Consider the following 72,089-nt stretch of genomic DNA (forward strand, 5'->3'; position numbering starts at 1 on the left):
AAGGTAGAAAAGGGTCTGGACCCTAATAACATCCAAGGCAGAAAAGGGACCGAGCCGTTTAATAATCTCGAGGTAGAAAAGGGACTGGACCCTAATAATATCCAAGGCAGAAAAGGGACTGGACCCTAATATATCCAAGGCAGAAAAAGGGACCGGACCCTAATAATATTCGAGGCAGAATAGAATAATGTAAAGTAGAATTTAAAATAAAGTATGAGGGCAAGTATGTATATTATGAACGAATTATGAAAGTATGAAGTACGTAGTTATGAATGTATTGAATGTTGTATGATTAACTAGAACTCACTCAGCGTAGCTGACTTTTAGTATGCACGCAGGCTAATCGACTGAGACAGTTGGCTTGAGGAAGACACATGGCAGGATCCGAAGAGGCTGGCATCTGAAGATTTTCATGATGTTTTGAATGTTATATTTTATGTTATGTTTAAAAGACAAAATTATTGATATTTGTAACGAATGGTTGATGTTTTATATTATTCCGCGAAGGTTTTAATTAACTCTGATATTTAGAACTACGTTTATGAGTAAATCCAACGCCCAGACGTGAGGCACCGGTAACGGGGCCTTACAGTATGTATGAATATATATGATGTATAAATGATGTATGAATGAATAAATATGATGTATGAATGATGTAAGTATGATATGTTGACGGTACGTGAACGTTCTTCGAAGATTGCACGTATTGTCAAGGAAAGTAAGTAAAGACAGGTATAGTACAGTTGCACGAAACAAAGGGACCAGACCCTAATAATATCTGTGAGGATAGGGACCAGACCCTAATAAATCTGTGAGGATAGGGACCAGACCCTAATAATATTTGTGAGGATAGGGACCAGACGCTAATAATATCTGTGATGTTGGGGGACCATACCCTTATAATATCTGTGGGTTATAGGCCGGAAGGCTCTTTAAATAGTATGGATAGTTATGCATGTAAAGTAAAGTATGAATAATGTACACACCTTCGGGCTCGTGTGCAAGTATGTGAATAGATTGTATGTTGTATGATTAACTAGAACTCACTAAGCGTAGCTGACTTTTAGTATGCACGTAGGTGAGTAGAATGAGGCAGCTCGCTTGAGGGGAGCACATGGCATGAACTTGAAGAAGCTGGCATCTCAAGGAAATGTCATGTTATTTAAAAGACAGTGTTTTATGTTTAAACGATTTGAATGTTCTCAAAGACAAGAAATGATGGTTATGTAATATATGGTTTGAATGTTTTTGATATTCCGCGAATGTTTTTATTAACTCTGATATTTAGAGCTATGTTAATGAGTAAATCTAACGTTCAACGTAGGGCACTGGTAACGGGGCCTTACAAATATGATGTCATTTGAGAACATCTCCTCATGTTTATCCAAAAATATACATGATTATCCCAAAAACCATATACCTGAACTTTGATGATATAATTATCCTTAGAATCTTTACAATTTGAAATTGATTGATCATGATAAATTTGTTATAATTAATATTATGTGTATGACAATTTTAATCACTACGTGAAAATTGACCTTCGGCCACACGAAAAAAGTGTGGTCGCAGGCCTTTAGCCACACACATTTGGTTCAGGTCATATGTGGCCAAAGGTCGCGACACCGTGGGTATGATATGGCCACACACAGTTTTCAGTGGCCTTATGTGGTAATAAGTGTGGCTAAAGGGTACAGGCATTAGTTGCTGGCCATCAAGAAGCCTCTCCAATAAGTGTGGCTAAACGGTAGAAAATGGCCACATGACAATTTACTATGAGTGACCATTGCACGTATATAGCCACATGAATTCATGTTTCAGCCACATGAATTTTATATTAATGTGGCCAATAGGGTTGTGTTAAGCTTGCATTGTGACCTATAGCGTGTGGTTATAGCAAAGAAATAGCCACTTAAATTTAATAATAGAGTGGCTAATTATATCATATAGAGACTGGATATTACATTAATAGTGGCTAAAAATTTTTGCTTGCCACTCAAACACTCCTTTGTAGATTATAGTGTGGCTATTGTCTTACCGTTTGTCACACATAATGCTTTTCGTAATTTAAAGTGTGGCTATTGTCAAACTTTTCGTCACACATAGTGAGGTATTGTGTGGCTAATCATATCATATAGACACAGGTGGTTATTGTCAATGTGGCTAAAAATGTGAACTTGCCAGTCAAACACTCTTTTGTAGTTTGTGGTGTGGCCATTGTCTTACCTTTTGTCACACATAAAGTTTTTCCTAATTTAAAGTGTGACTATTGTCAAACTTTTCTTCACACATAGTGATGTATTGTGTGGCCAATCATATAATATAGACACTGGAGATTATTGTCAATGTGGCTAAAAATGTGAACTTGCCACTCAAACACTCTTTTGTAGTTTGTGGTGTGGTCATTGTCTTACTGTTTGTCACACATAATGCTTTTGTAATATAAAGTGTGGCTATTATCATACTTTTGGTCACACATAAATAAATGTGGCAATTTCATAAGTTTAACAAACCCAATAACATAAATTCAAAACAAGTTTACATTAACAAACCTTCACTAATAAGTTATGAATTCAAAATATTTGAAACTACTACTAATTACTACCGACCTTAAACTTTCTCATAAACTCTTCAAATTGTTTTTGCCTCCTTTCTTCATTTTTCTTAAGTTATTTTTCCATTTATTCCATTCGTTGCACTCGTTCTTCCAACTCGTTTCTTGACTTCCTTTCATCTTTTTCCATTTCGGCTCTAACTTTTTGAACCTAAAATTGTTAAAATATTAGCATCATAACTAGTAAAGGGTTAATGTGAGGCGAAACCTCAAAGCACGACGACTATCACGCACAATCACATTAGACATAATGTATACACAAAAAAAACTTGAATCGACGACTCGTTGGTGATAATAATCAATGTCAATGGTACTAAAAAGTTCTAACATGCATTCACACATCGTATCATGGCAAATCAACCAATCATTCATCATACAACTTAACTTATGATCACGTAGTTCACGAGACAGATTATAACATGTACAAACTGATTTTATTCACAAAGAAAATATTAAGGTAAAATTCTACAAAATTTACCACAATATGATATATGAATCGGGTTTCTCAAACAATTTTTATTATATTTTTCTCAAGCATAGAAAACTCACAATAATTCAACTATTACAGATAGGTACCAACAGTTCAGCAGATTGCGCAACAAAAACTAGTTTAATGGTTCTATCAACTCATTAATCTAAATTGTGCAAGACCAATTGGGTTATCTTCAAAACTCATGATACTAACTTTCAGAACTGAAAACAACCCGTTTGGTTTTGTCATTAGGGAGTTATGGTGTCGGAAAGACAGGCCAAAATATAACTCCCCGAATCAGCTTTGACCAGTGTTTTTGTAAAATCATAAAAACTATTCAAAACTCATCCAAAAATTACAAACTTTACCTTTCTGGAAACTAGACTCACAGTGCTATATCGTAGAATCAAAAATCATTCAGTAATCATCGTTTAACATCAAGTTACATACCAATAAATAAACGAAAATGAATCTGTCAGCAAACTGTTGTCATCAAACAAGTGAAATTCATACCTTTTTAACGATAAAAGAAGATTTACTAAGCTTCAATTACAAGAAATAACACTTAAAATTGAAAATCCCCAAACTTGGTTCTTAGGGTTCTTCACACTCAACACGATTCCGGCAAAAATCGAGATAGAATTGATGGAAACCGACACCACACGTGAATTCCTCTCAAAAAAATAATTAGATTAGAGCCCGGAATCAAATGATTTGGTTAAGAATTGAGTGAGTTAGAGAATTAATGATTGAGGATTATGGTGGGTGTAAAAAGATGAAGAAGAAGAATAATAAGAATGAATGAAGAGAAAGAAAAAAATGTAGGTTAAATATGTGGTCAAATTAAAGTTAAGAATGGAAGGGTAATTCAAAATTTTTTGAAGAAAAGAGAGAGGTGAATTTAATTTGAAATATTGAGGAAAGTGAAATTAATATGAATTTAATTTATTTTTAATAATTAAAATAAAGAGCTATTAGTGTAAATATAAATATATATATATATATATATATATAGCAACTAATTAAACCTTAAATAATATAAGAAATTGTATTTTAAATATAAAAACATATAAAATAAATACAAGTGATATTTATAGTTTCTCTAAAAGAGTTGTATAAGAGTGTAGTAATCAGTGTTAATGCCCAATAAACCAATACTTTCTTTAGTAGGTCATACTGGTTCTTGATCGGTGTTAGTGTCCCATTATAGCATCGATCATGTCACGGTTGCTTTAAAAGAGTTGTGTAGGAGTATCATTAGTCATAGTTAGGTGTTAACGCCTGAAACACACCATACTTTCGTCAATAGGCTTTATTTGGCCTTGATTTGTGTCAATGGCCCAACATGCTATACATTCATCAATGGACCTTGATTGGTATTAGTGGTCATTATAGCATCTATCATGTCCCCGTTGTTACAAGAGGGTTGTATATGAGTGTAGTGAGCCATAGGCATGTGTCAACGCCCGATAACATGTCATACTTTTATTAATGGGCCATATTGGGCCTTGATTGTTGTTAATGGCCAATATCGTCTCTATCATGTCATAGTTACATTAACAGGTTGTATAGGAGTGTAGCGAGTCATAGTTGGCCGTCATACTTTGCATTAATGGGCCGTCTTGGGCCTTGATTGTTGTTAGTGACCCATTGTAGTCTCTATCATATCATAGTTGCTCTAAAAGGGTTGAATATGAGTTTAGTGAGTCATAGTTTGATTACGCCCAATAATATGTCATACTTTTATCAATGGGCCTTTTGGACCTTGATTGTTGTTAATGGCCAGTATGGTCTCTATCATGTCATAGTTACGTTAACAGGTTATATAGGAGTATAGTGAGTCATAGTTGGTCTCATCGAATGGCGTTGATTGGTATTTGTGGCCCATTATATCACCTATCATGTCATAGTCGCTACAAGGAGGTTGTATATGAGTGTAGTGAGCCATAGACATGTGTCAACGCCCAATAACATGCTATACTTTTGTTAATGGAACATATTGGGCCTTGATTGTTGTTAATGGCCCAATATATCTATATCATGTCATAGTTAATTTAACAGGTTGTATAGGAGTGCAGTGACTCATAGTTGGTGTTAATGCCCAGTAGCATGTCATACTTTGCATTAATGGGCCGTCTTGGGCCTTGATTGTTGTTAGTGGCCCATTGTAGTCTCTATCATATCATAGTTGCTCTAAAAGGGTTGAATATGAGTTTAGTGAGTCATAGTTTGGTTAACGCCCAATAATATGTCATACTTTCATCAATGGGCCTTATTGGACCTTAACTGGTGTTTGTGGCCCATTATAGCCTTTATCACATCATAGTTGCTCTAAGAAAGTTGTATAGGAATGCCATTAGTCATAGTTAGATGTTAATGGCCGATAACATTTGATACTTTCATCAATATGTCTTATTGGGCCTTGTTGGTGTTAGTGGCCCATTATAGCCTTTTTCATGTCATAGTCGCTCTAATGGGCCATATTAGGGCTTGAAATCTCTTAGTGGCCTATTATGGCATGTGATATGTAACATTAGATATTTAAGGGTTATATCGTGTTATAGGGAGTCATATTAGACCATAATAGACAAAAACAAGTCATACATGTCCTAATGGGCCACATTGGGCCTTGAAATCTCTAATGGCCCATTATGCATATAATTTTAAATTGTGTCTTAAGAGGTACAACTCGTCTAACCCATCGATATACATTAAACATAGGGGTGGCAAATGGGTTGGGTTGGGTCGAAACGGGTTATGGGTCGGAACGGGTTAGGGTCGAAACGTGTCAGGGTTGGAACGGGTCAACTAAAAGAAGGTTGTTATGGTTCGGGTCGGAACTGGTCAGGGTCAAAAGGTTCGGGTCATAACGGGTCTGGGTCAAAATGGATCAAGGTCGGAACGGGTCAAAACGGGTTTCGAGTCTTTTTTTTAATAAGGACAACAGAGGAAATGTTTTAGTTTTATCATTAAAGTTCATGTTCCAGTCCAGTTCGTTTCAGCAAGTTTTCAGTTCGTTTCAGCACGTAACAACTCGTTTTTATAGCAAACATCATGTTAAACAGCTCGTTTCAGCAAGTTTTCAGTTTGTTTCAGCACGTAAGAGCTCGTTATTACAGCAAACATCATGTTAAACAGCTCGTTTTAGCGATTTTTCGGTTTTTTTCAGCACTCAACAGCTCTTTTTTACAACAAATAACATGCTAAACAGCTCGTTTCAGTGATTTTTTAGTTCGTTTCAGCACATAACAGCTCGTTTTAACAGCAAACAACATGCTAAACAGTTCGTTTCAGCACGTAACAGCTCGTTTTTATAGCAAACATTATATTAAACAGCTCGTTTCTTTGATTTTTCAGTCCGTTTCAGCACTTAACAGCTCGTTTCATCACTTAATAGATCGTTTCAACGCGTTTTGACCAGTTTTGCAGTAATTCAGCAATAAAAAAGCAGCAGTTCGGCTCGTTTTTGCCCGTTTCAGCAGGTTACATAACCAATACTTCAAAACATTTTGTGTTTTCAATCTAGAAAACTAGTATATGCAAACGTTTAGTGTTTTCAAAACCAGTATGCAAGTATGTCCGTGTTTTCAATCCAAAACCTGGTGTCGCATGTAACAGAGTTTTCTCAAAACCAAATGAATGCATTTGACTCGCTAACTGTTATGAGAGTATGTTCAACAACACATGACTCTAAGACCCACGTATAGACTCACACACAAACACAAACTTGACCCGACGAATCGTTGGTGATAATAAGTAATGTCAACAGTACCAAAAGTCCTAACATGTATCCACACATCATATCATGGCAAAGCAACCAAATATTCATCATACAACTTAGCTTATGATCATTCAGTTCACAATACAAATTCTGGCATGTACAAACTGATTTTATTCACAAAGAAAAGATTAAGGATAAATTCTACAAAATTTACCACAGTATGATATATGAATCAGGTTTCTCAAAAAAATTTTATTATATTTTTCTCAAGCATAGAAAACTCACAATAATTCAACCATTACAGATATGTACTAACAGTTCAGCAGATTGCGCAACAAAAACTAGTTTAATGGTTCTATCAACTCATAAATCTAAATTGTGCAAGATCAACTGGGTTGTCTTCAAACTCATAATACTAATTTTCAGAACTGGAAACAACCCGTTTGATTTTGTCATTAGAGAGTTATGGTGTCGGAAAGACAGGCCAAAATATAACTCCCCGAATCAGCTTTGACCAGTGTTTTTTGTAAAATCATAAAAACTATTCAACACTCATCCAAAAATTACAAACTTTACCTTTCTGGAAACTAGACTAATAGTGCTATATCATAGAATCAAAAATCGTTTAGTAATCATCGTTTAACAGCGAGTCACAGACCAAACAATAAATGAGAACGAATCTGTCAGCCAACTGTTCTCAACAAAACTCAAACCCTAACATGTTTATGACATCACTAGGGTTCTAATTAATCATGTTAAAAAACCCCGTTAGAAAATATAAATCCAACAATGATAAATAGTAAAGATTCAAAAACGTCACTTGCAACTTGTAACAAGATTGTTTAAATTAAAACGAATACTAATCGATTGAATCCAAGACCTATTTGCTTACATTCAAACCCTCAAACACCCAAATTTCTCAAAATTAAAGTATAAATTGTAACACCCTTGGCAAACACAACATCGTCCCACTCTTAGGCTATCCCACATCGGCCGTGGACAAGAGAGATCACTGGTTCATAAGTAATGTCCTGCCTCTTCAATCATCAACGCGTTTTGGGTAACCAAAAACAAATCCGTGAGCTCTTCGTGGGTAGAGCGGACAATATTGGTGGTGCGAGGGGCCGGGGTGTTACATAAATCACCTACCTAACTAAGATAATCGATGCTAATGAGTGATGAAAGTATTAGTAGCAGGTGATGGATTAGGGTTTAGATTGGTTACTGAAGGGTGGATGTCTGGTTGGTCACACAAAAGAATTAGAATGTGGCTATTAATTATCAATAGTCACACTTTTGTTTTAATATAACTATTAGCTTTTAGCCATACATAAAAATTTATAAGTGGCTATAAAATAATGCTTTATGGTCACATAAACCCGTAAGTGTGACCGTATGTATAAGCTTTTAGCCACATATGAAACAACTAAAGTGTGGCCATTAACTACTAATGGTCACACGTCTTGTTTGCTGCCACCATTAACTTTTAGCCACACATAAAACTTATAAGTGGCTAACAAATAATACTCTATGGTCACATATACCCGTAAGTGTGGCCATATGTATTAGTTTTTACCACATCTTTATCAAACTACTGTGAGCGTAGATCATATTTGGTCACAATTTACTAAGTGTGGCTAGTAAAAGTCACATTTTTTATGAAAGTGTGGCTAACGGTTTCTAACAACTGTGTTTTTTGTCACACGAATTGAAAAAGTGTGGCTAAAGGTTCCAGCAGGTGTGATTTTTTGGCACAAAAATCTAATTTATGTGGCTAAGGTTCTAACATGTGTGTTTTTAGTTCTAACAGGTGCGTTTTTAGCCACACGAATAACAAATGTGTGACGAAAGCGACCTTTAGCCACACATTTAGACTGAGGTGTGGCAAACCGCCCAGAGCATGTGTGTGGCCAAAAGCCAAATTTTACAATTAAAAATTGTATAATCAGGCAACATAAAAATCGAAAATTTAAATATAACAATATGATTTGTTTATTTCATATGAATGTAACTGCTAAGAAAATGAAAAATACATACTAACATTAAAATCATGTTCAAATAATAGTGATTATTCTGAGTTAAAAGAATATTAGAAGGTTTAAAGTTGCATAAAATGAATGTAGTGATTCTTATTTATAATCGTTGAAAGTAGGGCTGCCACTTTTACCCGTAACATGAAACCCAACCCCAGAAAACCCGTACCTGAATCCAAGCTAACCTGACCCGAGAAAATTTAACCCAAGAAAATACCAACCCAAACCTGAACCGAAGTAATTCGAGTTGGTTCTTGGGTCTGAATTCTAGGTTTCGGGTCAACTCGAAAACTTTTGGTTTTAAAATCATATGTATTTTTAGGTATTAAAGGCTAAGCCTTAGCCGCTGACGTTATCAGAATTTAGTCCAAGTCGATTGTTCTCATTCAACATATTATGAATTGAATGTTTGTTGTCATTGTTTTGAATGTAAACCATAATAAACACTTTAATTAACACTTCAAAATTCACTAATCGTCTCTTGTCAATCCATATGGAGAATTCTTATTATATGTAGTAATGGATTTAGTTGGAAGAAATCTATATTTTTAATGTCATATATTGAAAATAACTTAAAAGATAAGGACCATATATGAAAATTGGTTGAAAAAAAGGTGAGGAGGGCTATGGTATTGACAAGTGACAAAAATTGTAGGCTTTTATTAATATATATATATATATATATATGTATGTATATATATGTACCATTCTTTAAAAAGTGTAACAATTGTATTTTTAATGTATTAATTATATTTATATAATTAGATTTTTGTTAGATAGTCCAAGATATATATGATATGATAAATATATATTTTAACGTTTGTCTTAAATTAATTAATAAAATTACGAGTTATATTTATATATGTACACATCTATAATCGCATTATATTTAATTAAATGTTATTTAAATAATCATATAATTATTTCAAATTCATGTTTATTTATTTGAACTAATAATAATGATTTCACTATAACATTAACTGAAGAGATTAAACGTCAATCAATAACATCTCAATCCCAAACATAACTCAAGTCACATTGAAATCTTAATTCATCCAATTATGTTATATCTGTTATAATTAATTTAATATTATATTATTTAACTAGGAATCATTTACGGTATATCCCGAAGTGTTCATCTCTTTCACGTCATCACTTATATTTCGTTACCCGATCAGGTGAGTAATCACTCCCCTTTTTACATCTTTTAAATCTTTTGGAGACATATGCGTATCATATCATATTTACGTGTTATCTAGTATTCAAAACTGCAACTGTTTAATCATTGTGTGTATATTAGTTTACGTCTAACTTGCTATTTGCTTACTTGCTTTATTTGAACCGCATTCAGAGAGGTCCAGCATATTCTCAGTCTATTATGATCATACGACAGTCGTAGTGGCTGGCGTCCGACGCATTGACAATGGTTTTACCGACACCTCATTTTTGTTAACCAATCCCATTTACATGGCAACGGTTAAGCCCTTTCTTTATGTTTGATTGTTTGTGTATGTGCTATGGTTTAACTGTTTATCTCACAGGAACAGTTTGCATCTTTCTTTATATATTATATATATTATTACTATTGTGTCTGAAACTGGTGTTTTACTCACTCAACATGTGTTGTTGACAAAAATATATTTTATACGCATTTGCAGGTTATCAACTTGGTTGTTTAGCAAGATGGAGACCACGTAGAGATGCCTTTTAGGATACAAATAATTAATCATTGTTGTAGTTTCTTTATATTTTATGTACTTAACTGTAATTGTTTCATTTAAATAAATTAAATATATATTGTCATTTATTAATCTTGCATGATAGTAACCTTTGAAAAGCTGTGAGCAATCAGTTCGCCCCGGCATTTCCGCCGTAGGTTGGGTGTGACACATAAAACACCTAGGTATAAAGAAAATCATTTTTTTCTTTGAAAAAAAATAGTATAGCAAAAAAAAAGTAGTTTGTTTTTTTAGAAAAAAAAATACTTATGTAGTTTTTTTTAAATGCTTGATTTTATGGTGTTGTTTATTATATGATAATGTCGTATAGAAAAGTTATCAATGTTTTAAAAGTTGAAGAATTATGTTTAAAGTAGGTTCTCGTATAAGGAGGAGGAATATAAATGTATATAAAGTTCAATAGTTTAAGTAAATACAAGTGTTAAAACATATTAGGAATCTTATAAATAATTATGTTTTTGTTCAACGTTAAACATTTATTATTGTTTCTATGTCCCATAAATACAAGTTCAGTCCTTATAACAAGCAACTGACTTGCTCAACTCTTTGGTTAAGTAAAGTCTTAGAATTAATCCATCGACATGATTAAGTTATATGTGTGATATTTATGATAATAAATTGTAAAGTTAAGCCAAATTGAGTCAATGAGAAAACGTATGGTTCTCTTGCAAGATCTAATTGCGTAACGTGATACGTACACGAGACGATTACGTTAACAATACTTTATTGATATAAGAAACTGTTCATATATTACATACGTTAAGCCTAGAGTGAATCCGGCATGGTAAAGTTACACGGAGAATAAATATGGCACAAATCTCTATACATATTCACTAGGAAATGCCTATTTATAAGCTACCCTCATTCGTTAATCATGACTAACGAATGAGGTCTCTCATTCATTAGACACACCTAATGAATAAGGCTTCCCATAGCGAAAGACCTCCCATTTGTTAAACATCTTCAACGAATGGGCATTACATTAACGAATGAGCCTTCATTTGCTAAATTCAATGAGAATGAACTCCATACCTTAACGAATGAGCTTAGTCTATAAAGAATGGACCTCATTCGCTGAACATGCTTAGCGAATGAGCCATATTACATTAAACATAAAAAGTAAACTACCCTTAACTTATTTGATCAGCTGCGGACAACAAATCAGGCACTGACAGTCAAGTAGACCATCTCAAGTTTAATTTGAAGCCTAGCCAATTCGGCTTGAAATGAAGTTCGAGTCCAGTTCGAGCTAGACCTGGTTTGGATTAGATTAGCTCGTTAACAACCTTTAAATATTGTTCGCCGCCGCATCGCACGGGCACTCTACTAGTTACATAAAAAAGATAAAAACTTAAACTTTCTTTTCAATAAATCTTGCATAATAAACACTAAAATTCAAGTTTTAGCCAATGTTTCTATAACCGAATCAAACATCGAACCACTCTTCTTATTGATTCACTGGTCGGATTAGTTGGACCGGATTTGAAAAACCGGTTAGCATCATAGTTTAGTAATATGTATTGTAACTATACACAAGTATTTTGTAGTTATACATACTACACATTCAATAACTGAACATATATATAAGTTACTTCAATAACAAATATACGTATCATGCAAGTATTCGTTATTGTCAAAAGAGTATAGTATTTGTTACTTTCTTAATAAAAGCCAAGGTAAATATTATAGATGGTTGGTTTGTTTTTAAAACAATTTATTTTAACTCATTATAGTTATGTGTTGCATTATTTAGAGTTATAAACAGAAATATTGTGAAACTACTATGTTTTTATATAGAAAATAAAATTACAAATAAAACTACAAGTATTGTATACAAAGAAATATTTAACGATTTATGAATTTCTAACAATTTTTTATTTTCATATTGTGTAATGTCTAATTTATTCTACCATATAATGTATCTTTATATTTTTGAACATATTTTTTATATTTTACATTATGTTATTATTTAAATAAATTTATTTATAATAACCCGTGTGCTACACGGGTAACTAACCTAGTATTTAACTAGTTAAAATGAATCCTTTATAATATCATGGATTCATGGTTAGGTAATTGGTAAGAAATGAAATGTAAGTTGGGCTTTAATTATCATTGGGTTAGCTTGAAACTTATTTTACTGGGCTCATGAAAGTAATTTACTTGCAACTTCACTAGAACCGTCAGATGAAACATCTATCTAACGAACGGTCGGATGAGACCCACTTCAAAATTCAAAAACTTGAATTCATCCCGCTACCAAACATTCCATTTTCATCAAACCAACATTCGATCGAAGCACCAAAATCACTCCTTTCTTCACACACACACAATAACTGTGTGTAAATAAATATGTCCAATCGTCACGATAAAGGTGTCAATGTCCAGGTTCTTCTGCGTTGCAGGTATTATTAAAATGCTCATATTTTCAATTTTATTACAGCTAAAGATGTGTGCTAGAAATTGAATTTGTTAGGCCGTTTAGTAAAGATGAGCTGAAGAACAACGCGCCTCAGGTGGTGACGTGTAACGAGTTTCAGAGAGAGGTTGCTGTTTCTCAGAGCATTGCTGCCAAGCAGATTGATAGGGTTTTTACTTTTGATAAGGTACATTTTTCATTTTCATTGCAATAATATTAATATGCATCTGCAGTTTCATTCTATATAGGGTTTTTAATTTGGGGATTTCTGTAATATCATTTTGACCTTTTTTTATTTTATAAAAATTATTATAGGTTTTTGGTCCTTCAGCTCAACAGAAGGATTTATATGAACAAGCGGTTATCCCGATTGTAAATGAAGTCCTGGAAGGGTTTAACTGCACTATATTTGCTTATGGACAGACCGGAACCGGAAAAACATACACCATGGAAGGAGAGTGTAAGAGGGCCAAGGTATTATTATATCACATCTTTTTAATATAGTTAATTAATCATTTGTTTTAATAGTTCAAAGTTGAAACAACATTACTAATAAGTTTTTTATTCTCAGAGTGGGCCGAACGGGGAGCTTCCGTTAGAAGCAGGTGTGATACCGAGATCAGTGAAACAAATCTTTGACACATTGGAGGGTCAGAACGCAGAGTATAGTGTTAAAGTGACGTTTCTCGAGCTGTATAATGAAGAAATCACTGATTTACTTGCTCCTGAAGAGATATCAAAGATTGGTATCGAGGATAAACAGAAAAAGCTCTTGCCTTTAATGGAAGATGGTAAAGGTGGAGTTCTTGTTAAAGGTTTAGAAGAGGAGATTGTCACGAGTGCAAGTGAAATATTTACGTTGCTTGAGAGGGGGTCTGCCAAACGTCGAACTGCAGAGACTTTGTTAAATAAACAATCAAGGTTATTGTTTTTCTGCAAGTTATTTATAGTTTCGGATTTCTTGTTAACTTAATGTTTTATATTATTTTCTTTTTTAGTCGGTCACATTCGCTTTTTTCCATTACCATACACATAAAGGAGTCGACCCCTGAAGGTGAAGAACTCATAAAGTGTGGGAAACTAAATCTAGTGGATTTAGCTGGTTCAGAAAACATATCTCGTTCTGGTGCGAGAGAGGTAATATTATAACTAATCTTGATTAAATATTATTTTCAAGCTACAGACAATAGTTTTTTTTTACTTTGTAAATTGTAAAAGTTTGTAACTTTTTATTATCTTTAGGGTCGTGCTAGAGAAGCTGGAGAAATTAATAAAAGTTTACTTACTTTGGGACGAGTAATAAATGCTTTAGTTGAGCATCTGGGACACATTCCTTATAGGTTTGGATTGTTTTTTGAATCATGTCTAGATTTCCTTTTCTTCCTGTTTTTCTTGTTTTACATGAACTTTTTGTATGTTAAATTTCTGTTCTTTTATTTAAATTTCAGAGATAGTAAATTGACTCGTCTACTTCGTGACTCATTGGGTGGAAGGACTAAAACATGTATCATTGCCACTGTGTCACCTGCTGTTCATTGTCTTGAAGAGACTTTGAGCACATTAGATTATGCTCACAGGGCAAAAAATATTAAGAACAAGCCAGAGGTAAAACACAATCAAAATATCTGTTTTTTTATCTCCATTTATATATGAAATTTTTTATATGTATGTGTAGGTTAATCAGAAGATGATGAAAACAACTCTGATCAAGGATCTTTATGGTGAAATTGAAAGACTCAAAGCTGGTAAAATTCTCATTGTGTGATTAGATCTTTTAAAATTTTAAACAGGACTTTATTTGGAACAACTAACGTGTTATTATTTCTTCTGATAATTTTTTGTTCCCAGAGGTTTATGCTTCACGTGAGAAAAGTGGTGTTTATTTGCCAAAAGAACGATATTACCAAGAGGAAATGGAACGAAAGGTATCAAAATTTGTGGACTTTCAATTATCGTTTTGATATATAATAAATAGTCAGCGTTTACTATCAAATGAATATTGCATCATAGCACTTTTATTATATTGTCGTTCTGTGTTCACTTTTATTTTCTAGTTCAGATAACTACTAGCATTATTGTTTATTATTTTACTTACTTCTTTGATATTGCTTTTTGTTTAGGCAATGGCAGATCAAATTGAACAAATGGGTATCAAGATAGAAAACCAACAAAAGGTTCGTTTAAATTGGTTAACCGCTAATATAGTTGACTTGTTTTTGCTATTTTTAACTTCTTTTTTGACATATGCAGCAATTTGAGGACTTGCAAACTCAGTTTAATGCCCAGGTTGAAGAGTGTTCTGATTTGAGCTACAAACTTGAGTCTACACAGGTAAACCAAAACCTTTTACTGACTGCTTTGTGTGGTTCTTTCTATACTGTTCTTCACTTGTTGACTTTTTTTATAATTTGATATATGTAGAACAACTTGAACCAAACCAATAAAGTGTTGGCTAATACTGAGGAAACATTGAGGACATGTCAGTATGCTCTGAAGGAACGCGATTTTATTATACAAAAACAGAAAGAAGCAGGTAATAATATTTCTATTCGTGTGTTTATTTTTATTACTTCTTTTAGTCTTTTACATACGGTTAAATATTGTGTACAGAAACTGCATTGGCACATCAAGCATGTGTTCTCCGCTCTGACTTAGAGAAATCCATTCAGGACAATGCATCATTGTTTATGAAAATTGGTATGTATTCAGTATTCTCTTTAATACACACTCATATACATGAATGCTGCATTCATTACATATATTATCTTTTCAATTTTATGCAGCTAGGGAGGATAAAATGAATGCTGGAAACAGATCAGTTGTAAATAAGTTTGAATCTGAGCTGGCACAAGACGTCGGTTCACTTTGCAGCATGGTGGCTGCGTCTGTATCTCAGCAAAATGCACAACTTCAGTGCATTGAGAAGTTCTGCGACATGTTTATCAACATTAATGATAAGGTACTGCTTGATTTCTGTCATCACTTATTCACATATATAACATGTCTGTCTACAAGTTAAAGATAGTTGATTGTTTATATAATCATATGGTGCAGGCTATCACTGATTTAAAGGAAAAAGTCTCTGCATCAAGAAATTTATTTATTTCTCATATTGAAGAAATGGAAAACGTTGTGCATTTGCATAAAGCCGGTGCTAATGGAAGTTTAGAGGATATCTCAGCCAAAGCTTCTTCTAATGCTCAGTGTGTTGAAAAAGTAAGTTCATATAATCAATAGCATCCGTAAAACCTGTTTTTAATAATAATCATTATTTAATTTAAATATACCTTTTATATTAGCTACTGTCTGAAGAAGCTGCAAAAGGACATTCTATATTTGATGAGCTTCATGGCACTTTATCAGCTCAGCAAGGAGAGATTGCAGTGTTTGCTAGAGAGCTTCAGAAGGTCTGTTTTTTCTTTTGTTTACATGAAAGCATAGATGAAATTTGAGATCTTTTTATTTTTATTTTATGTTAACTGGAATTTTGAGTATGTATTTATTTACAGAGATTTAATGATAGCATCCATCATACAACAAGTATATCCGAGTTCATTAATGGTGTATTTGATAAGCTAATGGAAGAATCCAAAGAGATAGGAAATCATGCTAATCAAGTTGATGAGACACAAACAAAGAATATTGATGAATTCAAGAAGGCATATGAGGTATATTCAATTCTTTTTAATTATAACAAATATAACAAAACTAATATTTCTAAACTTTTAATAATAAATTCATTCAGGAGCAAACAAGATTTGATGCAGAGAAGCTTATTGCTGATGTCACAAGTTTAGTCTCGAGCCATTTAAGTAGGCAACAAGAAATGGTGGATGCGCGTTTAGCTGGTATAAGAGAAACTTGCTCTGCAAGTAAGACAGTTTTAGATGGACACATTTCTTCAATTGACAATATTACAACAGATGCCAAAAGAAAATGGCAAGACTATTCTTTACAGGCAGAAAATAATGCAAAAGACAGTGCCGAGTTCTCTGCTGCTAAACACTGTCGAATTGAATTACTGCTACAAAAATGGTAATTAAGAAATCCTATTTAGATCCCTTGTTTAATTAATTAAATGAGATTATCTTGTTGATGGTTTATTGAACTTTTACATTCAGTGTTGACACAACTGACATGGCACTAAATCATTCCAAAATGACTCATGAATCCGTGGCCGACATGGGTAACAAACATGTTTCTGCTATTGAGGAACTTGTTAGGTAAGTTATCTGCATTTCTTATTTGTTATCAGTTAAAACGCAATGCAAACTCATAAATGTTTTATGCAGAACTGCTTTTGAGAGCAACGAGAATCATGATACCGAGATCGCTGCTGCAAGAAAAACTGCTGAAGAAGATGTGTTAAAGAATATGGAGGAAATTATCAAACACATTGAAGGTATGCGTTGGATGGTTATACGTTTACATTTGCATAGATGTTATAAATACAACATTATTTCTAATGTTTTACGCGTGGACTATCTATACAGGTACATCTCAAGAAGAGGTCGGGGTTGTTACTGGAATTTTAGAAACAACAAAAGCACAAGCCACGATTCTCGAAACTTTACAAAATGATCACTCTACGCATTCTGGTGTAATTGAACAGAAGGCTCATGATACTTTCCAACAGAAATATTTGTTAAGTTGACAAGTCATATTTTCCCACAGAAATGTATCGTATTTGTCCTTTGATGATAATGAAATGTATTTCTGTATGCAGGATTATGAACCAACTGGAAATACTCCTGTAAGATGTGACACTGATATACCAAGTAAGATGGCTATAGAGTCGTTTCGGGCAACTCCAATGGAGACTCTAATGGAAGAATTTAGGGAAAGTAATTCTGCGGAAGCTTTTGATGTAAAGAACGCAAAGATTTCTCATACCCCACGATCACCTCTTGCAGAAATCAACTGAACACAATCTTGTATATTTTCAAACATGAGGAGATAGTACAATAGGTTGATCAATCATTTCACACAGTCCCTGCTTTGGACTTAATGGCTATTTTCGGTTATTCACCAATGATGTAGAGATGGTTATTTTTATGTAGTTCATGTGCACTAGATCTTATTTATGGTCACTTGAACAACCTGTGTGACTAAAAACTTCCTTGTAAGACAAAGCTTGTATAAGGGTTTGGGTAAAATAGCTTTGTATGGCTTATCCTGGGTGACACAGCTCGCATGCTAATTCAGGGTTATATGATCACATATCTTGTGGTCGTAGACCGTTAACCAAAACCAAAATTGATCAATTTTCACTCTATTTTTCCAATGTCCATGCTGAACTTAGAACGTTACAATCTCAAATGATGTTGTAGAGGCTTACAAACAATCTCCAATATTATAACTATAGATGAAAATGCCTATTGTGTGAACTTTCAACTTTATAATAGTTTTCAATGTATAATAGCTGTCACATTATGAGAGACTATTCATTCTCTTTTTGCATCATAATATTTCATCTTTATAAGCATACAAACTTATGACTAATTTATGCATCAGTTTTAGTTAATAATATTTATTAACTGAAACAGATATTTCTCTTTTTGCTATATACAGTGGAAGCTATTATGCTATTATAAAGAAAAAAGTTGAATGAATAGATGTTTAATGTTTTCATCTATAGTCATAATAACATTAATTACAAAATGCGAAACTACCCAGAGGATCAAATATAAATGTTACATATTGCCGCCTTAAAACTTGTTTGCTAGGTTTGAAAAGTGTAATTTGGTTTTAAAACGTAGCTAAAAGCCTAAAATGATTATAATTATCGGTTGGATAATCATTCGGCCAGTATAACGTTCTCATCCTCCTCGTTATATCCTAAGGTTGTGTAATATAAGATTAGACAATGTCACATTGTTAAAAGCAAAATAAATATTACACTTTCCTTTTTAACGACAAAAAACTCACATGTAAACCTATCATATCAGGGCTATATACAATGTCGACTCTTCGCCTGCCGTGAGAACATACCCCCTGATGTGTGGGAACCGGATAGAATCCGTAAACCCTCGCCCCTTGTTAGGTTCGAACCTGTGATTAAAGCCTTGATTCGTCGTCTCTTCACCCAGATATCCTTTGAACTGGTCCAAGTGGGAATCGAATCTGCATCTCCACTGAGGGAGAGCAAACCTCTTACTACTAGACCAATTTCTGGGACATCGATAAAATTAGAATGATAGAGAGAAGATTAACATGACCTATGTGTAAAGATGACAGTCTGACAAGCACACAAATATTACACTTATTTAATTATTTAATTGTGATTAGGGCTATTCAAAAAGCTCGAGACTCGAAGCTCAGACTCGTGGCTCGCTTAATAAAACCTCGAATAAAACTAGCTAAAAAACTTAATTTGAAACATTCTGAGGTGAGTTGGCTCATTTTTAAAACCGAGCCAAAATCGACCTAGGCTCGGCTCGATCATGGCTCGGCTCGTTCTTAATCTTGTTTAACTTCAAAATCGAGCTAGAGCCTTAGTTTAGTTGCCCCGTTTAATTTCGAGCCCGAGCTCGAAACCACCCTAGCTTGACTCGTGCTCGACTCGTGAACAACCCGAATTGTGATACATATTGTTCTCTATTTTTTGCATTTTTCAACTGTGTGCCTCCATGTTTAAACTCAAACTGAAAAACCAAAGATTATTCACTGCAAATCCATCTCTTGAAACCCTAAATTTCTACTCTGTTGCTTCAGCATTATCAATCCCAGACGATGGCCAATCATATCATCAATTCTATAACCAGAAAACCCCAATTCAAAACCCCCAATCTCAAGAAACATCAAATCCGAACCCAAAATCATACCTTTCCGCCCTAATTAACTGTAAAAACGTACAACAGATTAAACCCATTCACGCCAAGTTATCTGTTAATGGTTTTCTCAATGACCCATTTTTAGTAAACAAGCTTTTGTATATGTATGTACGTTACAACGCTTTGGATGATGCACACAACCTGTTTGATAAAATGCCCGAAAGAAACCCGGTTTCTTGGAGTGTTATGGTTGGCGGGTTTGCTAAAGCTGGTAGTTATGTAAACTGTTTTGACACGTTTAGGGAGTATTTAAGGTCCGGGCAACAGCCCGATGCTTACACCTTGCCGTGTGTTACTCGAGTTTGTCGGGACACGCAGGATTTGAAAACGGGTAGATTGATTCATCATGTTGTGTATAAATTTGGATTGCAATGAATTCTTTTATTTGTGCAGCACTTGTGGACATGTATGCGAAATGTGGTGTCATAGATGATGCGAGAAAGTTGTTCAATATGATGAAAGAAAAAGACCTCACAACATGGACGGTGATGATCGGTGCGTATGCTGCGTGTGGAAACCCTGCTGAATCGTTACTTTTGTTTGATCAGATGCAAGAACAGGGTATTGTGCCCGATAAGATTTCCATGGTGACTGTTGTAAACGCGTGTGCAAAGCTAGGAGCGATGAATAAAGCCAAAATGATTCACGATCTTATAGAGAAACAACACCACTCGCTAGATGTGATTTTAGGGACTGCTATGATTGACATGTATGCAAAATGTGGTAGCATCGATTCGGCCCGTGAAGTATTTGATAAAATGAGAGATAAAAACGTTATATCGTGGAGTACGATGATTGCAGCTTATGGGTATCACGGGGAAGGTCAAAAAGCACTCGACTTGTTTCCTTTAATGTCAAGAAACCGAGTCAAACCAAATAACGTGACGTTTGTGTCACTTCTATATGCTTGTAGTCACTCGGGTTTAGTTCAAGAAGGGATCAAGATTTTCTCATTAATGCAAGAAAAGTATCTTATAAAACCGGACGTGAAGCATTACACGTGCATGGTTGACTTATTAGGGCGAGCTGGAAAACTAGATCAAGCGTTTGATATGATTGAAAACATGAAGGTGGAGAAAGATGTTGGTTTATGGTCTGCGTTACTTAGCGCGTGTAGAATGAATAATCAAGTTGAAATGGTTCAAAAAGCAGCTGAATCTCTTCTTGAAATCCAGCCTCATAATCCTAGTCATTATGTCATGCTTGCCAACATTTACGCAAAAGCTGGCAAGTGGGAGAACATGGCCAAGATTCGCACACAAATGACCAACCAAAACCTTAAAAAGACCCCGGGTTTTACATGGGTAGAAGTGCAAAACAAGGTTCATAAGTTTAGTAGTGGTGATTATTCACATTGTGAGTCTAAGGAGATTTACGAGAAACTTATGAGTTTGGTGAAGAAAGTGGAGGATTCTGGGTATGTTGCTGATACAGATGTTGTGTTGCATGATGTGAATGAGGAGGTTAAATTGGGAAATCTGTATGCATATGGGCTTATTAGTACACCCGAGAGGACCGTGATTCGTATGACTAAGAATCTTCGGGTTTGTGGCGATTGTCACACGTTTATGAAGTATGTGTCGGTGGTTGAAGGGAGGGAGATAGTTGTTCGGGATGCAAAGCGGTTTCACCATGTACGGGAAGGCGTTTGTTCGTGTGGTGACTACTGGTAAACGATTTGAGTGTTGATGATGGTTAAGATACTTTTATTTATTAATGCACATATGGGCATTCATAGTTTCATTTCTTAGCACTTAGATAAGATAAAGTTGATGCTAAACTTACTCCTCCATATGAATTTTAGTGAATGAGTCTCTATACTAATATATAGTCACATTGTCTCTTTACTATACTCGGTAAGAGGGTGCTTTTAAAATATACGGTGTATGTTTAACCACCCCTTGTATAATTATAAACACCATATAATTTAAAGACTTGTTTGTAAGTCAAAATCTGATGGTGATTCTACAATAGTACAATCTACTCATGTTGCACACCGAACATTAAACTATTCACCATGGGACATTTTTATTTACACAATCACAATCACAGATCATGATATCATAATGATATTGTTCTCTATCTTTCAGCTATAATATTTTCACCGTTATGGTCATAGATCCATTTCCGTTGATTGTACCCTAAATCTTCTTGGTGGTTAAGTTTTTCGTTTTTATGTTATGCCCACGTCTTTATTGTTTTTGTGCTTTAGTCTGGGCGTTCGATTTCCTCATGCTCTTACTTTTCTTTTAGTATTGTCGCTCCAGCCCAATTACATGGATGCATATATTTTTTTTTAAATGATATGTAACTATGTAAGGAGTAGAGATGCTTTGTAAGCTTCTTCCCTTGGATTTTACTACGCGACTTGTGAACATGAATGTCAAACCAAAATTCCTATACTCACTGGATTGGGGAACTGAGTTTCGTTTTTGTGCGTTGATTGGTTGAGTTGCCCTTACGAGTTGTGTTTTTGCAATAACAAATTTTCAACGTCCAAATTTACAAAAATAGTTGCATAAAGCAATTTTGATACTTGCAACAACTAGATGTGTCATCAAACCACTTAGTTATGTATCAAATATGTGAAAAACGATCCCATTTCCTAAAGCATTATTCCAAGTTTCACACAATTTAAAAATTAAAAATAAAAATTGTTCTATAATAATTACATGGTGCCGGCCATGATCTGTCGGTAAAGGTACAGATATCCTATGGCTCGTTGGTGATCCGTTAGATATATGAAACATCTAATTGGCAAATTCTAAGTATTTCAAAACATGAAAGATTGTTATTTGGTCATGGAATGTACATGATCTGCCAGTGACACGTAAGGGAACTATTGTTGAAGATCATTGTTTGCGAGTAAGTTGGAATTGATGGTATTGAAATTTAAGTACTTGATTATTTGTGCTTAAGAAATGAAACTACGAATAGACGGCTTAATTTGGATTGTGAAGCAATGCCTTATCTAACACTTTGAGTCATCAGAGTTTGTGGGCACAAAACATTTAGATAATGGGAAGGCACTGGCGGGACACCCTTGTCTAGCCATTCGCACCTGCATGCACATGCATTTATGTATTATAGCTACTAACATTTCTCGTCCTAATTCGTAATATCAGGAAATGTAATGTAGTTATCTGTCTGTGATGCTACAATTTTTTAGGTCCGATAACAGACCAAAGTAAAAGTGGTTGCCTAGCTACTATCATTGGTTGTGGAGTAATTTTCATGACTTGCATGCTAAAATATGACATGAATTCAGTATAATGTTCGATATAATATATGTATAATTTTTATGCCCAGTCCAGGATTTTTTTTCAATGGGTTCACTGTTTTTAGGTGTTCGATTTCATAGGATCGGGCATAAAGATTTTCGGGTTGATGCGACGGTTTGGGTCAAGTAAGGTTACTCACGTAATAAAAATACGATACAATAATTAAAAAAACATCCCCACATGCCTTTGCCATTGGTGTAACTTTACGAGTGGGCTGATGACCTCGTTTTTTTTACAGTTAAATCTACCTTATTTCCTCTTAATTTCACAAGTCTTAAGCAGATAAAGTTTCATAAAAATATATACAAATAATGCAATTGCATACACCTTTTACACTTAGAACAATCCTATTTGTTTAATAAGGTCACATCTTCATATTTTCATCCCATATCTAGATTCTAGATATATATGAAGCATATACATCGATAAATAAATTATTAAACCAACAAATTTTGTCCTAAATATTAAAAAAAAAGCCTAAATCTGTTTTGAATAAAAAAAATATTAGAAAACATGCAACAAGAGAGAATTGAACCTGGGTATCTTCAATTACAAAGTACAGCCTTAACCACTAAAGCTTTTGTCCAATTTGTGTAGGGGTTCACTCAGTATTTTATAAATTGGTTCACTCTAGGCTTTTCAAATGAACATTCTACAAAAAGTTCGAAACTCAGTGGGTTCCCGTGAACCCGGTGAACCCACATTAGATCCACCCATGACCATCTGGCAGCAGCACCACCCACTATCACAGTTTGTACACCCTCACCAGTTTATATTAGCAATCTATAGACATTAAAAAACAAACAGTATTATTCTTGCAGACTATAGAGGTTTGGTTCATCTATTCTTCTGCAGATGTAGTACACAGACTGCAGACATTTTATCTCTGAAAAACAAACAACGCCTAAAAGTACGTATATATGTACAATATTATAGTATCGAAATGCACTTATATTTATTTTGAAAGTCAAGGGACTAAAATGTTATTTTTGTAAAGTTCAAAGTCTAATGCCATTTCCAAGAAGATGAAACTATGTACCATATTCATGTTTTAAATAAGATAATTTTAAAAAATTAGTCAATGTAAAAGTAATTCAATATTATTAACTTTGCAAAGTAGATTTGTGTTGAGTCCACTAGGCTCCGGTTCATGCCGGTCCAGCCTATTAAGGTTCGATTATTTAAAGATCATTAAAAGGCTATTTTCCTTTTTTTCTCTAGCATGTAGCAACTATCTCTACCTATTACCACATACACATTATTATGATGGTTATGTCACGTCCCAAAAATCTTAATCTAGGTATCGGAAGACTTTGACTAAGTCATTCGGGTCGTGACAGATGCCGATAACCAATCATAATAGAGTAAAATATTTTAATACAAAAGTTTTATTTAAAAAGTTAACTTTTATTTCCAATCAGAGTTACGCGTGTCATAGACACGGTTTTATTACATGCCCAGATTTTTACGCATATTCAAACACCGCACCAACTCCTTTCCCATACGTCACGAAGTCATCACTTACCTGAAAAACATATTAAAAACGTTTGTCAACATGAATGTTGGTGAGTTCTTTTTATTATACAAAAATAGATTTTATATATATTTATATAATCCCATGACATAATGGTTTTCAACCATTATACCACAATAATCAATTCACTATGAAACATAACATTTTATCTTTTAAACAAATCGTACTGTTGTAAACGAGCAAATAATACAACAAGCGTATGACTATCAATATTGATAACTCGAAACCTACCAAACTCAAAATATTCCAACTTTTAACCTGTCACACCCCAACATACGTCGGAAATGCCGGGGCGTGATATGATTGCCCACAGCTCTCAAGGTACTATTATGCAATATTGAAAATTTCAATAACTATTTATTAAATTTAAATAAAACAAATATTCCATATAATATCAAACAAAAACAAATAGTGCAAAAACGTAACAATTAACTCATTTAATTTCTCTAAAATTATTCCTTAAGTGATCTCCCAGACTTGAACTAACTTCACTTCACACGATAACCTGCATATGCGTTGAAAATAAAGTAGATTTGTCAACACAAGGTTGAGTGAGCAACACACCAATTTAATGTACATATGGTATATGAATTATAAGTATTGCAACAAGTCAAATGAGATAAGCAATTTAACCAATGAGCAAAGATTAATGAGATGTCGAAAAGCACGAAGCTATGACGACTGTCGTATGATCATACTATTCTGAGATTATGTTGGACCTCTCCGAATGCATTCACAATAAGCATGTAAGCACGTAACAAGTATGGTATAAAATTGTTAACACATAAGACAATAGTTGCAGTTTGAGTATATAAATAAGAAATAATATGTTGACGCATATGTCCCCAAAACGTTGAAAACAAGTAAAATATAGGAATGTGATACTCACCTCAATAGACGAACAAAGGTGATTTATATAGAATTTATTTTGGTCAACTCCTTGTCTGGACCGGTTGTGTGGACCAGTTTGCTTTACCCGATGTTTACTGCTTGACACATGATTTGACTTACCACCATGTTTGTCATTAGAGCATCCCTCTTTAACAAACTTAGGCAACGAGTATTTATTAGAATTTTTTGATTTTTTAAACTTATTAAAAACCACATTATCATAATTTCAAGTTTTAACGAAATCAACCACACAATCGTCTTTGCTCTTTAAAACAGAGCCCACACAAACAGTCGAAATAAAATAATTCTAAACAGGTAATTTTAAAGAACATCATAATTAATGTCTTTATTAATTGAAACACATGAATCATCATCCTCATCAGTCCAATCCTCAATGATTCCTTTATCAGCACATGAGGCAAATACATTAGAATCGTTCACTTCTGAAGTGGACGCAGTGGCCTTTCCAGAGTCAACCTTTTCATTTTTAGCAGGTTTACCATACTTCATGTCCTTTACCTGTTCTTCCGGCTCTTTGGTGAGAAGAAGACCAGCATAGTTGTCATTGTATGGTGGGGGTACTTGACTATATCATATACTCTCACTTTCATTTTCTTTCCACCATAATTGATTTTCAATCATGGAATTGACTACCTTACTGGAACCATCAAATTTTCTAAAATCTAGTTCAGCCATTTTAAATTTATTAGTTAGATATGAAACTTCTAACTTAGAGGCTTCCAGTTCAGCAGTTAATTCAACAATTTTTTGTTTGACATCTAGGTGGTGACAACATTTTAAACTAAAATCATATTTGAGTTTGGAAAAATCATTTTTCTGTGCCTCAATTTTATCTAGAAAAGCTCTTTCATTTTTCTTAAGTTTATGGTTTTCGGATTTCACAGTTTCCATTTCTCTAAGCAAGTTACTATTGTGAGATTTTTAGAGATCTACTTTATCAATACAAGCTTTAGAACATAATTGAGAACTTACCTCAGACGAGCTGGAAGAAGTAAAAGCCATAAAAGCAAATTGAAGTTCCTTGACTTGTTCCTCAGCAACATTTTCTTCTTCAGCATCTTCAACATGAGCAAAGTTGGCAGTCTGATTATTTATATTGAGAGCAACCATTTGATCATTCCAGGAGAACTTTTGAGCTACCATACCCCTTTAACCATCACCCGAATTAGCCTCATTTTCTCCTCTAGCACTTCCCACTAGTACCAACGCCCTTTCCATGTTTCATTCCTTGGCTGGATTGGTACATTCACGAGCAAAGTGACCCGGCTCGTGACAATTGTAACACCTCAGAGTGTCATTGTTAAAACCCACCTTCTGATTATTAGGCACATTCCAATTATTCCTTCCCGTTCTCTTAGTAAATTTCTTAGCCTGAAAAACTACCATGGCGATTTGCCAAGAAATGTCCATGTCTTCTACATCATCTGGATGAATTTGATCAAGCTAAACAACAACAACTGGTTGAACCAGATCTCCAGCAAGGAATGCGTTGAAGCATTTCATGAATCCCGCCATTAGAGCAATGTTATCTTGTGTTTCCTTTGAAATAGAGGGAATCTGACTTGAATTCTGACTAGGAGATACACTAGATGTTTGAGGTTTAACATTAGCAGCAGATGACTGAGCAGGTTTAGCAATGTAACATCGTGAAAATTTCGAGTTCAAAATGTCAACTTTCCAAAGTATAGGGACTAAAATTGCCAAATTCCAAACCTTAGGGTTTAAAACGAAAATTTTGTTTTCTTGTCCTATCGCGATACGCGACGGGACAAAGGACAAGCCCATCGCGTATCGCGATGGGGCTTGGTCAAAGGTTTCAGATGAAGTCAACAGCGATACGCGATCACTGTTGAGCCGACGTCATCGCGTATCGCGATGACGTGGCCTGACACATTGTGACACGTGTGCCACGTGGCACACGGTGGCACCGTCTGCCGCCACGTGTCACCACGTGGCAACACGTCCGCCACGTGTCGCCACGCGGCACAACGCCTGCCATGTGTCGCCACGTGGCAAGACTACGTGGTGACTGGCTGAGCCTACATCGCGATACACGATGGGCTTGGCCAGGAGGCCATCGCGTATCGCGATAGGCTTCAATTTTTGCCTATAAATAGAAGGCCACGGGTGTAAGCTCAACTCACACCAAAACACACATACAATTCTCTCTCTAGCCTCTCTCTAGAATATATAAACCATACCCTCGATTCATCTCAAAAAGCGTGCTCGAATTCCTCGTTTTGCGTGTTCATTTCCTCGAAATTCGTGCCACCCTCCACCCACATAAGACCAAGGAAGGAGTTTGTTCTCGAAAGGCGTGCCGGCAATTTTCGAAGAGTGGTGATCGTTGGCGTGCCAAGGAAGGTGCCCAAGTTTATCGAGAAAGTGAAGCGGCGTTGGAGTGTTGCTCAAGTTCTAAGGTTTCTAAACGCCAAAAAGGTTAGGTGTAACGACAAAATGAATATATTATGATATTATATTAAGGGCTTAAGCCTTAAGTCGAGGTTATACTCGATACCTCGATAAAAGAGAAATAAACATAACAAAGAAAAGAACAAAAGAATGAATTGCAAATATGTATATATGTGTGTAAATATATATGTATATTCTTTGTTATGAAGTTATTATTTAAGTACTAATGAGTATTTTTAAATAATAAAAGAAAAAGAATACGTTTCTTAGATAAGAAGAAACATCGGGTTTTTATATAAACTAAAGGTTTATAATTTACTTTTAAACTAAAGGTTTTCAAGTAAAAGAAATCTATGAACTAAAGGTTCATCGAGGTAGAGATATAAAATAAGACTAAAGGTCTTAAGCCGGATTGTACATCCGACTAACAAATGGTTATACTCATACTATAGGTGCGAGATAGCAAGGGAAAGACCCTCAGACGGTGTTGAATCTGATCCCAAAGAGATAAGGTGAATACGCCCCCAAACTTTTATAAACTTGTTTTCAAACGAGTCAAACATGTTATATGAAAATTGCTTACAAGGAACTACGTGTTCCTAAAACCATTATAAATGAAAGTATAAACCTAGCCCTGAGGCTGTGGTATACGTATGTCTGGATCCTTACATAGGTGGTAGTACGCGATGGGCACATCTCACCACCCTGATTGTAGGACGCTTTCCCGTGGGAAGTACGATCATTGTGTATATTTACGGGTACTTAACTAAGTCGAACGCTGCGGTGTTTGCTGAGGTGACCTAGAGTAGAGACTTGAATTTATAAATGTGTTATTTAACTTTGTTATTCCTAAGCCACGTTGGGCCGAGGCAGGCGTAGTCTCGAGGGGTAATAAAGTAAAATAAAATATTTTTGCGTCAGTGTGTTCACCAGCATTCGCTACTGACGTATTTTATTTACATTTTGCAGGTGAACAAGACTAGCACTTGGAGTGTCGAAGTGCTATTTATATATCTGATGGCTCGGATCTTTTGTTATAAACTTTAATATATAAGTAATGGTTTTGTAACTAAAAACAAGTAACCTTTTGAACTTCGGGAATCTTTTAAAATCCCGACTTTTGTTTATTTAAATAATTACAACTTTGATCCTTATATTTTTTAAGACTTCTGCTAATCAAACGTAACTCTGATTTATATACAAATATGCTACAAACTATTGGGTCACACGCCTAGGCCTTAAGTGAGGGTGTGACAAGGTTGGTGTCAGAGCCATCGATCTTAGCGAATTGGGTATCATAAAACAATACCCAAGCTTTGATCCAAGTATAGGAAATAATTGATTATTTGTTTTAGGGATAAGATAGGCTGGTAACCTTTTCTTTCCCTCCACATTCTAAACCACCCATAATATAGATGTCATTCAAGAATTGGATGGAGAACTATGTACGAAAAGCAAAAGAGGTTGGAATCACCGAACCTTACCCCGAGGATAACATGAGTGATGGTTATTATGAAGCATACTTCGACCAAGATGTGGAACATGACTTAACCAAACCTGTGTACTACCCCGGAAGTAGAAACTACCCAATAGACGTTCCCGAAAGTCCACCAAAACAAAGAATCGAATCAACAAGGCACTCAATTTACCATCCACCAACCATACCTATGTACCAACCCTCTGAAGTACCGACGTACCATCCCTCAGAGATTCCCACTTACCAACCATCTGAGATACCACAGTACTTTCCAACTAGATACCTGCCATATCCACACCCATCCTATGCCTTCCTTTCAAACCGACCAATAAAGGAAGAACCAAGATCCCCATCCTCCGACTGGATGCAATGCCACTCTGATCAACGAAGGTGGCATACCGGAAACTCTACATTCAACGAAGTCAAATCACAACCTAACAATGGCGAAGGGCCATCCCACAAGCCCAAGATGAGGGTAATGTTGCCCTACGAAAGCTTCAAAATGCCCCAAATAATCAATGAGACCACCCATCATATGGAGGAGGAAGAACCTGAAGAGGAAGAAGAACCTATGGAAGAAGAGGAGGACCCCGAAGAAGAAGAGGATCCCGAAGAAGAGGAGGATCCCGAGGAAGAGAATGAGGAAGAACCGGAAGAAGAGCATCCTGATAATCCCAACGAGATATCAACATCAATGGAGGATCACTCACTTCCCAAAACCCGAGCTACGGTTATATGGACCCATATGTCCAATACTTCGAGAAACTCAGGAACCAAGCTTCGTCAAGCTTCCCACCATTCCAAGGAAGGATTCCATCAATTGAGGAGCAAGCTGATGAGATCCGAGAACAAAACATGGCTGCTAAGACTTTCTTCTACCTTGCATCCGACATGACTGAGGTCCCGTATCCTGAACCGAGGAATCACTATGAAATGGTGACATTGAGTTACCGTGACCCACCTCCACAATATGGATACCCCGACAAGGTCCCACAGTCATATGAAGAACACTTTGACCGCGCTCTGCATGAGATAGACACATTGGAGAAAGAAGGTAATTGAGGAAGGAAAGAAAAATAAGAAGATGGGAGAGAAGCTTCTTCATAAGTGTAACAAGCTGACAAAGGTGGTGAAAAAGTTCTTGAAAGATTGAAGATAATGGAGAAAAGTACAATGTGAAGTTGTGTATAATATAATCTTGTATGTTATGTGAAAATGTATGTAACAAGAACGTTGAAACGTTCTTAAAATAAAGATAGGATTATATATATATATATATATCATATGATATATATATATATATGTGCATGTAATATGTGAAATAAATATATATATATCCTTTGTGATATATATATATAGGAATGTATAATAAAATTATATGTTTAATAGAAGAAAACGTTGTTTAAATTTCAGATATAAATCAAAAAGAAAACGATAAAATGTCTGAACAAAGTAACAACATTAAGATAATTCGAAAAGAAAAAGAAATAAAAGAAAAGGGGAAAGGCCCCGAGAAAGAACAAGAAGAACCCATCCCCGATAAATATAAAAGTCAAATACAAAAGATGATTAAGGATGCGGTTAGGGAAGAGTCCATGGCTAGGTCTCAATCACGAAATTCAAAACATTCTCATTCTGTTAATCCTTCCCGAAAATCTGTTTCTAAACCTCGATCTAGACCTTCGCATAGGGAAGAAAGTATCCATGAGTCTAACGTTGATGGTGGAGTTAGGCGAGAGTTCAAGAAACTCAAAATTAGTGGGTGTTCACTTAAGGATTTCAAATACTATGGACCGAAAGAGTTCCATGGTGATAAAGGAGCCATCACAACCGTGAGATGGCTTGAGGAAATGGAGACAATCGTGATAACAAGCAAATGTTCCGATGAGGAGAAGATTCAATACTCTGCCCTTATGTTTAAGGGAGAAGCGCTTGAGTGGTGGAATACGATGTTGATGAGTAAAGGGAGAGAGGCGATGTATAATTTGAGCTAGAATGAGTTTAAGACTTTATTGATGGGAAAGTTTTGTCCCATGCATGAGACCGACCAAATCCAAACTAAATTTCTCAATCTTAAGTTCGTGGGGACGAACCTTCGTGAATACAACACCAAGTTTCACGAATATTGTCGTCTGGTTCCCCAACTGGTGAATCCTGAATCCAGCAAAGTTACCCGATATATTTGGGGATTGCCGCAGGAAATCCACGATATGGTGAGGTCTCACTTACTTAAAACCGCTGACTCTGCGATGGAGTTAGCTGGTTATCTGATGGGCGGAATGGTCCATAATAAGGAAGAGGACAAGAAGGTTTCAACAACAACGACTCAAGGAAGAACGAGTGGAGGTGCCAACTTCAAAGGCAAATGCGTAAACCAAAATCGATACAATTCTACACCATGAAAAACATGTAGGAGGTATCACAAGGGACGATGTAACTTCGCCCCGCCTCCTAAAGTGTGTGAGTCATGCAATCGTACAGGTCATGCGGCTGCTGACTGTTGGAAGAAGAAGATGAAGTGCTTTAATTGTAAGGAGATGGGGCACTTGAGTTTTGAATGCCCAAAGAACAAACCCGCGACTGGTGGTGCGGGTGGAAGTGGCAAAGACAAAAAGGGAAATACTCGAGTCTTTGTACTTGATATAAAGAAAGCCGCTGACAGGCCGGAAACCATTACCGGTACGTTTTTGGTCAACGACACCTATGCTAGAGTTTTATTTGATTCGGGTGCCAATTTAAGTTTTATAGATTATAGCTTTTGTAGTCTATTAAACGAACCTTTAACAAAGTTAGATAAAACTCTAAGCGTCGAGACTGCTAGTGGCGAAATCATTAAAATCTCCGAAGCCCTTGAAAACGGAAAAAATCTTTTAGCTGGTTATATTCTGCCTATGTGTTTGTTGCCTATGAGTCTGGCTGGTTTTGATATTGTACTTGGTATGGATTGGTTATCCAATAACCATGCCCGTATCATCTGCAATAGCAAAACCGTTGAACTTCAAGCCCCCAATAAACGAACGATTCAAATTGAAGGGGACAAGGACGCTGGCCAAGTTAGCATAATTTCCATGATTAGGGCTAACAAATGTTTAAATCAAGGATGCTTAGCATTCCTGGCCTACGTCACTGAAGAATCAAAGCCAAAGGAGATAAAAGACGTACCTATAGTCTCCGACTTTTCCGATGTATTTCCTGATGAACTTCCCGAAATCCCTCCCGATCGTGAAGTAGAATTTAGGATTGATCTTATTCCCGGTACCGCTCCGATCGCCAAAGCTCCGTATCGCTTAGCGCCAACTGAAATGAAGGAGTTAAAGAAACAACTCGATGAGCTATTAGAGAAAGGTTTCATTCAACCGAGTTCGTCGTCTTGGGGAGCGCCAATCCTATTTGTCAAGAAGAAGGATGGATCCATGCGTATGTGTATCGATTATCGTGCGTTAAACAAAGTCACAATCAAAAATTGTTATCCACTCCCTCGAATCGATGATCTTTTCGACCAACTTCAAGGTGCTACCTTCTTTTCAAAAATCGATCTTCGTTCCGGCTATCACCAACTTAAAGTCCAATCCGAGAATATTCCGAATACCGCTTTTCGAACGAGGTATGGGCATTATGAGTTCACGGTCATGCCGTTTGGACTTACTAATGCTCCAGTCGCGTTCATGGACATGATGAATCGTATTTGCAAGCCTTACTTGGATAAATTTGTGTAGGTTCCCTGGACGGATCACACGAGATATCCCGGTCTACTCAGGTGCGGAATCCCTGCGTAGATCGTTATGAGCGTAGAAAGCAAACCAAACAAACACACACAAATAAACCGAAACATGTTATATATTAATAACCGAACTCACGTGATATGAATCACTGATACAGACTCTCGTCGACTCGATCGACTCAAACGACTAACTTCTTAACGAACTGATTAACCAACACTAAACCAAGCCGTAAGCTTGTATATAAATACACGACAACTTCGCCTGGCATGTTCAGGCGAAGTTGTCCATAACTTCGCTTGTTCAACAAGTTCACCTAGGCGAACTTGTTAACAACTTCGCTTTAAACAAAAACATAAATAACATTACAGACTCGATTACAGGCACTAGACTATGAACTACTGACATTTATGCACCAACAGACTCCCCCTTGACAGTAGCTTCATATCTTGATCTTTAAGCTCTTGTCTTGTAATCTTCACGCATGCACTCCTTCTCTAACACATACCGTGACTACTCGCTGATACTTCCTCGCTTCGTCTTTCCAAGCAGGAATATAGAATATCTTCTTTTCATTCAACACTTGCAGATCAGCTTTTGATAAGTTAACAAGATGCATCGGATCATACACCCTCAGCACTTCTTGTTCGTCTTCGTCTTCCATCACGGCTTCAGCAGTCTGGCAATCAACATACCACCATTTAAGATTCTTCAACACATCTTGAGGCATAATCTTCATTGGAACCTCCTTAATGCATCGAATCGGTTTGTACTTCATTACCATCCATGGCTTGCCATCTGCTCTCATTCCTCTTTCTTTATCTTCCACTAGCTTTCCCTTCTGTGGCTTTAATAACTCAAACTTCTTCTCTTTTATGCTTTCTTTCCACACGATCTTCCCAATAACCCTTGCCATGTTGTCGTCGCTTCTATTGATCAGCCCCAATCTAGCCAAATCCTTCACCTCACATTCCGGCAATGTATTGAGAGATCTCAACGTTCTTTTAAAATACTGAATCCCATCAAAACGTTTCACCACAAACAACTTTATCTGTTCATCATATAGCCAACAAATAATTCCTTTCTTCGACTCAGCATAGCCTTTGATATTATAACTCTTCTTGAACATGGTTGGAACAGCAGGCTTCTTAGTTTTAATAAACCAATGAGCACAGCCTTCCTTCCACCTAGGCTGCTCCTCCCACTCAGTCTCATCTATTACTGTCTCAGTACCCATATCGGCTTTCTCAACATCTGGGATCTCGTGTTCAACATTTTCTTCAATTATTTCACCTTCTTCAATCTCATCTTCAATCACAATCTGTGCTCCAATCTTCTCAATCTCCTCAATAGGCAGCACATCATCATCAAACATCACATCATCCTCTAGCATATCATCATCTAGTTCTTTCAACGCATCGATCACATCATCATCATCATCATCAACCGTCACCACCTCATCACCACCAACTGCACCCGCAGACTCCCCCTGAGCTGTGGAAGTCCCAAGAGCTTGAGTAGTTCTTGGCAACTCACCACCTGCACCTTTCGGTGCATTGGGATCATCGTCTCTATCAAAACGCTTCTTCGTCCTTAACTCGTCGCCTCTACAGCCTGTCTCCCCCTGAGATGCCAAGAACTCCTTCATAGCATCTATAATACGCCCATGTTCAACCAGGAGGGACGACTGTAATTGATTCTCTGCTACAAGGCGCTGAATAGCCTGGGTCTGGATAAAGTTTATCCTCGATTGCTCTGCCACGACCCGTTCAAGTGCAGCTATTCTCTCCGAGTCTGAGAGGGTTGCATCGAAATCAAACCTCATGTTAGATGTATCTTGAGTATACGCAGCAGGGATCTCGATTGTAACCGGGACATCAGAAGCAGTTGTGGACGTAACCGCAGGTGGTATCGTGACCGACAACCCTGCAGTTGCAACGACGGTAGACTCTACAAATTGTGCCACCACCTCTGAAGGAGTAAGCGTTGGAGGTGGTAACGACACAATCTCCGGAGTCGTCGTCTGTAGTGTGATGGATGGGATGCCGACAGCTGATGTAGCCACCACGGGAACATCCGCAGCGCTTGTAACCTGTACAGAAGTAGGAACAATCGACATACCTGACAGTGCGGATGGAGCAAAACGTACAACCCTTGAAGTCTCTCCAGCTCCCATACCTGCACCTGTCCTCTCCCGTCTTGAACGTCTAATCAACTTGTGGATGTCTTCTTCCTCTTCTTCTGACTCACTATCAGCAACTGTCCTCTTTCTCTTCCCTAAAGTCCTCTCCCGTCTCACCATCATCCTTCTCGCCTCATCCATAACCTCATCAAGATCTGAGTCAGCCACCGTCGTAGCTGCTCTAGTAACACGCACTTCCCTAACCTGTGCAGCAGAGACCTGCACCTCATCTTGTGGATCAAAACGATCCATGTCGAAGAATCCTTGGCCGCCAAATGCAGCATCAAGGTCTACATCCTCCTCAGCCGACACCACAGGCACAGTAGGTACATCTCGAGTTGCTCCTGCCTGTTGTGGTTGAGGGTCTCTGAACTCATCCCCCCTAGCTGGCACATACCCCGGGTTTATTAAGAACCCAAAGAGTGGAGTATGCCTTGGACGACGTTCAGGCTTGCTCCTCGCACTCGAAGTACGGCATTGAGCAAAGATACGTTTGCTCACACTCTCCACGTATCTTATTGGGCGTCGTTGAGGCAAAGCTGGAGCCACATGGTTCAAGATCATCTGTATGAATTTTGGATACATTATGAACCGCTCACGAGCCATCGCCCTCCTCTGTCTGTCGATCTCGTAAAAGACCATCTGACTAAAGCTATAACGTTTGTTATAAGTCAGAGCAGTCATTGCTGACTGCATGGTCGCACCCATACCATCAGTGCCCGCCTTCCTCGCAGACATACACACAATCATGACGTGCATGAGGAAGCGCCACTGATCGAGCAGGAACCCCTTCCGTCTCTGGGTATCGCCCAATGGACCAGATTAGCCCATTCTTAGAAATGCTCCATCGCGAAACGGAGCAACAAACTCCGTAGGGTCATCCCTAGTCTCCTCTCCAAATCGTAACGCCACCCGTATTTGTTCAGACGAGAACTGAACTTCTTGGTTGTTGACGGTTGCTCGCATAACCGGGGGCTCAACACGGCAATCGTACTCCACAGTCTGCCAGAAATCCTCGATATTGGGTAAGGATATCGGCAGAGTCGTCGTGATAGCGTGGAATATCCTCGAGCGAATGAGGAATGTGATGATCTCACGGTAGTCTTCAACACCGCTCATTTCCGGGTCTAAGGTGATGAACATATTGTGACCCGGAAAAAATTGTCTCTGATTATCTCCGTCATCACCTCCAGCACCTCCGGCACCTGCTACTGCAGCCATATCTGCAACAAACGAACCAAGTTAGATATACGTTAAGGTTTAACACAAGTTCGCTTATCACCATGAGCGAAGTTGTGATAACTTCTGTATAGGCGAAGTTAAAGTTGGGGCGAAGTTGGGAACAACTTCGCTTCATCTTTAAGTTCGTCTAATAATTAAAAATTAAAAGGTCCAGGCGAAGTTAATGATAACTTCGCCTCACCACAACATCGCCTCAGGCGAAGTTTAGGCTCAGGAGAAGTTACGGATAACTTCGCCTAAACCTTAAGTTCGCCTGAATCTGAATCGGCGACAGTGAGATCGATACAAACATCGAAAATCCGATGTTTCGGCCAATTTAGACGATTAAGGAGACTAAAACACATGGTATTAAGGACATATAGACGATTAGGTTGTTCATGAACACGTGAAAACAAGGTTTGAAATCGGGTTAACGGATCGATCGTCCGAGGTTATCAACCGGTTATCGAAACAACCTTAGATTAACGTCAAAGAACAGATAACACGATGTAATGACCCAACCAACCTTTAAATCGGTTTGAAATCGAAGAAAGAAAATCAGATAATAATGAAATAAGTTCGCTGTGATAATCGAGATAAGTTCGCTGATATTGAAAGTTATGAACAAATGACCTTTGAAAATCCTTATATAGGGGCGAAGTTATACAGGCGAAGTTACGGTTAACTTCGCCTAGGCGAAGTTATTCACAAGTTCGCCTGTTTAACAACATCGCCTATATTTACAAAATCAACCCTTATAATTCGAAAATTTTGCAATTAAGTTCTAAAACTTCCCTTTAAGAATTAAATGACACGATCAAGTCCAAGTAACCATTTATAAAAGCATAAAACTAACTAAGTACAAGAAACTTTTAAAAAATTAAAGTATAAGGGATCAAATTTCAGTCTCGATAGGGACTACTACGTTTTAGAAATGATCCGAACAGGAATCATACTAACTACGTGACTGTCACATAGATCCGTGTTTAGCTGTATTATGACATATAGAGACAGGTTGTAAGCAGGTAAATAACTTAAGATGGTTTTCATCGTTTCTGTGATACGAGTTAGGTTCAATTAAGCCTCAAAATTTAAGTGGGCAACAACTCAGAGATTATGATGCCTTCTATCTATTCTCAAAGCGTATTTGGCTTTCCCCAAGTCACCCCGAATTGACTTCGACCCTTAGTGTCTGATTAAGTTTGTAATTACTCTTCATCTCCTTCCCGTTCTCTTTCTTACTCCATGATTAAGAAGTCTTGATATGTTGAACTCTAGAATGTTTCAATAACTCATAAGTTTTTTTTTTTTTTTTTTTTTTATGATAAACATTTACATAGACTTCAGAGTAGTAACCAACTGCAAGTCCCGAATCTGGATCACTGCAGTTTCTTGAAACGCTATCTTCACGGGAATCAGAACACTTACGGGCTCGTGTATGACTGGGTAATCGCTTTTCTGCCTATCATTCGGAAAGATATATATGAAGACATGCAAAAACTCGTAAGGAGTTTCCACGTAAAATCAAGTAGTTTTAGTTTGTATCACATCTACTTTTACGCACCATAAAAAGTTACCATGACATACAATGACTGTCCTAAAGCCTTTTAAGCCTAATAACTTCACTAGTTAAGCACACAGAATCAGTATATCTATCATTTTCCAAGGTTGGATCAATTTTCTGTTAAACATAGCTAACGAACTTCTTACGAAGTAGTAGACTTGAAAAATAATTTCATTTCCCTTAAAGAAAAATTTTTGACTTCAATCGCCCCGATCAAGTCAAGTCGTCAGGTTAACGGCTATCCCGAAGATCCAATGGATCAGCTGGACCGACCACATACTAGTATGTGTCCTTCTAACTAATTAATATGATCGACTAATTTTAAGCGAAAGAATGAAAACACATCATAAACCGCCCCGGTCACTTTCAGTCATCTGGTTAATGGCTATCCTCATTTTCTACAAGTAGAATTGAGGACCAAACATATCCTAAGACATGTCCTTCAAACTGTGGTAACCGACATACTTTTAAGCGATAGTGATTTTTTTTTTTTAATAACTTGAAAAGCATGGTTACTCGGGATTGATCATCCCATTCAACTCAATAAGGTTTTGAAATCTCGTTTTATCAAACGCTTTAGTATAAAGATCAGCGAAATTATCAAGCGTATCCACCTTTTCAAGCACAATCAGTTTCTTCTCAGCACAATCCCGTATAAAATGATGACGTATATCAATATGTTTAGTTTTACTGTGCTTCACGGGATTGTTAGTTACTGAGATAGCAGCTGTGTTATCAATGCAAATAGGTGTAAGTAAGAAATTCAGACCATAGTCGCGCAATTGTTGTTGAATCCAAAGAACCTGGGAGCAGCAGTTGGATGCTGCCATGTATTCTGATTCACAGGTTGAAATTGCGACTGAAGTCTGCTTCTTGCATTGCCACGACACCAATCTGCCACCAAGAAACTGACATCCTCCAGTTGTTGACTTCCGACTCTGATTGCACCCTCCATAATCAGAATCTGTGTAAGCGACTAGCTCCAAGTCTCCTCCTCTCGGGTACCACAACCCCAGCTTCGGTTTGCCCTTGAGATACCTCAGTATCCTCTTCAAACCCTTCAGATGAGATTCTTTTGGGTTTGCCTGAAAACGAGCACAAAGACAAACAGCAAACATTATATCAGGCCTAGAAGCAGTTAAGTACATTAAAGAACCTATAATAGCCCGATACTGAGTTGGGTCCACATCTGCATCACCGTCTGACTCAGCACCCAATTTGTGATTGACGCAGATAGGAGTGTCGAATGGAGTGCTGTCCTCCATCTTGAAGCGTTTGAGCACATCATGGACATACTTGGTCTGATGAATGAACATTCCATCCTTCTTCTGATCAACCTGCAATCCTAAAAAGAAAGTTAGTTCACCCATGGCACTCATTTCAAACCTTTTCTTCATGACGTCCTCAAACTCCTGACACGTGGAGACTTTAGATGCAGCAAAGATAATGTCATCCACGTAGACTTGCACCAGCAGGAAGTCACTTCCTTCTCTCTTAACGAACAACGTGCTATCAATTTTCCCTCTTTCAAACCCATTTTCAAGCAAGTAATCAGATAAAGTTGAATACCAGGCGCGAGGTGCCTGATGTAGTCCATACAATGCCTTGCTTAACTTGTACACGTGATCAGGGAAGTCTGGGTCAGGAAAACCCGGAGGTTGCTCAACATACACTACCTCATCAACTTTCCCATTCAGAAACGCACTCTTCACATCCAACTGAAATACCTTCATCTTTTTATAAGCAGCGAACGCCAAAAACAATCTAATGGCTTCCAACCTTGCGACAGGAGCGAACACTTCATTATAATCAATCCCCTCTTGTTGATTAAAACCTTTAACGACTAGCCTCGCCTTGTTTCTTATGATAATCCCCTTCTCATCTCTCTTGCATTTAAACACCCATTTTGTGCCTATCGCATGCACATTCTTCGGTTTTTCAACCAAATCCCATACTTCCATTTTCTTGAACTGAGCCAACTCTTCTTGCATGGATTCGACCCACGAGCTGTCCTTGAGAGCCATTTGATAATTCTTCGGTTCAATCTGGCTGATAAAGCAGGTGTACAAGCATTCGTTGATTATTCCTGTCTCCTTGATGCTTGTGTAAACACAGGTGTGCTCATTCAAGCTACGTCTTGTTTGTACACCGGAGGACACATCACCAATCACATTCTCCAAAGGGTGATCTTTATGAATTCTCGTGGTCGGAACAGAACCGACATGCAAATTGTCTTCCAAGTTAGAAGAGAGCTCGTCAATGGTTGTTTCATGCTGAGAGTGAAATGGATTGAAAAATTCTTCTTCAGTCGAGGTAGCAGGGGTATCGACAGCATTTGATGAGGAAGGTTGACATTTATCGATCAACTGTCTTTGTAAGAGGTTTTCTTCCTCATCAAGGATCATCTTCGTAGCAACTCTCTCTTCTTCTTCAGCAATATCCAAATACGGTATGTTAAAAGACTTAAAAAGTTTAACATAGTCGAAAAACTCCGCAGGTCCATTGCTTGGTTTTGGCGGTTGGTAACTTGTGATATCGGTGTTACACACCACCTCAACCTTGCTGGTCGATGTATTGAAGACACGTCTGTTGGGAGTCCCAACAACATAACCGACTAAGATTCCTTCATCGGCTACTTCACCAAATTTAGAATTTGTCTTCAAAATCGAACAAGGGGACCCGAATGGTTCAAGACCACTCAAGTTGGGCTTTCTCCCATGCATAAGCTCATAACACGTTTTACCAAGTCTTTTAACAGTTAAGACTCTATTCAGAACATAACAGGCTGTAGCAACAGCTTCAGCCCAAAACACCACAGGAAGCTTCGAATCAGCCAGCATAGTTCTGGCTCCTTCAATTAATGTTCTATTCTTCCTTTCAGCCACTCCATTCTGTTGCGGTGTTTACGGAGCGCTGTATTGGTGTTCAATCCCTCTCTGAAGGCAGAAGATCTCCATCTCAAAATTCTTAAACTCCGTTCCATTGTCACTCCTGATGAACTTAACCCTTTTATCCATAACGTTCTCAACTTTGGTAATCAAATTCTTCACCATCTGAGCCGTTTCGTCTTTTGATTTCAGGAAATATACCCACGAATATCGTGAGTAGTCATCAGTGATCACCAAGCAATAAGAAGTTCCTCCTAGACTTTTTGCATTCACGGGACCGAAGAGATCCATGTGAAGCAACTCCAGAGTACTGGCAATTGAATTGACTTTCTTGGTGAGATGGGATTTCTTGTGCTGCTTTCCCTTCTTGCACGCTATACATTTATCTTCAAAATTGAAATTCTTCAAGGGAACGCCCAGCACAAGTCCATTCCTGACAATGTGGTTCATCTTCCGAAGATGAATGTGTCCCATTCTCCTATGCCACAATTCGGATTCCGATTCGCTCGCTTTTGTCATAAGGCATGATTCTTCCGTGGCCATTTCAGTTGATCTCATATCCATAATATATGTATTTCTTTCACGTGGAGCCTTCATCACAATCCACTCGTCTGGTATCTGAAAACCAGGTTTCAACACAATCGCCTCATTCTTCGTAAAGTGAACGGTGTACTCCTTATCACAGATCTGCGACACACTCAGCAGATTGTGCTTCAATTCTTCTACAAAGTTAACCTTCTCCAAAGTCATCTTTCCGTTTGACACCGTTCCCATTCCAGTAATCTTGCCACCACTTTCACCGGCAAAGCTAACTCTCCCTCCTTGAACAGGTTTCAAATCGTGTAACAAGTATTTGTTACCCGTCATGTGCCGGGAACAGCCGCTATCTACAACCCAAAGATTGTTGGCAGCCCTGTTCAACTGTTCCTGCACAATAAAGCAAAAGATTAGAATTTAGGGATCCAAGACCAATTGGTCTTGGATCTATACATCCCAAACTTTGGCTTTCCAAAGTTAGTATCTCGATAATTCCTGTAAGTTCCATTAGGATATCTCATTGAAGATTGATTGTGAGGCTTACCAAACCTCTGTGAATTGAAAGAATTATAGCTTGTGGTTTGGTTATTAGCAGTGTAAAACTGAGATTTGTTTCTATGAAAACCTGAATTAGTCACATTTTTGAATTTTAAATGGTTTTCATTTTTAGCAGCACGAAAATTACTATTAGGCTTATTCTCAGCTTTAGTAGGCCTTACACCTCTGAATCGCTGCTTCAGAGGGCAATTTGCAACAAGATGTCCTAATTGATTACATCTAAAACAACACCTATGCTCAACTTTTTTATCAACCGGTGTTTTAGATGTCGAGGCTATATTACCGCACGTTCGTCTCACATATGGTGGGACGTACGGGTTTAGTGGAGTACTCTTTTTATTCATTTTATCTTTTTCTCCACTCTTGGGTAACACAACCTCCTCTTTTACCTTACCAGACTCGGATGACTTATCCGAATCTGACGAGACTGGACTCTGATCAGAAATTTCAACACTTGAAACAGGCGAACTTGTTTCGCCTCTACTAACATTTGGTTCTTTAACAGTTACTTTAATTGGCACTGTCTGAGCAACCTCAAAATCAACAGATTTCTGAACACTAGGGTTAAAAGTGTAATTGTGATTGAACGGTGGTGGAACCTCATGATAACCGATTCCTCCTCTCTTAGCAGAGGAACCTTGATCACTAACAAGGTGATCAAGAATAGCAGAAGAATTTCTGAACTGCTCCAGTTTTCGATTCAGTTCCACCACTTTCACCTGGTGGTCAGCAATCTGTTTTTCTCTCTCAGCAATTAGTTTGGTCTTTTCTTCCAAAACTTCATAACTTAAATCAATCACTTCAATTTTTTCAGCAAGTTTTGTTTTTAGACTCTTAACATCTTTTTCACAAGCTTTTATTTTAATTTTATAATTATTTTCTCTTGATTTAATAAAGTGATGATCTTCTTTTAAGGTTTTAAATTCTGCATCCAACCTAACATACTGATCGGTTATGGTTGCTAGTTGCTCAGACAAGTTCTCACATTTTGAACAAGTTGGTTTAGAACATACCTCGGAGAGCTGGTCATTAACGTCTGCCATTAGAGCTTTTTCCTCTCCGGTAACTTTCTCACTTTCTTTAGTTTCTACCTTTGCCAAATTTGCCTGCTCAAAAGTTTCTTTAGAAAGCAGGTTCCAGTTGTATTCTCCATCTGCTCTAGACATCATGGCACTATAATCTTTTCTACCCTCACTTTGCTGTGGAGACCTACCCTGACTTCGTTCCACACGCTCATTCCTGCATTCTTTTGCAAAGTGACCGTTTTGTTGACAATTGTAGCATCTCACCTTTGCCTTGTCAAACCCCGGCTTTCCACCGACAAACTTCCTTCCCGTCTTTCTCATAAACCTCTTTACTCTTCTCACGATCATGGCCATTTGCCATTGTAAATCCATTTCTTCCATATCGTCAGTGTAGGACCGATTCGGGACTCGGTTTCCCAATGATTCACGGGGCAACGTGTTAGAGTGCGGAATCCTCTAACACGGCGATTCGGTGGTGATCAACGGGCACGTAGGTACGATTCCTAAAGGGGTTTGACGCCTAGGATTGGAGGAAACGACCAAGAACACGAAGAACAATCGAGAGAGTTTCTGTAGGCTGCTGGTTCGTGAGTGTGTATTCTGTTCTCGCTCATTGTGAAATTTCCCAAGTAACGTTTATATACCGAAGACTCATTCGATCGAATGAGATACTCATTCGATCGAATGAGATCTGGTTCGATCGAATCAGTCACTGATTCGATCGAATCAGCTTCGTTTGACATTTTCAGTACGTTAACTTGGTTTCACGATCGTTGGTTTCATGTTGAACCAACCTGATAGAACTGGGGACATACATGTGACATTTCATGTCCTAACAAACTCCCCCTTGGAGCCAGTTCTATTTGCTTGAACCAATCGAGTTCTCTTGCTCGACCGTAACTCCCCCTTGGAGTTATCTCACTCTCTCTTTTCTCAAAACTAGTGGTGCATACGTTGCATCCACAAACTCCTTTCTTCATGGAGTTCTCTCTTGATCAAATGGTACAGTCAGTCAGACTTACCATAGGTTCCGCATATCCTGAGAAGCTGTCAATTGGAATTTTGGATTAACATTTAAGCACAATTGTATTAGATTTGTAAAATTGACATTAAATCATAATCTATCACAATATTCCAAATCATATTTCATTCAATTCAAAACAATTACAACCAGAAGATTTAACTTTGAATTACAACAAGAAACAAGATAAACGATAAACATGACAATTAATCTTCAGTTTCTTGGGCATACTTCTTCTGTTGTTCTTTCCAATTTGATCCTGCATGTATGTCATAGGCAAAGCAAATCCTAATGACATTTCTGTACGTTAACGCTTGCTCTATATCTTCGGGAGCGTAAAGAATCTTTGTCTTGTACAACGTATAGACATCCTCCCGTGACAAATTTGTGAGCCACATTGGATCAAAGATACGAATTGTGCTCCAATTTCCATAGTCATTGAGCATAATAACTGCCTCATGCAGTCTTCCATCATAGTACCAATGCCTGAATGATTTGTAGAAGTCCTGCTTCATCTTTCTAAGAGGAATCTTCTTCATTGTGAGTGGTGGCATGTACTTCAAAATAACTTTTGGCCTGTTGGTGATCGGATCGATCTCCTTTTTGCTTAGATATCTTTTCGGCCTTTGTGGTGTGATCATCTTCCATTTTGTGTTGTACTCTTTTCGCAACACATTCTGATAATACGTGGCAAATGGAGATGAGTTGGCGTATAGCAGATCAAGATAATTCAGACGGTTCAGATCATGAGTAGAAAGGGTCTTCAAATCAGTAATACGTTGAAAGTATTCAACCCCCCTTTCTCTCTTGACAGCTACGCAGTTAAGATCCTTCAGACATGCCCAAGCGATAATTTCTCCTGAAGTTCTGCGACCCTTCATCTTATATGAAGTTGTATGAGGAATGGTCGGCTTCGCTTGTCGTCTGGATCTTATCTTCTCAAGAATAGCATTGAATGCTTTCTTGCATTCCTCGGTTTTCTCTAAAAAATCGGCTTGATCCGCTTCAGAAGGCTGTTCCATATTGTTTGACCTTTCTTCAGCCTTTTTCTGTATTTCCTCCTCTGTTACATTTTGGAAGAAACTTGCAGAGTTAGGAAGATCGTCATTTTGAGACGTATAGTATTCAGGATACTCTTCCTTTGACAAGTCTTCCATTTCAACGTCATCAAATTGAGAGGGATCGACGTGTGAGGGATCAGTGGCCGTAGATGATGATGAATCAGGTGTAGCAGCAGAAGAAGACGTTTGTTATGTTGGAGGCAAAGCCAGATACTTGCCTGTTTCTACGTTGGATAACTCAAACATTTGTTCCAATTCTTCTTCTGTGAAGTTATGAGAAATTTCACCTTCTTCTAAGTCTCCACTTGCGAAGTTTCGCTGCTCATTTGGATTGTCCAGTAGAAACGTGAAAAATTCTGCTGCTGTTTTTGATTGCAGCGGTTGGACATTAAACGGATCATCATCACCTGTTTGATTAAACAAACACAATGTAACAACAATGTTAAGTAAACATATGTAATATCATAAACATTAAATACAATATCATTACATATGAAACTGAGTTTATACAAAAATCATCATTTAACAAGATTTAACATTTAAATCCTCACTACATTCACTCAACTCACTCTTTAGTACCTTCACCTCCATCATCTGAAGAGTCAAGTTCGTCTGTGTCCACATCAACATTTGTTGGACCTTCCAAACGTAGAACATCTCCTTTCAATTCTGTTACTTTCGCCTCAAGGCTTAGATTCGACTCTCGTAGTTCCTTGATAGAAGAGCCCTGTTCGGCGACAGTCGCATTCAGCTGAGTGTTTTCAATTCTGAGCATGTCGTTTTCGGCTTGAAGTTTGGCAATCTGCTCATCTTTCAGTCGATTTTGTTCTTCTTGCCGTCTATTCAGCTCTTCTTGCTCAGTCTTGAACATGAACATCTTCATCATAGCCTTGTGAAGATCAGCTAGTTCTGTTGCAACCTGAGGAGGTATAGACATTTCTGGTTGAGGTTGAGTAGTCGGTTGTGGTGCTGATTGTGGTGCTGGTTGCTGTGTTGGTGGCGGTGCTTGTTGAACGGGAGGAGCAGCAGACGAAGTCCCAACTGATTGTAACATTGGAGGACGTGGGAGATCAGAAAATAAACTCCGATACTTCCTTGTAACCTTCTTCTTTTGCCTCTTCGCAGGCCTTTCTTCGCCCGCAACATCCTCGGCCCTAACCTCACCAGCAAAGTGCACATCTGATGCACTTGCTTCATCACCAGCATCCAGAACCTCAACGTTAAAGAATGAATCAGCCTCTTTTTTGGCATCTGTTCTGGTGTCTGCCGGTACCGCTTCCTCCTCAGTGTCAGATTCGTCGCTGGTTTTCTGATAAGGTAAGTTCTCGACGTCTGAATCACTGGCGGCATTCCTCCACTTCCTCTTCGGAGGAGCCTTGTAAGACGGATTTGCCACGTGCCCAAAACACCGTTTGTGTGGTGGTCTTGTGGGGCGGTCCTTGTAAGATTTTAAACGGTTGAGGGTTTCGTTCTTCATGTGGTCCAGTTTCACCACATCACGCTCATTTTCTTTCAGTAGACCCGGAGCTTGACTATCGACGATCATTTGCACAAATCTCGGGTACTGTAGAAACTTCTCGCCCGCCCCTTGTTTTATTGTCAGATTTTCCACCATATGGCTGAAGGTCATCTGCGAGAAGTTGTAGGGGCGGTTCATCACTAATGCAGCCATTGTGAACTGCATGCTTTCCCTCAATTTGTCAAAACTTGTTCTTTGAGGCCCTAAGCAGTGCAGCACCACGTGTGCCAGATATTTGAACTCTGGACATAGATTGGCTTTATGGAGTAGACCGGCATTCAGGTCACCGTCGTACTTCATTCTTGCAAAACATCCTCTGGTTCCAGCAGGATGTAACCCAGTAGGATCTGAATCAGCATCAACAAACCCACAGACTTCCCTGAGGATTTGGGCAGATACAATAATTTCGTGCTCTCTAACCGTGGAACGAATTACCGACGGCACAACAGTTTTGTCGTGCGAGGCATTCCTCCAGAATTCCTGTTGAACTGACATGATGGGTTCTACTACCCTTGAGATAGGTCCGTGAATCCTGGACCGTTTCAGGAATTTGATCATTGTTGCAAAGTCTTTCCCATGGCTTGCCTTTTCGTCGAGAAAGGCTACAATGTTGTGCTTGATTGATGTTTTGAAGGGAACGAAAACTTCTGCAACTTCAGCCATTTTATCTGCAAACATAAACGTGTTAGAACGAACAGATATCGAAAAGACTGAATGCGTTTAACATTTTCAAACTTTCTGGACTGGTTCAATCGAATGAGCAATGATTCGATCGAATGAGCTACTCATTCGATCGAGTGAGCTACTCATTCGATCGAATGAGATCTAGTTCGATCACATACAGTCGAATGAGATAGATATCATCTTTGACCTCTGATTCGAACGAACTACTGATCGAATAAGTCTCATTCGATCGAACAAGAGACTCGTTCGACCGAATAGACTGATTCGACTCCTTCAAACATCAGCCCAGAATGTGAAGAATCCAGATCGACCTTTTCGATCGTTTAAAGATACCCAACATATAGATAACATCGGTTGAGGTTTATGAACATGTATCAACATAAAACTGCAAGACTTAAACGGTTAAAAACAGTTTAATATGTGTTTCGTTATAATGTCCGATTCCGAGAACAAAAACGACCAAAAACATGATCAAAACACGGTTAAAATCCAAAAAATCTTACATTTTAGTGATGTACGAGAAAAATTGAATAAGATGAATGGATCAAAACGAGGGTTTCACGTAAACAAATTTGAGAGAAATTTCCTGGATAATTTTTCGAATAATTCTGACCGATCGAATGAGTCTGAGTATTTATACTATTTCTGGACTCATTCGATCGAATGGACTTGTTCGATTGGACCAATCGATCGAATAAGAGTCTATTCGATCGAATAAGTCGCTCGCAACACCTCTCATTCTCACAACAACTGACTCGATCGAATCGGCTCATTCGATCGACTTACTCGATCGAATAGCCACATATTCGATCGAATGAGGGAAAAACATTGAAAAAATAAACTTTTAAACTTTTTATTCCCTGCCATCGATCGTGGTGCCTTTGAACCTGCAAGAAAACATAAACTTTTGATACTTGGTTAGTTTTCTTAGACATTTTCCGATAATGAGAGCTTAGTTCCTACAGAACATATAGATCATAAGACATTAGTAAACACACGGAAAAATATCAGGCACAACCATCTTTGGGTTTTCTTGTCACTTCTTCTTTCTTTCATGCACAGTCGGTTGCGCAGATAAGCATTTAGCAACCTGCATGAAGTTTTCTTTCATTCCTACACACTGGATAAGCATTTAGTAGGAATAGACAGGGATCAGACTACCTGTCACGATGATTTCTCATCGATTTTCAAACAAACAGAACTAAATAAAATGAAAAATAAATAGAAATAAAATATTTTTGATTTTTTTTTTTTTTTTTTTAAAGTATTTACAGGGAGGGACAGGGATCAGACTACCTGTCACTGGATGATTTCTCATCAACATTAAAGCAGAATAAAAATAAAAATAACTCAGAATAAAAATCTTTTTGAATTTTTTTTTATAATATTCAAACTGAAATAAGCAACTGTACAAAATTTAAAGTACAATATTTTTGGTTGAGAAGGATCTATAATAAGAAATCATACAGACTTATTTGACTATCCACTGAGACTTTTCGAGATTTTTCACATGTTTTTGATTTTTCTTAATAAGAGAGTATATAATATTAAACTAGACATAATGAACATTCTTTTTGTGAGAAAGATCCGAACATGGGATCAGTACCGACATTGTAGCACTTAGTAAGTTCAATATAATTTCTTTTGGTCGATGCATATTACCGATGCGATTATGGGTATATTTGTCCTTTTAAACTTAAACAAACATCCTCTCGTCTGTCAATGACCATTTGATAATTGCTTGTGATCACAGCTATGTATCCCACCATATTTTGATTGACTCATGTAGGACCTCACAACATATTGAACAGTCAAATCGGCGCATCTTATTTTTGACAAACTACCATAAGCTTATAGGATCCCCTTTGTTCGCTTTTCATCAAATATTGTTGCTTTTCACATTCTTGCGAATTTAATTAGCAACTTGATGATTTTATCATGTTTTCACAACGTATTCGGTATTCATCTACTTGTCCCAAAATCATTTATTTTATTTTTTTTTTCAGGAGATATCCAAGTTATCAGCGCTGTCCAGGTCGATACTTACGTATCACAGAGGGAGATAATAACTTTAGATATACCAGTATGGAAGAGCGCTGTCCAGGTCGATACTTACGTATCACAGAGGGAGATCAATCCAAAACCGGTGGAGCATAAGATATTTAATACAGATATCCAAGTTATCAGCGCTGTCCAGGTCGATACTTACGTATCACAGAGGGAGATAATAACTTTAGATATCACAGCATGGAAGAGCGCTGTCCAGGTCGATACTTACGTATCACAGAGGGAGATCATTCCAAAGCCGGTGAAGTATAAAATATTTAATACTCCTCCTTAATCAACGTTTAAAGCATATGATTTAGAAGGGACTTTCGATGAAAGCAGACCTGCAACACGAAGATCTAACATTCTTTAAGAATTTAGCTTTTGGGGGAACCAATTTGGGCCGATGGTAATTCGTGTACGCGTGATAAGACATATCCTCAATTGATATTGGTCTTTAGACAGTGACGTCTCGTCAATTTATCTTAGATGTACACCCATAGCTGACAATCTAAATGATTTAGATAGGTCAAATCCAGACTCAATTCAGTAAGATAAGCCTACCAATATATCACATTAGTACTATGCATGACCAATTTTTCACTTTATATCTTTTTAACATCATGCTACTGTCAGTGTGCCATCACTTCCCAAAGGTTGGATACAATTTCTCATTTTCTGATTATATCATCTCCAAAAAAAAGAATTTTAAATTATTTCGCCCCGATCAAGTCAAAGTCTTCAGGTAAACGGCTATCCTGAAGATCCAATGGATCAGCTGGACCGACCACATACGAATATGTGTCCTTCTAACTAAGTATGAACGACTATTTTTCAGCGAAAGAATAAAAACCCATCATAAACCGCCCCGGTCACTTTCAGTCATCTGGTTAATGGCTATCCTCATACTATACAGGTACAAATGAGGACCAAAACATATCCGAAGATATGTCCTTCAAACTGAAGCAACCGACATAATTCTAAGCGATAGTGACGGTTTTTTTTTTTTTTTTTTTTTTAATATAAGGAAAATGAGAATAAGCTACACAGAAATAAAAATCTTTTTGATGTCTCAGTATGATAGCGTCTGTGTACTATCATCTTTCTTGTAACAAGATCAACTTCTCAAAATTTTAAAATTTTTGATGTTTTTGGGTTTTTGTATTTTATATTGTTTTTGGTTTTTCTTGAAACCTTTCTCCCCCTAAAAATTATAAAAACAAAATCTTTTTGGATTTTTCAAAATTTTTAAGAAAAGAAAAAATGAAAAACAATTTAAATGATATCTTCAGGAACATCATCTGATTGCCGTTTAACGCCGTTGATCTCTAGCAAATATAAAAACCGTGGTTTGTCAAATGATTTAGTGAAGAGATCAGCGCGTTGTTCCTGAGTGGGGATTTTTACCACATCGATTAACTTCTTTTCGTAACAGTCACGAAGGAAGTGATATCGAATTTTGATGTGCTTCGTTTTGCTAAATTGGACAGGATTTTTGGTAATTGAAATAGCAGCAGAATTATCAAGATATATGGGAGTAGTAGAACATTCAATACCGTAGTCACGCATCTGTTGCTGAATCCAAATAACTTGAGAACAGCAACTGGCAGCCGCAATATATTCCGCCTCAGCTGTTGAAGTGGAAACTGACGTCTGCTTTTTGCATTGCCACGTTACTAAACGACTTCCAAAGAACTGACATCCAGCTGTTGTTGATTTGTAATCGAGTTTACAACCACCATAGTCCGAATCACTATACGCATGTAGATCAAAGTTATCATCGTGAGGATACCAAAGACCCCAATCTGGAGTACCCTTCAAATAACGCAAAATTCTTTTGACTGCAATAAGATGGGAGACCTTCGGCTTTGACTGGTAACGTGCACAGAGACACGTAGCAAACATTATGTCCGGCCGAGAAGCAGTCAGGTACATTAGAGATCCGATGATCCCTCTATAGTGAGTTGGATTGATCAATTCACCCTTCTCGTCAGGATTAATCCCGTGATTAACCGCTAACGGAGTTCCCTGTGAAGAGGAACTCAACATCTCGAACCGTTTCAAGATGTCATTGACGTATTTTGTCTGGTGAATGAAGACACCGGAGTCTGTTTGATCAACCTGAAGTCCTAAGAAGAACTTCATCTCACCCATGGAGCTCATTTCAAATTTTTCTTGCATCACTTGTTCAAACTCCTTGCATAGTGTTTTATTCGTGGACCCGAAGATGATGTCGTCCACGTACACTTGTACCATAATGAGATCTCCTTCTTTCTCCTTTGTAAATAACGTGCAGTCGATCGTTCCTCTTCTAAACCCGTTGTTCAGAAGGTGTTTGGATAGTTCCTTGTACCAAGCTCTCGGGGCTTGGTGAAGACCGTACAAAGATTTGTTGAGCAGGAAGGCTTTATCCTTGTGATTTGGGTCTTCAAAACCTGGAGGTTGTGCCACATATACGGTCTCTTCGATGTGACCGTACAAAAAGGCACTCTTGACGTCCATCTGATATACTTTGAATCTCTTGAAAGACGCATACGCCAAGAACATCCGGATTGCCTCCAAACGCGCAACCGGAGCATACACCTCATTGTAGTCTAGGCCTTCGATTTGCCTAAACCCTTGGACCACCAGGCGGGCTTTGTTGCGAACAATCACTCCACGATCGTCGCGTTTACATTTGAGTACCCACTTAGTGCCAATTTTCTTCTGTCCTTTGGGGAGATCCACCAGCTTCCATACACCAAGTCTCTTGAACTGCAATAATTCTTCTTGCATGGCTGAGACCCAGTTAGCGTCTTTCAGCGCATCGGTGATGCTGCGTGGTTCTTCTTGTGCTAAGAAGCATTCATGGGCATTTAGCGCAACTGATCCTGACTCCATCATTTCAGTGTAGAGGCCAAAATTCAGTTGTCGACGTGTTTTGACACCCTGTTGAATGTCCCCTATAATGTTGTCTTGTGGATGATCACGTTCAGTCCTAACCACCGGATTTTCAGGAACGACAACATTTTGTTCCAAGTTAGTTAAGTTCGGCACAGGAACTGGAGCGATTGGTGCCTCTGAAATAGACGTTAGAGGCTGATCTGCATTTGGCGCTTCTTGATTTGACGATGAAGGTTGCGGAGTAACCTGTGTCGGTGCCGATTGTACATCATCTGCTGGAGATTCATCTTCAGATTCAGATTCGGATGACTCTTGAACTTGCTCGCTAGACTCTGTGGAGGAAGACGATGATGGACCAGGATGAGGTGAAGATTGCTGTGATTCATCAGGAGGTGCATTTTGCGCCTCATACATCATTTGAATAGCAACCTCATACAGATTGAATGACTTGAACAATTTGTCAAAATCAAACAACCAGTCTTCTCCTGACCCCTTGGCTGGTTCTGTGTAGCGTTGAACGTCGACATGGTACCATTCTTCAACTAATTTTGTTGATCTGTTGAAGACCCTTTTGAGAGGTACGCTGTAACCCAGAAAATAGCCGTTGATGATCTTCTCCTCGAACTTATTATCGACTTGCCTTTTAAGTAACGTGCAAAGAGCTCCAAATGGTTCCAGGTGCTCTAAGTTAGGCCTCCGTCGTTGAAGAAGCTCGAAGCTTGTCTTGCCGTGGCGCTTGACAATGCCTACCCGATTCAATGTGAAACAGGCGTTGGCAATTGCCTCACTCCAAAACGTGACAGGCAACACTGAGTCTGCTAACATTGTTCTAGCTGTCTCGATTAACGTTCGATTTTTCCTTTCAGCAACCCCGTTCATTTGTGGAACGTACGGGGCACTAAACTCCTGAACAATACCTCTTTCTTTGCAGAAGTTTTCAACATTCGCATTCTCAAACTCTGTCCCGTTATCTGAACGCATTCTTCGAACCTTCAGATTGTACTGTGACTCAAGAGTTGTAACTAGCAGATTTATACACCCAAAAGTCTCGGACTTTGCTTTTAAGAAAAACACCCAAGAGAATCTCGAATATTCATCAGTAACCACTAGACAGTATGAGTGCCCAGAGATACTTTTGACGCTTATTGGGCCAAAAAGATCCATATGAAGGAGTTCCAATGGAATATCAATCGAGTGGAAACTCTTAGACTTGTGGGACCTTTTTACTTGCTTTCCCGCTTTGCACTGCACACACGAATCAGGGAGACGGAAACTTCTCAGATTAACTCCCTCAACTAGCCTGTTGTGCACAAGCTTGTTCATGTTCCTGACATTAATGTGTCCCATCCGTTTATGCCATATGACAGTATCACGTTCGGATGCCTTGGACACAAAACATGTCGCCGTTGGAGACGATGACCCTGCCTTAGCCATATCCAGAATGTAGAGATCACTCTGGCGTGCGGCTGACATTAAAACCTTGTCTTCAGGAATGGTGAATTCCTTCGCCAAGATGTGGCAGTCTCGGTCATCAAACATAACTTTGAAACCCTTGTCGCAGATTTGACTTATCGACAACAGGTTGTTCTCCAACTCCTTGATGAAATTAACCTTATCAAACGAAATTCGCCCATTTGAAACAATTCCTTGGGCCGTGATGTAACCACCTTGAGTTCCTGCAAAGGAAACTGCACCTCCTTTTATCTGTCTGACACTGGATAGGAGATTCATGTTTCCAGTCATGTGCCTGGAAGCTCCTGAGTCGATGATCCACATGTTGAATCTTGGATCATAAAGAGCAACCTGCACACAAAAAGCAAAAGGTTTAAATATCATTGGAAACCCAAGCCTTTATGGTCTTGGGTTTTCCATTATCATCACGAATTAACAGTTCAATCCATTTACCCTCATTAACACTGTTTTCTGGTTTGACATTGTTATCAACAATGTTGTTTTTCTTTTGTTTCCAACTGTCAGTCTTCTTCTCAACATGTTTGACATAGCTGGTTGAAGACTGACTTTCACTTGTTGAAGTTGAAACACTTGGGTTTGAGGGATTCGGTGATCTGTGTGGTGAGGTTGACTGAGGTTTCCTAGGAGAAACCGACCGCGGTGTGTGAGACCGAGTTTGACTTTGAATGTCAACGGTCGGTCGCCTCATAGGAGTTGACTTGACATATCTAGGATCCGTGTACTTGTAGCAGAATCTTGCTATATGGCCAACCTCTCCACATGAGAAACAGTAGTTTCTCCCCCTTTGACGTAGTGGAGAGTAATATCTTTGTTGTTGTTTGTTACCATAGTACCCCTTGGATTTGACATTTTGGGGTGAAGTTTGTCTGGGAAGGGGTTTTGAAAAATTATGTTTTTCATTAAAGTTACCCTCCTTGACAAACTGGGTACCATGTTCCACATGCACTTTCTCAGATTTATGATTAAACTTGTTCTTCTGAGAATTTCTTGTTGTTGCCTTTGATTTATGTGTGGATGGGCCGGACTTAGTTGTGGAACCTAAGTCTGTGGCAACAACATTTGGTTTGGTCTCAGGAGCCGGGTCAATGACTTCTTTACCCTTGGACTTTGAAATTTGTTCTGTGTCCTCGGGTGTTTTAACATTTGAGTCATCGTCTGGCACAGCTCCTGGTGTGCTCACAAATTGGTTCAGCACGGGGGGTGGGACATTGTGATATCCCACACCTCTTTCCTTTTTGCACCGGAACTCGGGGATAATGTGCTCTAGCAAGTAAGAGGAATTGGAGTAACTTTTTAACTTGAAAGTCAATGATTCAAGATCAGCTTTTGTGTTCTCCATTTCTTTTTTCAAGACATTATTTTTATTGATATGAAAATTTATAGAATCTTGTTGATTTAGAACACATATCTCCAATTCCTTGTTCTGACGCTTAAGGCTATCAACTTTTTCTTTAAAAACAGACTCTTTCTGCTTCCAAGCCTTGTTTTGAGCAAGAGCGTCAGTCAGTTCAATTAAAGATCTTGAGGCTGCTTGTTTATAAGCCTCGAGATCTTCAATTCTCTCTTTCAGGGAATGAATTTCTTGTTCAGATATTTCACATTTTAAACATTTGGTATTTTCTGGTTTGGGAGTAGTAGAGTTAGAACTTACCTTGGCATCATTTGACGTCTCTGCCATGAACGCAAAGTAAAGATTCCCTGCTCTTTCCAGAAAAGATGCAGACTTTGCTTTTGACAGTACCTTGTTGACTTCTTCAACAGTAGCAGCTTCTGCAGAAATTGTTGAACTTGGAGATTATTGAGGAACATTTGACTCTTTTTCTTGATCCTCCATAATCTCCACTGATGACACTTCAGCTTCATGCTCTCCTTCATTTACTTCAGTAGCTGGCTCCTCGACAATGTATTCTTCATCAGTTGAGGAATCATCAGACCCAGATTCTGAGTCTCCATCCACAATGGTGATGTCAGCCATGTTAATGCTGAAGTTCCATGACTCGCCTTCATCACCTTGAACAGCAAGAGCAGTTTCATTGTTGATGTTTGCGTTGTTTGCTGCTGTTTGATTCTGAGGGACCAGTTGTCTCTCATTGTTGACATTTGCAGCGGCTGCAGCAGGAGTAGATGAAGTTGAAGTAGTTCGGAAGGGATATTGGTGACCTTCCCTCTTTGGTTTAGAGCACTCCTTGGCAAAATGACCAAGTTCGCCACAGTTGTAGCATTTAACTTTTGTTTTATCAAAACCAAACTTGGATTTATTGTTGATTGAAAGAGCTTGGCCTGTTTTCTTAGCCCACTTTCTAGCCCTACGGAACGCGCTGCCAAGTGCCCACATTATGTCGATGCGTTCCATATCGTCTTCATCTAGCTGTTCATAGTCATCGCTATCCAGATGACTGTTGCCAAGTTTACCAGCCACCATTAAGCTGTATGATTCAATTATTGTGCCTAACGTTGCCATATGTTCTTTGGCAACTTCCACCGTTACCTTTCCCAAGCCTTCAGTGTTTAACGTTGCCTTTTCAGTTGACTTGGGTCCGGAGTTAGAACTTGAATTTCCGGAATTTGATGTTGGTGGTGCAGAAGATCTCGTTTCGGTCCCCTTTGATTGATTTGACATTGAGGAGACAAACGCAGTCTTCATTGGAGCATGGTCATTTGAATCTGACATTGGTGATTTTGACATGTACAGCGACTTGTCAGATGTTGCTCTGGGTTTCCTGGAGGATGCTCTTAATTCAGTGTCTTCCTGTCTGATTTCTTTTATAAAGTCAGAAAGAAGAATCGTCTCCAATTGATGACTTCTTCTCATCACAGTCAGGAAGGTGTTCCAGCTTGTTGGGAGTCCTTGAGCGAGACATCTAACCTTTTCAGTCCCTGTTGTTTTGACATTATAAGACTTTAGCTCTGACATAAGATGATAGAATCTTGACAGCAACAATTCAATGTCTTCGCCGGATTCTGGACTAAACAAATCAAATTCACGCTTTAGCTCCCGTGCGTGAATTTCTTTAAGTGACTCAGATCCTTCGCATCGTTCTACCAGTGCGTTCCAAAGAGTTGATGCTGTTGTGAACTGGTTAAACTGATGGAAGAGATCGCTGGAGAGAGCTTGAGACAGTAAGGAGAAGGCTTTCTTCTCAGCATCAAAGGCTATCTTTTGTTCTTCTGACAGCCTAAAGTAGCTCAGACTTTCACCATCATCGTTTGTAGGATGCACCCACGTTGTCTGAACCGCTTCCCATAATCCAGGATTCACACCTGTGATATGAATCTGGAATCTTGTCTTCCAGGTAGTAAACTCATTGAGTGCCATCAACTTTGGAGGCTTGTTGAAGCTTCCAGATTCTGAATCACTCTCAAGGATCGATTGGATCCTTTTGTTTGTACTTGAACTGGCAGACATGTTTGCTTCTTTGCTTTAATCTTTGATCTTTTAATCGAATGTGTTTTGATTCGATCGAATGTATTCTTTATTCGATCGAATGTGTTCTGATTCAATCGAATGATTGACTGATTCACTGTTCTGGTCTTCTGAAGCTTATCCGATCGAATACGATCTTGTTCGATCGAATGAGGTGACAGGTTCGATCGAATGGATGTCCGGTTCGATCGAAAGGGTTCTGGCAGTCGAATAAGAAAGAGATCGAATGGGTGGATCGAGTATGAGACTTGTTCGATCGACTGGAAGCAGGTTCGATCGAAAGGATGAACTGATTCGATCGAATGGACTTGGCGCAAATCACGGCGGGAAAAACTGATTCGGTCAAAATTCAAACTGGTTCGATCGAATAGAAAGCTTATTCGATCGAATGAGTTCCAAAACTACGACTAGTTCGATCGGGATTTATGGAATTTCCAAACTTAGAAGATTTGACCAGATTTTCGGTTGTAAATTCACTAACACGAATCCAAGTTGATTTGGAAGCAAAATATGACTCTTTTAAGTGTATTAACACTTAAACAATTAACCAACCAAACAAAAATGGATCAAACGATTAAAAACGAAGAACACGATGAATGTTCTTGATAAAACCCGGAATTTTAACACCAAATCTTGAGATCAAAAACCAAAATATATGACTTTTATGAGTTTTTGATAAGAACACCAAGAACAAAAACACTAGTTTTCGAAAATTTTTCAAGCAAAATATATGATTTTCACGAGAAAAACACGGATATCACCACGAATCTTTCGTGAATCAAGAACCTTAAGCTCTGATACCACTTTGTAGGACCGATTCGAGACTCGGTTTCCCAACGATTCACGGGGCAACGTGTTAGAGTGCGGAATCCTCTAACACGGCGATTCGGTGGTGATCAACGGGCACGTAGGTACGATTCCTAAAGGGGTTTGACGCCTAGGATTGGAGGAAACGACCAAGAACACGAAGAACAATCGAGAGAGTTTCTGTAGGCTGCTGGTTCGTGAGTGTGTATTCTGTTCTCGCTCATTGTGAAATTTCCCAAGTAACGTTTATATACCGAAGACTCATTCGATCGAATGAGATACTCGATCGAATGAGATCTGGTTCGATCGAATCAGTCACTGATTCGATCGAATCAGCTTCGTTTGACATTTTCAGTACGTTAACTTGGTTTCACGATCGTTGGTTTCATGTTGAACCAACCTGATAGAACTGGGGACATACATGTGACATTTCATGTCCTAACAGTCAGCATCAATCTGATCGTAATCTTCATCCAACATAGCTGGATCAACAATCTTCCCTTGAATGTAGTTCTCATAGGAAGCAATGAAAGAAGCATAGAGACCAAACTGCTCTTCAGCAGACTTGACACTCATAGGCATCTTGGAGTAGTTGTTGCTGGGAGAACTTGGAGAGCAACTACTCTTGCTTACCTGGGGTTGAGAACCACTCGATCCAGCTGCTACATAGCAAACATCCCCATTTGTGTTAACTGACACATGCCCCTCATGTGATGAGTTGGGGCCCGACTCTCCCTTTGTGTAGTAGGCAGCAGATTCAGTTTTCGATTCTGAGCTAGTGTTGACTTTAGCTCCATACATACCTGGATCTTGAACCTGATCCATAGGTGTCTCTTTTCTGACCATGTTAAGCTCAAAGGTTCTGAGCTTGTTGACTGCCGTTTCAAGATCATATGTGGGAAAGTCCTTGTCTTCCCTCATCAGCATAGTGTACATCTCCCATTTTGGTGGGAGAGCATCTAGAAGCTTCTCAACTATTTCTTCTTCTCGGTAGGAAATTGAATAGTTGCTCAATTCAGTCATCAGATGGTAGTATCGAGTGATAATATCATCTAAGGATTCATTCTTCAAATACTTGAAGACTGAGAACTGGGTTTTAAGCAATTTTATCTTTGAAGCACGAATTCCTACATTCCCTTCAAATCTGTTCTCAAGAGCTTCCCAAAGCTCTCTTGCTGATGTATACTTTCTGAATGTATGAAGGATCTCTTGAGGAAGAGCCATAGTAATTGCAGCATCAGCCTTGCTCTCGGCCTCATACATCTTTTTCTCTTCTTCCATTTTACTATACTTTTTAATTTGATCACGACCTTCATACTCCATAACTGGTGGAATATAACCATCCTGGATGCATACCCACATCTTCGCATCCTGGTATTTGACGTATTGTATGAACCGATCCTTCCATGCAACGAAATCGGTTCCCTTCAGCTATCTTGGGGCCTTGGTAGCTGACCCTGCTTCAACTTCCATCTTCACTAACTCAGAGATGTTGATCGACGACATCTTCCCCGAAAAGTAAGAAACCTGAAAAATTAAGAAAATTTTTTTTTTTAAGTACTGTAGGCGAAGTTACGGATAACTTCGCTTGAAGTAGGCGAAGTTGTAGAGAACTTCACTGAAGAACTTCGCTGACGAACTTCGCTGATAACACTACTGATTAACTTCGCTAATTCTTAATTTCGCTTGAAGTAAACGAACTTAAGAGGTAGGCGAAGTTGTAGAGAACTTCGCTTGAACTAGGCGAACTTGAGAAGGTAGGCGAAGTTGTGGATAACTTCGCTCAACCTTATATCTTCGCCGAAACCCTACGCACAGTGACGGCAACTTCGCCTGATGAACACGAAGTTTCTGCAGATCTGTAAATCGGATTTTAACGAGGTTTTTGACGGTGTAAAGGCTTGAACACGATGGTAGGAGGTAAGAATGATCAAAAACACAGAAAACACGTCCCGCGAATAGTCAAAACGGGACGATTTCTACACCCGCGTGAATATCCCGAACCACACAATCGAGCAAATGCTCTGATACCAATTGTAGGTTCCCTGGACAGATCACACGAGATATCCCGGTCTACTCATGTGCGGAATCCCTGCGTAGATCGTTACGAGCGTAGAAAGCAAACCAAACAAACACACACGAATAAACCGAAACACGTTATATATTAATAACCGAACTCACGTGATATGAATCACTGATACAGACTCTCGTCGACTCGATCGACTCAAACGACTAACTTCTTAACGAGCTGATTAACCAACACTAAACCAAGCCGTAAGCTTGTATATAAATACACGACAACTTCGCCTGGCATGTTCAGGCGAAGTTGTCCATAACTTCGCTTGTTCAACAAGTTCGCCTAGGCGAACTTGTTAACAACTTCGCTTTAAACAAAAACATAAATAACATTACAGACTCGATTACAGACACTAGACTATGAACTACTGACATTTATGCACCAACAATTTGTGATCGTATTCATTGACGACATACTTATTTATTCTAAGTCTAAGGCCGATCATGAAGTCCATCTCCAAACATTACTTGAAATTCTTAGAACCGAGAAGTTGTACGCCAAGTTCTCGAAATGCGAGTTCTGGTTGCACGAGGTACAATTTCTTGGACACATCATCAACGTCAACGTTATCCAAGTCGATCCCGCTAAGATTGAAGCTATCTCTAAGTGGGAGATTCCAAAATCGCCAACCGAGATCCGAAGTTTCTTAGGTTTAGCCGGCTATTACCATGATTCATTGAAAACTTTTCCCGAATCGCTATTCCCCTAACCTATATAACTCGTAAGAACATCAAGTATGAATGGGTAACAAAGAAACAAGGGGCGTTCGATATACTTAAACAAAATCTTACTCAAGCACCGATACTGGCCTTGCCAGAAGGTACTGAAGATTTTGTTGTATTTAGTGACGCATCTCACTCTGGTTTGGGATGTGTACTAATGCAACGCAAGAAAGTAATCGCTTACGCCTCTCGTCAACTCAAAGTACACGAGAAGAATTTTACGACTCACGATCTAGAGTTAGGCGCCATAATCTTTACACTTAAGATAAGGAGGCACTATCTCTACGGAGTAAGATTTACCGTGTACACTGATCATAAAAGTCTAAAGCATATCTTTGATCAAAAAGAGCTTAACATGCACCAACGGTGATGGATGGAGACACTCAATGACTACGATTGTGAGATTGTTTACCATGAAGGCAAAGCCAATGTCGTGGCTGATGCCTTAAGTCGCAAGGAACATGAGAAGCCCAAAAGAGTTCGAGCGTTTCGCCTAGAACTCCATATCGATCTCTTCGAACAAATCAAATCGGCTCAAACTCAAGCGATCAATGAAAACCAAATCTCCGACGAAAAACATAACGACACCATTGACTGGCTAGTCAGAGGTAATGATGGTATCCTTAGACTCGGTAATAGGATTTGGGTACCAATCATTGGAGGCTTGCGTGAGAAAATCTTGAATGAAGCCCATAAGTCGAAATACATGATGCATCCCGGAAGCGATAAAATGTACCATAATCTTAAAGAGAATTATTGGTGGAATGGTATGAAAAGGGATGTCGCTTCGCATGTTGCGAAATGTTTAACGTGTTTGAAAGTAAAGGCTGAACACCAAAAGCCTTCGGGACTGCTTCAGCAATCCGAACTTCCTGTATGGAAGTGGGAGTTAATAACTATGGATTTCATCACTAAACTCCCGAAGACGACTCGACAACACAATGCTATTTGGGTGATTGTGGATCGATTAACAAAGTCCGCACATTTCATACCTATTAATGAGTCGTACTCAATGGATAGATTAGCGCGTATTTATGTAAACACTATTGTAGCTTTACATGGAGTACCGCTATCTATAATCTCTGATTGAGACAGTCTTTTTACGTCTCACTTTTGGAAAAGCTTCCAACAAGCCTTAGGCACCAAGCTTAACCTTAGCACCGCCTATCATCCGCAAACTGATGGGCAGAGCGAAAGGACGATTCAAACGTTGGAAGACATGCTCCGAGCTTGTGTGATCGACTTAGGTGGAAGTTGGGATGACCACTTACCTCTAATGGAATTTTCATATAATAATAGCTATCATACAAGTATTCAAGCCGCACCATTCGAGGCGTTATATGGTCGAAAGTGTAGAACGCCCGTGTATTGGTCTGAAACAGGAGACAACCAATTATCTGGACCCGAGATAGTCCAAAAAACCACCGACAAGATTCTCCAAATCTGAGAAAGACTTAAGACGGCACGTGATCGTCAAAAGAGTTACACCGATATCCATCGTAAGCCGTTAGAATTTAATGTTGGTGATAAAGTTCTTTTGAAAGTCTCGCCTTGGAGAGGAGTTGTTCGCTTCGGTTAGAAAGGAAAAATCGAGTCCTCGATTCGTTGGACCTTTTGAGGTATTTGAACGAATCGGCACTGTTGCATACCGATTCCGACTGCCTGAGGAAATGCAAGGGATACACGATGTATTCCATGTTTCGAATCTGCGTAAATGCTTGACCGATGAATCTTTAGCTATGCCGTTAAAAGACGTTGAAATAAATGAAAACTTAAAATTTGTAGAACGTCCAATTCAAATTGAAGATTCAAAAACAAAGAAATTAAAAAGAAGAACGTTGAAAATTGTGAAAGTCAAATGGGACTCGCGTAGAGGGCCCCGAATATACATGGGAACTCGAATCGGAAATGAGAAAGAAATAGACCCATTTGTTCTTGTAAAGCAATCTTGAGGACGAGATTTGTTTCAAGGTGGGGAGGATGTAACATCGTGAAAATTTCGAGTTCAAAATGTCAACTTTCCAAAGTATAGGGACTAAAATTGCCAAATTCCAAACCTTAGGGTTTAAAATGAAAATTTTGTTTTCTTGTCCTATCGCGATACGCGACGGGACAAAGGATAAGCCCATCGCGTATCGCGATGGGGCTTGGTCAAAGGTTTCAGATGAAGTCAACAGCTATACGCGATCACTGTTGAGCCGACGTCATCGCGTATCGCGATGACGTGGCCTGACACATTGTGAAACGTGTGCCACGTGGCACACGGTGGCACCGTCTGCCGCCACGTGTCAACACGTCCGCCACGTGTCGCCACGCGGCACAACGCTTGCCACGTGGCAGAACTACGTGGTGACTGGCTGAGCCTACATCGCGATACGCGATGGGCTTGGCCAAGAGGCCATCGCGTATTGCGATGGGCTTCAATTTTTTCCTATAAATAGAGGGCCACGGGTTTAAGCTCAACTCACCAAAACACACATACAATTCTCTCTCTAGCCTCTCTCTAGAATATATAAACCATACCCTCGACCCGTCTCGAAAAGCGTGCTCGAATTCCTCGTTTTACGTGTTCGTTTCCTCGAAATTCGTGCAACCCTCCACCCACATTAGACCAAGGAAGGTGTTTGTTCTCGAAAGGTGTGCCGGCAATTATCGAAGAGTGGTGATTGTTGGCGTGCCAAGGAAGGTGCCCAAGTTGATCAAGAAAGTGAAGCGGTGTTGGAGTGCTGCTCAAGTTCTAAGGTTTCTAAACGCCAAAAAGGTTAGGCGTAACTAAAAAATGAATATAATATGATATTATATTAATGGCTTAAGCCTTAAGTCGAGGTTATACTCGATACCTCGATAAAAGAGAAATAAACATAACAAAGAAAAGAACAAAAGAATGAATTGCAAATATGTATATATGTGTGTAAGTATATATGTATATTCTTTGTTATGAAGTTATTATTTAAGTAATAATGAGTATTCTTAAATAATAAAAGAAAAAGAATACGTTTCTTAGAGAAGAAGAAACGTCGGGTTTTATATAAACTAAAGGTTTATAATTTACTTTTAAACTAAAGGTTTTCAAGTAAAAGAAATCTATGAACTAAAGGTTCATCGATGTAGAGATATAAAATAACACTAAAGGTCTTAAGCCGGATTGTACATCCGATTAACAAATGGTTATACTCGTACTATAGGTGCGAGATAGCAAGGGAAAGACCCTCAGGCGGTGTTGAATCTGATCCCAAAGAGATAAGGAGAATACGCCCCCAAACTTTTATAAACTTGTTTTCAAACGAGTCAAACATGTTATATGAAAATTGCTTACAAGGAACTACGTGTTCCTAAAACCATTATAAATGAAAGTATAAACCTAGCCCTGAGGCTGTGGTATACGTATGTCTGGATCCTTACATAGGTGGTAGTACGCGATGGGCACATCGCACCACCCTGGTCGTAGGACGTTTTCCCGCGGGAAGTACGATCATTGTGTATATTTACGGGTACTTAACTAAGTCGAACGCTGCGGTGTTTGCTGAGGTGACCTAGAGTAGAGACTTGAATTTATAAATGTGTTATTTAACTTTGTTATTCCTAAGCCACGTTGGGCCGAGGCAGGCGTAGTCTCGAGGGGTAATAAAGTAAAAGAAAATATTTTTGCGTCAGCGTGTTCACCAGCATTCGTTGCTGACGTATTTTATTTACATTTTGCAGGTGAACAAGATTAGCACTTGGAGTGTCGAAGTGCTATTTATATATCCGATGGCTCGGATCTTTTGTTTTAAACTTTAATATATAAGTAATGGTTTTGTAACTAAAAACAAGTAACCTTTTGAACTTCGGGAATCTTTTAAAATCCCGACTTTTGTTTATGTAAATAATTACAACTTTGATCCTTATATTTTATAAGACTTCCGCTAATCAAACGTAACTTTAATTTATATACAAATATGGTACCAACTATTGGGTCACACGCCTAGGCCTTAAGTGAGGGTGTGACAAGCAAAGAACATTGGAGCTGGTTGTGGTAAAGCTTGAGAGAACTGACCTTGAGCGGATTTAAACATTGAAAAGTTGCCTTGAGGTTGAAATTGATGTTGTCCTTGAGTTGTCTTGAACATTGAGAAGTTGTCTTGTGAAATGAGTGCATTATTTGAAGCAACACTGTAACCCGCTGCATTGTAGGAGTTTGCATGGTTTATGGCCCGTTGCTTATCATCCATGTCATAAGCCTTGATGATTGCCATCACTTCAGACAAAGTGAGCCTGTTGAGATCCTTCGTCTTTTTTATTACAGCAACATGCATATTCCAACTTTGTGGCAAAGAGTTTACCAACTTATTATTTGTCTCAGCTGCTGTCAGATTAATATTTGCAGATCTCATCTCAGTTACAAGAGCTATGAACCTATGCAGCTGGGTTTCCAATGACTCTCCTAAGATGTGACTAAACATATTAAATTTTGGTCGCAACAGATCTTGATGACTTTTGCTCATGCCTTCATTACCCTCATACACCTCAATCAAGGCTTCCCATAGTGCCTTAGCAGACTTCAGTTCCCTAAAACCCAATGCAATCTCAGGTGAGAGTGCCATGGTTAACGTTGAAAGTGCCTTTTCATCTTCTTATACTCTCTCAAAATCAGCAACATCATACAATTCAACAAGCTTCACAGCAATTTCCTGAGAGTTCTCACGTTGGTAGGTGATGACTTGAGGACCCCTAACAATACTTCTCCAAACTTTAGAATATTTCATTTTCACGTATTTCTAGAATATGAACTTCCACTCACTAAACCTCTCATGAGACAGCAGACGGGGTATGCGAGTAGTAGTTCCCATTATCGATTCCAGTTCTTGATGAAGTGTAGCATTGATGATCCATTACCATTAGTTATTAGGTCCATCTTAACTTTCACAGTCCAGTTATCCTAAAGTCCAAGAGTCAAAGCCCAACCAGAATAGATCAGGACCAAGTGTAAAATTAATCGAGAGCATATTAGATCACAGTCAGCGTTGACCGAGAACACACGTTGACCAAGAACAAATGTTAACCAAAAACACTTGTTTTAAGCCGAAAACGATGATTTCTTGTTCAAGTATTCGGAGTCTTGGCCGAAAACGATCAGAATAAATCAAACCCCTAGAGAAATTTGCCGAAAACCTTCAAATCAACCCGAGAACTAAATAAAGTGGCCGAAAACTAGAAGATCAGTAGATTTTGGTAACAACCGATTCCCTAAATTAGTGAGATTTAAATATTTTCCAAAAATAATATAATCTTTGACCAAAACAATCCTTTTCTTCTTCTCCGATTAACAACTCGTCGGAAAAATCACCCACACCACAAAACACACCGAAATCTTGGATCCTTTTATATCAAACCCGAGCCTTGAATGGTTCAAAAAGCTCTGATACCAATTGTAAGTCCCGTGAACCGATCTTTCAATATGATATCAACAACCTCAACGTTATTGCGGAATGTAACGTAAGGTGATTCAAGATAAACAAGTATAACACGTAAAGAACACGAGATGATGCTTCAAAACACATGTTTGATTAACGTCGGGAGCTTAAGCACTAGGTTACACAAAACACACGTTCACACACAATACTATGAACGGCCAACATGTAAACCCTATACAAGACATCTATATATAGGGAAACACACAACCTAGCCCTACATAAAGCCCAAGCCCACCGAGATCACAAGTTGATCTTGGTTTACATACATACACACAAACACGAATGAAAACAAACATGACCTAAGTACAAACCAAATAATACGGACCCAACACGCATAGGCTACTCCACAAAACGTAAAAAAATGATTAGTTGTTTCAATTGCTCTTGCACAAAAAAGGCACAAAATAAACGAAACGTCTAACTCTTTATTCAAGAGGTTAGCCCTAGTCGGTAATAGATCAAGAAAAAGCCACCAAACAAATATGTTTATTTTTTGGAACACTTTTATTCCATCTAGTTTGCCATGAAACTGGCGGTAGCAATTTGCTTTCTGTTGATTTTTTTATATCTTTTACTACAAACTCGTTTTGGTCTTCAGAATCTCCTTTCCACGAATCCTTACTAGAAGAGCAAGGATGGTTCCTGATTAGGTCTAGCGGTAACCTCCGTTATGCATCCTCCAATCCTCCTCTAGTTGGGCGCCGCCAAACTCACACACAACATTTATCACGTCTCTTGTCTTTTATAGACATTTTTTATTGTTTCAAGACTAAACAATCTTGGGTAAGTCGAGGTCAAATTATCATTACCAATCCAATGATTTTGCCAAAAACGAGTCGAATCCCCGTAACCTACAACCTTCTTCATCCTTGATAAAGGTATTACTCATTGATCATTAAGGGCATGAATACTTTTCACAATTATGTTCCAAACTCCGCTTCCCCTAACCACATTTTTTTTATCAAACACATCACAATTATTTCCGTTGTTGCAATGAATGGAATCAATTATCTTTGTCCCAAGAGAATTTTGACGATGAGATGTGTTTAGAGGCTACGAGATTCATTGAGTAATCAGTTATACCATTCTTCTGATTAATCAAACACTATATTTTTCATTTCCTCAATATGATCCATTTCATTTCACATATCATTTACGTATACAAAACGTCGTCTTAAAGCTGTGATGCAAGTAAGGTGTTGTTTGTTTTTGAAGACAAAAACTGTCTGCAATCTGATTTCATCTAATTTCATGTCTGCAACTGAAGATGTGGTCTGAATGTCTGCAATCTGAAAATATAATATTGTTTGTTTTATAAACCGGATATCGTCTGTATAAACTGAGAATTAGTTACCTATCATATATATCAAAGTAGATAGAAGTCATTTAACTTCTGTAAACTGCTAAAATAATTGGTGGTGGTGTACGAACTATGGAAGTAAGTGGTGGTGTATGAACTATGGAAGTGGGTGGTGATAGATGATTGTGGTAGGCGGTGAACGGTGGTGGTGGACAATAGGTGGTGTTGTTGTGGTGGGTGGTGGACGGTGGTAGTGGACTGTGATGGTGGCCGACAGTGGGTGGTGGTGATGATGAACGGTTGTGGTGGGTGGTGAACTGTGGTGGCGACGGTGATGGACGGTGGTGGTGGTGGTGTTAGACATTGGGTGTTGGTAGGATGTTAAGAAGTGTGAAGAAGTTTGAAGAACTGTGAAGATGGTTGATATTAGCTTATTTTTTAAGATCATAAAAGTAGTTTTCAGATCTTTTTTATCTTTTTAAACAAACAGTCTTCAGAGGCTTATGTCTGCACGCCTGCAGACATAAGCCTTTTGCAGATGTTTGAAGCAAAAACAAACACAACCTTAAGTGGACATGGCTGATTAGATGCAAATCAATGATATAATACCAACCCATTTTTATAACATAAGAAGCATTTACGATCATTAATCCAATTAGTATGAAGAAAAATCATCTAATTGATTTTAAATTTTAAGACTTTAGTTTTGGTCTGGATGTCTAGATGATAAAAAACTGTTTACCTTAAAAACAGTCAAAATCGAACCCTAAACAATTTTGGGGGACTGTAACGTTAATATTCTATAAACGAAACACCCTGCAACAAACCACAAAACCGAACTCCGACGAGTACTGTTGTTTCTTCCATCGACAACTCAACTCAACTCAACCAAACAGGTGTGAAATGCTTCTTATATTATTATTCATTAATTTATATAAAGGGAACCAACCCTAGAAATGAAATGAAATGAAATTTACTTATTAATTTTTAGTTGTAAACAGAATATTCATTCTCCGCTAAAACCCTAGAAATGGCTTTGGTGTTTGAAGCTCCAGTCAAGAATCTATTCGGACATCAACATCATTATAATAATAATAATAATAATAATAATAATAATAATAATAATCGCAGCCTCCCATTCTCAAGCACAATCTATAGCTACAGAAAACAAAGGTGTCTGATGTCAATCTCAGCAACACTAGACACACCGGCGGTTCAGACCCTTGAGATCAACCATAATAATATTGCTCTTCCAATCATGGTAATTTACCCCCCTTTCCATTTCAAGTTTATAAGATTCATATATTGTATTTAGGGCTGTAAAGCGTTTATCGAACAAGGCCTTGTTTATATGTAAATCTTGTTTAGGTCAATAGTTGTATGGGGAAAATGGGGCAGGCGGTTATCGAGGCGGGAGTATCTGCAGGGCTTCATATTGTTCCAGCATCATTCGGCATTCAAACAGATGCAGGGAAGACAGTTCAAGTAGGAGGGAAAGATATTCAAGTGCACGGTCCATCAGATAGAGAAACCGTTCTAGCATCTTCTCTTGAAGAATATCCAAATCTCATTGTTATTGACTTCACAGTGCCTAATGCTGTTAACGGTAATTCTGCACTTTTATGATGTGTTCAACTGTTCATAGTTCATGCAGATTTGCTGCATCAATACACAGTATTGTATATTTTTGTATTATTACTGTTGTTGCAGACAATGCTGAATTGTATTGCAAAGCTGGGGTGCCTTTTGTGATGGGAACCACTGGTGGAGATAGGGATCTTTTGTATAAAACCGTGGAAGACGCGATGCTTTATGCTGTGATCTCTCCTCAAATGGGGAAACAGGTGAGTGATGTTTACGGTTGTTTTTGTGTTCATTGAATGTTTTTGTTGGTTTAGTTTTAATTAATGGTTGTGTGTTTTTTAAGGTTGTGGCGTTTCTGGCAGCCATGGATATTATGGCCAAGCAGTTTCCTGGTGCATTCTCGGGGTATACACTAGAGGTACTTGTCTCCAATTCACGCCATTAGTTGCTAATTATTAGTTAGTTTTGTTTATCATGGTGATGTGTTTTTGAAAACTTAACAGGTGTTGGAATCTCATCAAGCTACCAAGTTGGACATATCTGGAACAGCAAAAGCGGTTATTTCCTGCTTTCAGAAACTTGGAGTCTCGTTTGACTTAGAGCAGATACAATTGATACGTGATTCTAAGCAACAAATTGAAATGCTTGGTGTTCCTGAAGAACACATCAAGGGGCATGCATTTCATACATATCGTCTCAAATCTCCTGATGGAACGTAAGCAATTGACTTATAGTTGACTTTTGAGGTTTTTTTGCAAGCAACCTGATTCTGGTTTTTATATCTGTAGAGTGTCATTTGAGTTTCAACACAATGTTTGCGGGAGATCAATCTATGCAGAAGGTGCTGTTGACGCGGCACTTTTTCTCTCCAAGAAGGTTTTACATCTCTCTCTTCTACATAAGAAAGTTGACAAATATCATTTTTTTTTTACAAGATTGTCCATTTTGGTCATTTTACATGTTACTTTTCTATAATAATCCAGATTAGTTGACAAAACTTGAACAACAAATGCACATACAGAACCATCTTGTGCACACTGTTATTTGGTTATTTGAGTATCCAGTATTGCATAATATACCCGTCTAAACACTTGATATCACTAAGCTAAATGCTTACTGACTGAATTTATGAAACCTGTTTTTAAAATGCAGATCCAGTCAAAAGCAGATAAGAAGATATATGACATGATTGATGTGTTGCGTGAGGGTAGCATGCGTTGAGAGAGACACAATACACATCATCTATTGGTTTTGATCAGGTTGATGCATTTTCGCCTATCAGCGGTTGTCTGAAAGAGCAAATAAGTAGAAGTCAATCTTGAGTTTGTCAGCAATTATGTTATTTTTGCCTTTTTCATCATGTAACTCTGTTGAAAATTTTGCTTTTATGCATGAAGATGAAACATTCAATGATTGTTATTTTTGCCTTTTATTCTGTCATTTTTATTTTAGAACCATGACAATAAGTCAATTTTTTTTCATAACCATGACAACTTTTTACCTGGAAACTACGCTACCTTGCCAATACTTTGTTAACCAATTGAATCAGTTAATTTTTATAAATTCTTTGGTTCTTATGTTATTTTCTACCATTTTTTAATATGATACTTATGTTGCAAAATGGAAGTTTTGGGTTGGATGATCTTACTTACAAAATATTAAAATTAACACAGTCTAGACTCTTAATTAATAAAACTACTTGCAAAATATTAAAATTAACAAAAAATAGGTTATTTAATTAGTTCTTATTAAATCATGTGAAGCAGGCTAAAATGTATTGTTTAGACTACAGTATGTATTTATATACCATATATTTATAAACCAGTAACTGAAAATAAGCGAATTAAAATTACGACATTTAGCCGTAGACGCCAGTTTTGAAGGATTGACTAAACGCACCCCTCATATATACTTGATATACCCTTATGTATAGATTTGTATAGAAGGTGGTAGAGCGGTGTATACAGACGTATAGATGGTGGTTTAACATGTATATGTATGTGTGGACTGTGAAGGCTGGTACATGTCACGTGTATAGTTTGATGTAAGGTCAAAACAATGTCCTTGTGTTTTGATGAATTTTGTATAGAAAAGCTGGTTTCAGCTTTGAGCAATCTATCTTCTTACAACTTAGTGCGGCTGCAGCCGTCGGGAACTTTCAGCTACCATGCTCCTTAGTAAGTCTCACTATTCATTATCTTTTTCTCAGTTCACATGTCAATATGAATAACTGATATGCTATATTCATATATGCCATGACACTTGACCGAACATATATCTCAAAAAGGTGATCTCTATAGTTTTGGAATTGTGTTAGAACTTCTAACCGGAAGGAAACCGGTGGATGACACAAGGCCTAAAGGACAACAAAGTCTTGTTGCATGGCATGGGTGTGTTTTTCTACTCACAATCTCCCGTACTGCCAAACGGAGTCAACATTTGACTTTTGAGTATCGAAATTAGTTACTTTTTAACTTCAAGATGGAACAAAACAACTGCCCCCCAGATTATAACAGGAAGTAGGTATACATTTGATTTGACCCCATTTGAGATTATTACATCAGGCTTGACTTTGAAATATTCTTATTGTGCAACTATAACAGGCAAAGTGAGGACAAAGTAATTGACAATGTGCTGATCCGAAAAATAAACATTGATTAATATATATACTAAACCTTTGACCTCCAGTGCTTGGTTTCACATGGTGACAGTGAGAATTTTTGGCTGTTTTAAAGAGGTCAATTCAAGAAACATAACAGCTAAAGAAACAAGTGAATCTATTTTTGCAATCGTACACAGTAATCCTTAACCATGTAAACTAATAAATAACTTGGGTATCCACATGACAGTAACACACTCATAAGGTATCCACCTATAATGATTCCACTTTGGCA

At 38.1% G+C, this 72,089-nt stretch overlaps 2 protein-coding genes, 1 long non-coding RNA gene, 1 other non-coding gene and 1 pseudogene across 4 annotated transcripts; all 5 read left to right on the forward strand.

Annotated features, from left to right (window-relative positions):
- The first annotated feature begins 1,516 nt into the window (after window positions 1-1,516).
- Window positions 1,517-7,433, forward strand: LOC143576609 (uncharacterized). The gene is made up of 2 exons (XR_013142973.1): window positions 1,517-6,098; window positions 6,391-7,433. It is a non-coding gene; the product is annotated as an uncharacterized LOC143576609 (long non-coding RNA).
- A 5,498-nt stretch (window positions 7,434-12,931) lies between these two features.
- LOC143576615 (kinesin-like protein KIN-5C) lies at window positions 12,932-17,652 on the forward strand. Its single transcript, XM_077060668.1, has 21 exons — window positions 12,932-12,984; window positions 13,056-13,185; window positions 13,314-13,472; window positions 13,570-13,919; window positions 13,997-14,135; window positions 14,241-14,338; window positions 14,447-14,603; window positions 14,674-14,743; window positions 14,847-14,923; window positions 15,119-15,172; window positions 15,249-15,329; window positions 15,420-15,531; window positions 15,609-15,695; window positions 15,782-15,957; window positions 16,053-16,214; window positions 16,298-16,405; window positions 16,508-16,666; window positions 16,744-17,033; window positions 17,120-17,221; window positions 17,291-17,400; window positions 17,492-17,652. Exons 1-21 carry the CDS (start codon window positions 12,932-12,934, stop codon window positions 17,650-17,652), a joined length of 2,835 nt encoding a protein of 944 aa, XP_076916783.1.
- A 1,509-nt stretch (window positions 17,653-19,161) lies between these two features.
- Window positions 19,162-19,266, forward strand: LOC143576624 (U6 spliceosomal RNA). Its single transcript, XR_013142976.1, has one exon. It is a non-coding gene; the product is annotated as a U6 spliceosomal RNA (small nuclear RNA).
- Window positions 19,267-19,597: 331 nt separating this feature from the next.
- Window positions 19,598-21,504, forward strand: LOC143576620 (pentatricopeptide repeat-containing protein At3g12770 pseudogene; annotated as a pseudogene).
- Window positions 21,505-68,761: 47,257 nt separating this feature from the next.
- Window positions 68,762-70,605, forward strand: LOC143576621 (4-hydroxy-tetrahydrodipicolinate reductase 2, chloroplastic-like). The gene is made up of 7 exons (XM_077060670.1): window positions 68,762-68,872; window positions 68,980-69,217; window positions 69,322-69,455; window positions 69,539-69,613; window positions 69,699-69,910; window positions 69,984-70,071; window positions 70,348-70,605. The coding sequence occupies exons 1-7, from the start codon at window positions 68,792-68,794 to the stop codon at window positions 70,414-70,416; spliced, it is 897 nt and encodes a 298-aa protein (XP_076916785.1). The 5' UTR covers window positions 68,762-68,791; the 3' UTR covers window positions 70,417-70,605.
- Window positions 70,606-72,089: the final 1,484 nt, after the last annotated feature.

Source organism: Bidens hawaiensis, unplaced genomic scaffold, assembly GCF_021521415.1.
Source record: "Bidens hawaiensis isolate Kalapana, Puna unplaced genomic scaffold, B.hawaiensis_p1.1 tig00028246_1, whole genome shotgun sequence".
Classification (NCBI taxonomy): domain Eukaryota; kingdom Viridiplantae; phylum Streptophyta; class Magnoliopsida; order Asterales; family Asteraceae; genus Bidens; species Bidens hawaiensis.

Bases quoted from the DNA above. Each gene is read 5' to 3' on its own strand.
- LOC143576615 (XM_077060668.1), top strand. From the start codon at position 12,932: ATGTCCAATCGTCACGATAAAGGTGTCAATGTCCAGGTTCTTCTGCGT. The intron at 15,330-15,419 runs GTAAACCAAAAC...TGATATATGTAG, and splicing joins ACAAACTTGAGTCTACACAG to AACAACTTGAACCAAACCAA. The intron at 16,667-16,743 runs GTATATTCAATT...AAATTCATTCAG, and splicing joins AATTCAAGAAGGCATATGAG to GAGCAAACAAGATTTGATGC.
- LOC143576621 (XM_077060670.1), top strand. From the start codon at position 68,792: ATGTCAATCTCAGCAACACTAGACACACCGGCGGTTCAGACCCTTGAG. The intron at 68,873-68,979 runs GTAATTTACCCC...AATCTTGTTTAG, and splicing joins ATATTGCTCTTCCAATCATG to GTCAATAGTTGTATGGGGAA. The intron at 69,911-69,983 runs GTAAGCAATTGA...TTATATCTGTAG, and splicing joins CTCAAATCTCCTGATGGAAC to AGTGTCATTTGAGTTTCAAC.